General features: G+C 48.7%; 1 protein-coding gene across 2 annotated transcripts; it reads left to right on the top strand.

Moving 5' to 3' along the window:
- The first annotated feature begins 5,386 nt into the window (after positions 1-5,386).
- SNX27 (sorting nexin 27) lies at positions 5,387-49,470 on the top strand. Of its 2 annotated transcripts, none has more exons than XM_083591224.1 (13): positions 5,387-5,872; positions 28,325-28,556; positions 33,419-33,611; positions 35,465-35,529; positions 38,946-39,050; positions 41,985-42,063; positions 42,755-42,918; positions 44,641-44,730; positions 45,589-45,738; positions 45,881-46,009; positions 46,249-46,308; positions 47,870-47,932; positions 49,241-49,470. In XM_083591224.1, exons 1-13 carry the CDS (start codon positions 5,454-5,456, stop codon positions 49,286-49,288), a joined length of 1,797 nt encoding a protein of 598 aa, XP_083447350.1. In that variant the 5' UTR covers positions 5,387-5,453; the 3' UTR covers positions 49,289-49,470. The 2 variants fall into 2 exon arrangements, with proteins under 2 accessions (XP_083447350.1, XP_083447351.1); XM_083591225.1 differs by having other exon boundaries at positions 5,427-5,737.
- Positions 49,471-52,705: the final 3,235 nt, after the last annotated feature.

Here is a 52,705-nt window from a genome sequence, read left to right as displayed (position 1 = left end):
CAGGAATACCTGGAAACTGTAATAAACAAAAATATGCCCTTATGGGGAACACAAGAGCCCTTATAGAGTCCTTTGCAGGTTCTCCATCGGTCGGAGAAAAGAACAGAGGCCAACCAGAGAATATTGAGAAGCAAAGCAGCTAGTAAGCCTGATCTTTATTGAACTGTTGCAACAGGGTGCCCCCTTCACACGCAGGAGGAGAACCCAGATCAAAGGTGTGCCCGCCCTTATATAGACATTTTAAATTCCCTGCCTTGGAGTCCAAGACCACTGCCAGACACATCATACCTAAATCACAGAGCGGTCTACAACAGAAATCTGAGTGCGTTATTTATCTCCTGTCTGGCAGGTTACCTGTTAATGGTCACTTGATTGGATTACCTAGGGAGCCTGGCCAGTCTTTTGTAATGATAAATACTTAGTTCCTGAGCCAGGTCACAGGCTCACCCTGTTCATACACAGACATACCATTCAGACAGGATTTGTGAAGGGAAAGACAATGGGGAGGCTTTTCCATTTTCCTCCGACCTTGCAGAGAAATATTTGAGGTCAATTTGGGAGGGGCAAAATGGCTTCAGGACTTTTTCTGTGGGGTTTCAGACATGTGGTTTATATATGCAGTTATGAACATTTATTATATATATATAAGACCTCAAATTTTTTATTTCAAAACAAACCCCACTGTGTTCCAAGTCAGCAAAGATGGGACCAAATGAAGGCTGTTCATTTGATCCCGCAAGGGTCCCTCTCCTGTATGGTAGAGTGATGTCCAGCTAGCTGCACCCAGGGATGTGTGTCCCTGCATGTGGAAAATGCAAACGCTTTTACCTGCCCAGGTGTGCGACTCTTGCAGGCAGGCCTTCCAGGCAAACATTTGCTGTTGCAGAGGTTTGGTTGAGTGCAAAACAACAACACGCACAACCCTGCTCTGTTTCCCCTTAAGCCGACGCAGCTGTGAGCATTTGCAAACATTGACTCGATTTGCTTCCCATTAGCCCATATGCGTTGACAATCAAATGCGCAAGCTGTTAATTAATATCGCCCACTTCTCCTCCTCTGGTTGGCGGGTGCCTCTGGGAGGAGAAGGGTGCATCTCGCCTTTTGGAATAGTTTTCCCTGAGTCTCCAAGGAAAATGTGGACAGGTATAGAGGGAACTCTGGGAATTGTAGCTCTGGGAAGGGGGAACAGAGATCTCAGCACCCTTGTTGTTGTTTAGTCGTGTCCGCCTCTTCATGACCCCCTGGACCAGAGCATGCCAGGCACGCCTGTCTTCCACTGCCTCCCTCATGCTGGTCGCTTTGAGAACACTGTCCCACCATCTCGCCCTCCATCGTCCCCTTCTCCTTGTGCCCTCCATCTTTCCCAACATCAGGGTCTTTTCCAGGGAGTCTTCTCTTCACATGAGGTGGCCAAAGTCTTGGAGCCTCAGCTTCAGGATCTGTCCTTCCAGTGAGCACTCAGGGCTGATTTCCTTCCGAATGGAGAGGTTGGATCTTCTTGCAGTCCATGGGCCTCTCAAGAGTCTCCTCCAGCACCAGAATTCAAAAGCATCCATTCTTCAGCGGTCAGCCTTCTTTATGGTCCAGCTCTCACTTCCATACATCACTACTGGGAAAACCATGGCTTTAACTATACAGACCTTTGTTGGCAAGGTGATGTCTCTGCTTTTTAAGATGCTAACAAACTATAACTCCCACAATTCTTTGGCGTGGTGGTGGAGGTGGGGAACCATGGCTGTTTAGAATTTATGGTGGCCGTAGTTTTGCCCACAGATTTCAGTGGGTCTGCTCTGAGTATGACCAACGCAAAATAAGCCGTAATGCCCGAAATTGTTTATAAAGCAGAAAAGCAGGGTACAGTTTAATATTTCTGTGTGTGCACAGTTCGCTAAGTGAGCAGGAAAGTAGCACTGAATGTGGAAAGGTTAATTTGTAAACGTCAGAATGACAAATTGGATGGCCATCTGCCCTTGTCTGATCTAGCTGGGATTCTTGCCTTGTAGGGGGTTGGAAATAATAATAATAATAATAATAATAATAATAATAATAATAATAATAATAATGATGATGATGATGATGATGATGATGATGATGAAGTAGTATTTATACCCTGCCCATCTGCCTGGCCCCCCTTCCAACTCATATGATTGATTCTATGACTCTAAATAACATGGCTATCATAACAGCGAATCTTGTCAGCAAAACTCGGTTTTATTTTTATATTATTTTCAAGGGTGGGTTCAGGAAACGTTGCATGCTGGGGAATTCGAAGGGGAAACAGCCAAGCCAGGCCCCAGGGCTGTGGTTGCCCATGGCAACCTGTTACCCACTCCCCACTCAGCGGAACTACAGCCCCCGAAAGCCCTTGCGCGAAAGAGGCGGGGCGCGCCTCCAATGACGCTGCGCGATGACGGAGAACGTAACTCTCCGCTCGCTCACGTTTTTTCCCCCTTGGAGCAGCGGCCGTTCCAAAGGGGCGTGTCCTAGTCTGCCTGTCTCTCTCCCTAAACTCCAACTCCCATGAGGCATTGCAGTGAAGGCGCGTGCGCAGTCTTGGCATAGCGGCGCCCAGGGAAGCGTTTTAGACTTACTGGCTGCCCTGGACTGCAATTCCCATGAAGCTCCGCGACGAGGATTTAGGCTCTAATTAATGAGTTATTAATAATTGAGATAATTAATTAACATGCAGTGCCTAATATTTATTTATTATTTATTAGCACATGGACAGGGAGTTGCATTTCCCCCCCCTTCTCCCTGATTTTGGATGTGACTTGCCCAAAATTGCAAATCCTGGAACATTTCCCCCCCCAGGGTTAAACTCCTATGAGGGTTGGTGGCTCCAGCACGGGAGCAAGGATGCACATTCCCCTCCAGCTCGGACAATCAAGTGATTTTAGACGCTGGACTTAATGGTCTTCTGGGCAGGGAGGCAATATGACACTAGATGGTAATGACTGTTGCTTCTAACGTTGCAAGTCTCTCCACCTTTTTATTGGATTTATTAGGATTTCTTTACGGCTTTCATGTCCCATCCTTTAGCCAAAAAAGGCTCAAAGACTGTATACTTCACCAGCTTAAAACACAGCTAGGCTGTTCTTTTTTTCCTGTTTGGTTCGAAGCTGTTTTTCCCCGGGGGAAATGCAGGATTTCATAGAATCGTGGCTAACCTTGGGAGTGCATTTGATGCAGAGTAAAACGCGGGTGGCACTTGCGATCAGAAGGTTGGCAGTTCGAATCCCCTCCAGTTGTTTGGTCCCTGCTCAAATCCCCGCGACGGGGTGAGCTCCCGTTGCTCAGTCCCAGCTCCTGCCCACCTAGCAGTTCAAAGCACGTCAAAGTGAAAGTAGATAAATAGGTACCGCTCTGGTGGGAAGGTAAATGGCGTTTCTGTGCACTGCTCTGGTTCGCCAAAAGCGGCTTAGGCATGCTGGCCACATGACCCGGAAGCGGTACGCTGGCTCCCTCGGCCAGTAAACCCCAGAGTCGTCTGTGACTGGACCTACCAGTCACGCATCCCTTTACCTTTAAATGGGAGTTATGTACACAGCCTCAGAGCAGCAGTTCCTTGCTGATGTCAGTGGCAGTTCTGGCAGTGAAGGGCGGAAGTCTCAAAGCATTTTAGTTCATTGTAATTTAACTAGGACCTGATTTTTGTATAGAAGTTCAAATTGCCACTCTAATCATCATCATCATCATCATCATCATCATCATCATCATCCTCCACTCTGGGCGGCTCACAGCACTTGAAAAAGCATAGTAAAACGTCAAAGATTTAAAACTTTTGGCGAATTACTGCCTTGAGTCTAGACCAACGTACCACACAGGGTTGTTGTGAGAATTAAATGATGGAGGGGGAGAACAACGTATGCCACCTTGAGCGCCTTGGAGAAGAAATGTGCAATTAATAATATCAATAACAACAATAACAATAATTTACTACTTGCACCCTGCCCATCAACTGGGTTGCCCTAGCCGCTCTGGACGGCTTGCTTCCAACAAAATATAGAAGGACACGTGATAAATAAACTTTTTTGTTTTTTCAATATTTTAATCTATTCTTTAGGTGGTATATCTATCTGTTGGCCACCTTGGGCAGCTTCTAGCGTCCCAGAGAGGTACAGTTGGGGTGGGCTTTTCAGAGGCTGCGGGACTGCACCTCCCATCTTCCCCCAGCAGCTGGCCTAATGGGCAATGATCAGCTGGGCTGATGAGCATGATGGGAGCCGTAGTCCCTCAACCCCTGGAAAAGCCGCCGCTACCATACAACCACCCTTCATGGGACTACATCTCCCATGATCCCCGCCCTCCTCGTCTTTTCCCTTGGCTCGGCCGAGGGAACCACACAGGCTACTGTTGTTGTTTAGTTGTGTCCGCCTCTTCATGACCCCTTGGACCAGAGCACGCCAGGCACTTCTGTCTTCCACTGCCTCCCGCAGTTTGGTCAAACTCAAGCTGGTAGCTTCGAGAACACTGTCCAACCATCTCGTCCTCTGTCGTCCCCTTCTCCTTGTGCCCACCATCTTTCCCAACATCAGGGTCTTTTCCAGGGAGTCTTCTCTTCTCATGAGGTGGACAAAGTCTTGGAGCCTCAGCTTCAGGATCTGTCCTTCCAGTGAGCACTCAGGGCTGATTTCCTTCAGAATGGAGAGGTTTGATCTTTTTGCAGTCCATGGGACTCTCAAGAGTCTCCTCCAGCACCAGAATTCAAAAGCACCCATTCTTCTGCGATCAGCCTTCTTTATGGTCCAGCTCTCACTTCCATACATCACTACTGGGAAAACCAGAGCTTTTACTATATGGACCTTTGTTGGCAAGGTGATGTCTCTGCTTTTTAAGATGCAGGCTACTACAGTGGCACCTCAGGTTAGAGAACTTAATTCGTTCTGGAGGTCCGTTCTTAACCTGAAACTGTTCTTAACCTGAAGCACCACTTTAGCTAATGGGGCCTCCCGCTGCCGCCGCACCGCCAGAGCACGATTTCTGTTCTCATCCTGAAGCAAAGTTCTTAACCTGAAGCACCATTTCTGGGTTAGCGGAGTCTGTAACCTGAAGCGTCTGTAATCTGAAGTGTATGTAACCTGAAGCTAACTAGACCAGAGTTTCCCAAACTTGGGTCTCCACCGGGTTTTTTTTTGGGCGGGACTACAACTCCCATCACCCCTAGCTACCGGGACAAGTGGTGAGGGATGACGGGAACTGTAGTCCTACAGCAGCTGGCGACCCAAGTTCGGGTCTACTATGTGCGTGCAATCGGCTCGCCCGCTTGTGCGCATGCGTCCTCGTGCGTGCGGCGGCGGCGGCGCCTACGGAAGCCGGCGAGCCGGAAAGGAGGCGGAGGCAGACGGCGGCGGAGAGGGCGAAGGGGGCGTGGCCGGTCGCGTGACAGCGCTCGCGCTCTCCGAGGGGGGGGGCGGGGGGCCCAAGAGCCGCGGCGGCGTCTTGCTCGCGCCAAGATGGCGGACGAGGGGAGCGAGGGGCTGCCGCGCTCCGTCCTGCCGGGCCCGCTGAGGGGCGGCAGCTCCGGGGGAGGCGGCGGAGGCGGCGGCTCGGGCTCCTTGTCGTCTTCGTCTTCGTCGGCAGCAGCAGCGGCGCCGGCTCCCTCCTCCTCCTCCGTCGCCACCGCCACCACCCCCACGGCTCCCCCTCAGCCGCCGCCGCCGCCTCCCGCCCCCCCGGCGGGGCCTCGCGTGGTCCGCATCGTCAAGTCGGAATCCGGCTACGGGTTCAACGTGCGCGGGCAAGTGAGCGAGGGCGGGCAGCTGCGCAGCATCAACGGGGAGCTCTACGCGCCGCTGCAGCACGTCAGCGCCGTCCTGGGCGGGGGGGCGGCCGAGCGCGCCGGGGTGCGCAAAGGGGACCGCATCCTCGAGGTGTGAGTACGGGGGGGCGGGGCCGGGGAGCGGAGGGGAGGGGAGGGAGGGTCCCTCTTCCACCCCCCCAAAAACACACACGCACCTGCAGCTCCCCCCTTTCTCCGCACGCATGTGCGTGTGTACACACCAACACGTGTGCAGCGTGAGGCTGTACACCCCGGAGTTTTATTTCCGTGCGTGTATGCATCTGTATATACACCCATGCATGCATATAATTCAGAGCATCCTCTCCCCCCTTTCTCCACACGTACACACCAACACGTGTGCAGTGTGAGGCTAGACACCTCCGAGTTTTATTTGCGTGCATGCGTGTGTGTGTGTGTGTGTGTGTGTGTGTATATATATGTATGCATCTGTATATACACCCATGCATGCATATAATTCAGAGCATCCTCTCCCCCCCTTTCTCCACACGTACACACCAACACGTGTGCAGCGCGAGGCTAGACACCTCGGAGTTTTATTTGCGTGCATGCGTGTGTGTGTGTGTGTATATATGTATGCATCTGTATATACACCCATGCATGCATATAATTCAGAGCATCCTCTCCCCCCCTTTCTCCACACGTACACACCAACACGTGTGCAGCGTGAGGCTAGACACCTCGGAGTTTTATTTGCGTGCATGCGTGTGTGTGTGTATATATATATATGTATGCATCTGTATATACACCCATGCATGCATATAATTCAGAGCATCCTCTCCCCCCCTTTCTCCACACGTACACACCAACACGTGTGCAGCGCGAGGCTAGACACCTCGGAGTTTTATTTGCGTGCATGCGTGTGTGTGTGTGTGTATATATGTATGCATCTGTATATACACCCATGCATGCATATAATTCAGAGCATCCTCTCCCCCCTTTCTGCACACACGTGTGCAGCGTGAGGTTGTATACCCCGGAATTTTATTTGCATATGTGTGTATGGATAGATAGATAGATAGATAGATACACAGTATGCATATGTATATACACCCATGCATGCATATAATTCACTTCTTTTCTTCAAACTCATCAAATGCCACAGCTGATGCCTCTGCTTAGGGGTCTAACCCCAGCTACCTGCAAATTCCAATTTTAGATCTCTTCCCTGTTTTTTCCCTGTGGGTCTGTGGCTCCTGAGTTTATGCATAGGTTCAGTTGTGTTGATAAGACTCTGCCTTATCACTAGCACTGTCCTTTCGCAGCATCTGCACAAGCACACGTGTAGAGGGAGTATATGTTTCTCCTGAGTTTATGTCTATGTATTCAGCTGTGTTTTGATGCTGAAGATGCTGCTTCTTAGTATCACGGCCCCATTCAAGATTTGCACCACAGGTGAGGGGATGCATTTAGTGTTTGTAACCTGCCACCATTATTTATTGTTTGTTGATTTCACCAAATTTATATACTACTTGGTTGTAATAAAATCTCCAAGTGGCTTATAGTTATGTAGTCATGTTCTTCATATATCTATATATGTATCTGTGTGCATGTACTCCCAGAGCATATATATATAATACATTTTACTTTATATATATATATGTATGTTAGGGGTGTGTGCACTATGGCCCCCCCTCACACACAGTTGCATTTTGCTAAGTTATACGCAGAGTAGGCCCATTGGAATCATATGGACTCAAATGACCCAAGTGCATTGATGTCAGTAGGTTTGCACTGAGGATGACTTAGCCAGATACGACCCATATATAGACATGCAGAAAGAGTCTTGTGAAATATTGACGGCCAATAAATTTATTAAGTCTTAATAAGTCTTAATGGGCTTCAAAACAAAAAAAATTTTTTCTGGCCAGTAGCACCTTAAAGACCAACTAAGTTAGTTCTTGGTATGAGCTTTCGTGTGCATGCACACTTCTTCAGATACCTGAAGAATATCTGAAGAAGTGTGCATGCACACGAAAGCTCATACCAAGAACTAACTTAGTTGGTCTTTAAGGTGCTACTGGCCAGAAAAATTTTTTTTTGTTTTGACTATGGCAGACCAACACGGCTACCTATCTGTTAATGGGCTTCGTTAGGGGCATCTGATGAAGTGGACCGAAGCCTAGCAAAGCTTATATGTCCCAAGAAGCCAGCTTTCAAATTCCACAATACTATTTTATTTTTTTTAACTTATTCTATAGGAATCCAGCACAGCTAACCCTCTGGGAAACATACCTAGTTTCAGAGTAAATAATAGATCATACTACATTTGTTTTTTCACTAGAGCTGAGATTTGTTGGGCAGGCAGTGGACTGTTCCAACCACATCATATGCACACTATTTTTATAACCCATTTCAAATTATTCTCTCTTTCTGTTCTAAAAAAATTACATTCTTGCAGTACACCATATAGCTCATACTCCTTCTTTATATTCAAGATTTCCATTAAAGCTGAGGGGATATGTGCAGCTCCCCATCCTCCTGGGGGGCAACCCATCTACAATTATATAGAAATGTTCCTCACATATTGGAGGATACCATATTGTCCTGCTACTTGCAAACTGGCCTGTTCAAGGTTTTCACTATAGTTGAGGGGGTACTTGGGGGAAAGGACACCCGCTCAGAAGTTTTATTGCATTATTCCCTCTTTAGAAATGGAAAAAGTTTGATAGAGTATTCTCAGATTATATCAGGCTGAGCAAAGGAATGTTTAGGTTGTGGGGAAAGAGTTCTCTACTTATGGTTTATGTAGCAATATTCTCTCTGTTAAAGGAAATGTGTAAGGGTTTTTCAGATTACATCATTGCTGCTTTAAACTTTCTTCTACAGGTGCATTTCGCTTTGGTATAAACCACCCACGATTCATACAGCAAAATTCTAAAGTTGATTTATTACCTCCCCAGGGGACAGCGTACAGCACTCTCCCTCGTATATCTAGGATTTCCCTATAACCGCAAGGAGAGATATGGGGAGCCCCCCCTCCCCATTCCTCCACCAACAGTTAATAATGTGATACATTGCATCAGAGATAATGCTACTCTTTAGAATGGTTGGCTCAAGACTGGCTACAGCTGTAGGGGATGGATATTATTAAGATACTGTATTATTATTTTTCTTAATTGTTTTTCATGGCCTATTCAAGGCTTTGTTTTAGCTTCAGGCTTTTAGTCATTTCCAGATTCCTCTTTCCCTGTATGTTAATGAAAAAAAGTGAGTGTAATGTTATAAAATGTAGGGAGTTGGTTTTTTTAATCCCACCTTTCTTCCATCATGGAACCCAAGGCAATGGGGTACGTGGGGTTCCCAGGGAGTCTTCTCTTAATACACTGCTCCAACCCAGGCCTGGTTAGTGGTAGCCCCCTGTGCCTTCAGACCATACCCTATGTGGGATCCTCCACTTGGAGACACCTTACTCACTCGCCTGTTCTCATAAGCTCCTCTCTTTTCTCTGTTAGACAGGTAAAAAGATTTGACAGTCAGCAGGCAGGGTTGGAATATATGCCTGTGTGTGGCCTTCCTTCCCCAAAGGGATGATTGAGGGGGTATCAAATACAGATGAAAACTGGGAGTCCCTTATTATTTCCCCCCAGTTATAAGTTGGAGAAGCTTGATTTTGATTTATTTATTTTTTAACCACCCTGTGTAACTGACTTTAGTTTCCGCTGAACGTAACATTTTTTTTGTTCTGCTGTGGCTGATTCCCCTCCTTCTCTCCTAGAAGATGGTTTTGTTGCTACTGGGACTTTATGAAGCGTAAGCTGCCTTCAGAATTTCACGTTAATAAGATAAAAGTTGGGGGGGGTACAAGATTTTTGGGGGCCATGTCTTCTCTTTGAGGCAATGCCCCCCCCTAAGTATCATGGGCAATCTCTGCCTTCTTGAATATACTAGTATTGGTAGCTATTTTCATTAAGTAGGGTTGCTTTTTTAAAAATGAAAATAACCAATCTACTCTACCGACGTGGGCTGCCATACGTTCGGATTTTCCCAGACATTTCAGCGATTTCCGCCCGGACACTGCTTAAGGGGGCTGAATACCAGACATACGGCAACCCTACATTAAAAAGCTCCTAGTTCAGTCTATTCCTTCCCAAGCTCTCCCCTCAAACATCATCTCCATGAAGATGGAATAGAGAGGAGGACTTGTGTCCAGGAAGTGTCTTTATCTCCTAGCAGGTTATCCATGAAACTGTTGCATTGAAATGGTCCTGCTTAATAAAGCCTGATATTCCCTGACAAAAGTAGCAGAAAATGTTTCTCAGTATTCTTTGGATTGGAGACAGTTCTCCCAACCTGGTGTTTTTTTTGTGTTGCAGCCAACCGAGTTCTACTTAGAGAAGACAAGTTGAAATTAGTGGACTTACGTTAGTTGTGTGGATTTCAATGAGAGTCTGTTCATGAGTAGGAGTAGCACCTCTTGCAGCACTTGGGAGCGGATTTATTGGGTGTGGGTACAATAATTAGAAACAAGATTGAAGCACTTCTGTTGCTCTCTGATCAGTGTCTTGTTAGGACTGGTGTACAAGTCAGCTGGTCTTTTTCTGTTTCTTCCCCTGTTCAGAGCAAACCAGTTCCTAAGGACGTCTGTTTCATTTAAACGTTTTTTGTTGAACACCGACAAAGAGTGTCTATTTACTAGGAGAAAATGAAGAGTTTTGTAGCAGTTGGAAGGTTGCGTTGGACGTGCTGAGTTTGGATTCCCTTACTGGCTCCGTGAATTAAAATGTTTTGGTCCATGGGATGGCTAAAAAAATTGCCTACAGGGCCAGCTTCTCTGCAAGACCAGTTACCCTCCCTACTAGTGGGTGCTTTGAGTTTTCTGTGCTGAGTGAGTTTGGGAGATGTCAGCAGAAGGGGAAAAAATGTGTCCTCATTTTAGTCTTGTTAGTTGGGCAATGTTCCCATGAGCTGGAGAAAAAGTCACTGGTTTTTCCATTGCATGAATTAAACCCAGCATGGACAACTTTCTTAGTCAACCCTGGGTGGGGATTTTCGTTTTGCATGCTGCTGGCTTGGCGGACGATTTGTTCCGGTGCTTGGCAGTGGCATAAGGTTCCAGTGCCTGCGTGGAATAGGGTCACTTCCATTTAAGAAGGAGAAGAGGTGGTTTGTGCTGTAAAATGAGGAATTAGGTCAATGCAAGGTTGCCACTAACGTGGCCTAGAACAGCAATCTAGCAGCTTCAGGGCTGGGGTTGTGGGGAAATGAAAAATGATATTGGACCTTTCATATCTTCCGGGATTCTGCACCTGACCAAACACATTTGGCGTTTAAACTTCCGTGGACGCACAAATTGGGTCTTATTAAACTCACCATGGGGATCAAAACAGGACTCTTTCTTATGCGTTGGAAGTGTCGAATATACTCCCTATTTTGGTCATACTGGTGGTTTACAGACATTACTGAATCTTTCCGCGTAGAAAACTTTTTTTTAAATTGTCATCCTTCTCTGAGGAACACCTCAGAAGGACTTTGTTGCTGTCTGTCTGAATATTTGCACATGCAACCGAGCATGTATGGCTTCGAAACATTTTGCTTGTTCTGTGGTTTATTCTGTGTGGCATTAATCCGTGTAGCATTAAAGACTGTGAACCCCTTGGCACAATGAGAGGTTGGTCTTTTGCAGGGCACCACCTGTTCGATACTCTTTAGGTTCTTGTGAATAAGCTCAGCAAGGGGTGTGACTTGGCTGCAGCTCCTCCATTTTCTAGGCATGTGCAATCTCTTCCCATCCCCATGGAGAAATTCTGTGAGTCCTATTTCATGTTGCAAGTCAACCCTGCCCTTAATTTTGCCCAATCCCTCTCCTCGGTCTGTAATAGGAACATGCTACTGGTTCCCTACCTTAACAGTGTTGCTGGGTCAGGGCAGTGGCCCATCTAGTCTGACATTCTGTTCTCACAGTGGCCAACCAGATGCCTTTGGAAGGCCTGCAAGTAGGACCTGAGTCCAACAGCACACTGCCCACCGGTGATTCCCAGCAAAGTGCTATTCAGAGGAATGCAGCCTCTGAGTCTAAACTGAATCATGCCATATAAATGCTTTTAACAATGATCATTTAAGCTAGCCCTGGGAAAGATAAGACTCTGTTTACTGGTACTGAAAGGTGAATATGAGCCTTTTTGTGTATTTTAAAGTTGTACTTAAAATATCTAAAGCCTTCCCAGGAAATGTAGCCCTGATTTCTTCTTATACAAGTGAAACAGCACAGAGTTGAAGCTGGCATACTTTAACACTGGATGTAATTTCGCCTCTCCTGGTATGCCCCACGGAGGACCTTGAGGTCCACAAATGACAACATTTTGGAGGTCCCAAGTCATAAGGTGCTTAGGTTGGTCTTAACTAGGGCCAGGGCCTTTTCAGTAATGGCCCCAACTTGGTGGAATTCTCTGTCACAAGAGATTAGGGCCCTGCGGGACTTGACATCTTTCCACAGGGCCTGCAAGACAGAGCTGTTCCGCCTCGCCTTTGGTTTGGACTCAGTCTGACCCTTATGTTTCCCTCCCCTTTATGGTTTTGACTTTTAAAATGAGGCTGCATTTTACATTGCATTTTAAGTTGTATTTTAAATTGTTCTTTTTCTTTTTTCTTATTATGTTTTTAGTGAAATTTTATTGGTGTTATCCGCCCTGAGCCCGGCTCTGGCCAGGGAGGGTGGGGTATAAATAAAATTTATTCTTCTTCTTCAAATCACTGAGGTAGGGGTGGTCAGAGGGAGAATGGCTCCCCCTCTCACACCTTGCATGCCATGTTTAGAGGGCTGTGGGTAATGGGGCATGATCTTGACTTTGGAGGATGACGCTTGTGAGCTGTACCCAGTGCTAGTCCTACTGGTGGTAGACCCAATGAAAATGATGGTCTTGGGCCCATGAATTACAGTGGATCTCCTCTAGAACTTAGTTGGAGACAAACCCTATGGATTTCACAAAGGGCCTCCAGCCTTTCCTGCCCACCTCCCATCATTTTGAATACTATTTAGGTCCAAATCCTTCAGGTATTATGGTCATGATCTGGCCCTATTCTTTAAGATTGGGTGTGGGAGCGAGTCAGGCCCTTATTTCATGACAGGAAGTGATGTAGGGCTCTGTGTGCAGGGCCAACCCACCCATGAGGCAAGATGGGATGACCGCCTCAGGCAGCAGGGTCCATCTGGCCTCCAGGGAATGCATCTCTTGCAGCTGTTGCAGCAGAGGTGGCTGGTGCATGCTCCTTAGAGGCTGGATCTGCTGCTTCCTTGGCAGCCCTCCCAGTGCCCCCTCCACAGTGGCCGCTTGGCAAACAGGCACTGCTGCTGGTCTCCTCCCACCCCTAGGGAGGAAATGGCAAGGGCTGCCCTCTGGAGTCTCCGGGGCTCTGCTCGGCGTGATTCAGGACCCTCTCCTCCCTTGTTCTCGATGTATGGTAGATCTTGATTCCCCGCTTGTTCCTTGTACAGATCTTCACCGACCTCTTCTTCCTCGGCAGGCGGGGGACAGGATAGAACGAGATGCCCCTTTGTGGTTTGCCTCAGGTGCCAAACTGTCTTGGACCAAATTATGCGTTGTATCCAGCTAGTTATCCTCTACGGATATCAGGGGCCCCAAATTAGCCATGTCCTTTAATCTCAGTGGGTCCACACTGCGCTTGACTAACCCTAGGAGTCAGAGTCCAGGAAACTTAAATAAACACAAGAGTTTTAAAGATTGTTCCTGTCTCTGCCTCACAAATTCCTACCCAGTTGGGGAAGTCAGATGCTTGTGTGCCCTGTTTACAGGCTTGCTAAAGATATCTGGCTGGCCACATCTGCAAGCAAGTAGGCACGGCTAAGAGAGATCTTTGGCCTTGTCTACCAATGCATTTCTTGATATACACATTTTTAAAAATCAAAGTTTTAAATTTCCTGGCCTGGGAAATTTGCAGCAACAAATGTCATCTAATCCAGTGGCTTTCAACAAATAGTTTAGAGAATGAGTTGTTCTTTTTAGTAGTGTCTGGTGGAAAGTACTGGATATTTAGGATGCACTTGAGAACAAGATAGTTTTTGTTTAGCAGCTTGGGATATGTCAGGATTAGGCAACCGATGTACAGACCAACAGGTGTTTCTTGGAGAAAACAATGACAGACTTTCATGTTGACTAGTATTCATTGAAGAGGGACTGTTCATTGATCAAGACCTATATATTTTAGATCAGAGGTGGAAAATCTTCGGCCCCCATTCCAAATGTGGCCCTCAATGCCTCTCTGTCTGGTCCTCTGGACTTCCTCCAGGTCATGAATCTCCTTGACTTAGCACCTTCCTCAAGTGCTTTTGCCTAGCTGGAATGCGTCCTTCAAAAGCTTGCCTGGATGAAAGACAGAAGTGTGTGGGAACTTCTGCTTTTCCATGGCTGGAATGCACCGTGCTGCACAAAGGTTAGAGTCACCTTGATTCCCTGTCTGGGGGAAAAGGTGAGAAATGAATGAATGAATAATACAATAGGTTGCTTATGAGGTAATGCGACCCTGAGGCTGGGAAAAAGTTATTTGCTTTAGAGGAAAAACCCTGGAATCATGATTCTCAATCAATATCCATAAGCGTAGGAATGATTTCTTTTTTTACAACAAGCGTTATAATTTCAGCACCACTGATGGCGTTTTGCCACGTCGACAAGGGTCATTGTGCTATTAATTTCTGAGTTGCAGAAGTTAACAAAAGTTCACTCTACGTGACATAAAATCTACTGAGGACACTTTTATTGCGTTCCTTTGCCCCAGTTTCATTCTGGTTATTGTGACTGTTCTGCTAGGTTCTGTGCCTCATTCCCAAGAGCCATGTGCCCCACTTCTAAGAAACCAGACTGAGGAGTTTGCTTTCCCAGAAGTCTTGTTTCCAGCTGCTAAATAGTCTGCTGCTCTTCTGTGTCTTCTAAGCTGAAGGTGGGATGGTGCTTTGCAGTGGGCCAGGAGGAAACAAGTCGTTTCCCCTGGTAGGGTGGCGACACATAGGGATGCAGTTAGGCAAGGTAAAGGTAAAGGGACCGCTGACCATTAGGTCCAGTCGTGGCCGGCTCTGGGGTTGTGGCACTCATCTCGCTTTACTGGCCGAGGGAGCCGGCGTACAGCTTCCGGGTCATGTGGCCAGCATGACTAAGCCGCTTCTGGCGAACCAGAGCAGCGCACGGAAACGCCGTTTACCTTCCCGCCGGAGCGGTACCTATTTATCTACTTGCACTTTGACGTGCTTTTGAACTGCTAGGTTGGCAGGAGCAGGGACTGAGCAACGGGAGCTCACCCCGTGGCGGGGATTCGAACCGCCGACCTTCTGATCGGCAAGTCCTAGGCTCTGTGGTTTAACCCACAGCGTCCCTACAGTTAGGCAAAGTGGTGAATAATTGTTAGCTGGCATCGTAATCCTCATCCCCAAAATTTATAACTTGCAAAAGTGCCTAAAGTATTCTGGGCATTGGACAGGAAGAAGACATACTGGTCCCTGCATACAGCAGAGAGAAAGTGTTGATTTAACCCAAGCCAGACCCTTAGTCCATCTAGCTTAGACTTGTCTACACTGACTGGCAGCAGCTCTCGAGTGTTTCAGAGAGATCCCGCCCCCACCCTACACAGAGATGCCGGGGATCATACCTGCGTGCCACCTCTTTGCCCATTTGCAGTCTAAAAAAAATAAAATTTAGAGAGAAGAGGGGATTTGGAGGGGGGGGACCTTTGCACTGGAGAGGTCAGAGTGTTTCTTTTAAAGTAGAACCTTTGCAATAATTAACCCGTGGGGAGGAAAAGGAATTGCCTCAGAACACCAAGAAGGAAAAACAAAAGTTTTGAGTCACTTTGTAAAGGGAGCAAAGGAGACAAGAAAGGGAAGGAGGCCAGGACAGGTAGGGCCAATTGATCTTGTAGTCCAGTAACAGTGGGGCGGAGACAAAGGCAGAGCAAAGTCTCCAGAGTTCACATTCTGCATGCAGGAAGTCCCCTCACATCTCCAGGTTGGTGAAAGCCTTTCCCCTTGGACATTGGAGTAGATTACACATGCCAGGCCAGCCTTCCCCAGTAGCTGACTGGGGGCTGTTGGGAGTCCAAAACATCTGGAGGGCACCAGGTTGGGGAACACAGGGCTAGGGGACCAGTGGCCTGCCTGATAAGACAGCTTCCCACACCCATAAGCTTCCAGACAAGGAGCCTTCCTGGCCCCCCCTCCAGAGATGATTGAACTGCCCTGGCAGCCAGAATATTGAACCCTCCTGCTTGAAAGCCCCTTTGCCTCCCATCCCGTCCTTGATGCGCACAGCGAATCATGAGGTCACCCGCTTGCCTGTGCAACAGAACAAAAGCTAAACTCTTTATCATGCAGTACAAAGAGACCCGTCCTTTAAAGGCTGGTTTTTAATTTTGCCGGAGCTGCTGCCGGGAGCATACAAAGTGGAGGGTCTCTGTTCTTTCCGAGTCGCTTCTGATAACAGAACTTGCCCTTCTATGCACTGTGGAGGGATCTAGTTAGGTCCCCCACTAGATAGAATGACGATATTCCCTTGCAGTCCTGCTCGGTGGCTCTGCCATTACCGGAGTGGCATTGGCAGCGGCGGCTCCCCTGCTCCCACACCCGTGCCAGTAAATGTGACTTGGCTCATAAATCCTGGCCGCTCTCCTCCTTCCCCTTCTTGGTTTCTCTTTCTTTTTTTACTGTTCCGTTATCAGCCGAAAGCCCTTGAGGGAGGATCGTAAACCATTCCTGCGTTCTGGGCATCACCTCCTTGCAGAGTGGATAGGTTACTTAATAGGAGGGTGTCAGGCACCTTGAAAATGTTATTGCGTGGGCAAAGCTACTTGAGGCAAGACGACGCTTTCCTTTTCCTCCACCACCACCAGTGCCCAAGATCTGGGAAACCTGGATCCCCGCCCCAGCAGAGGTCCCTCACTGTCCTTTGTAGGATTTGTGACAGTGATTGCATCTTTAAGGCCACACCACCCTGATTTGAGGAGGAGGAGGAGAAGGTTGAATAGTGCAGCTGCTCAGGCCCATATTATTATTAATGATAATAATGATGATAATAATAATAATAATAATAATAATAATAATAATACAGTGGTACCTCGGGTTAAGTACTTAATTCTTTCCGGAGGTCCGTACTTAACCTGAAACTGTTCTTAACTTGAAGCACAACTTTAGCTAATGGGGCCTCATGCTGCCGCCATACCACCAGAGCACGATTTCTTATCCTGAAGCAAAGTTCTTAACCTGAAGCACTATTTCTGGGTTAGCGGAGTCTGTAACCTGAAGTGTCTTTAACCTGAAGCGTATGTAACCCGAGGTACCACTGTAATAATAATAATAATTAATTTATTATTTATACCCCGTCCATCTGGCTAGGTCTGCCCAGCCACCCTGGGCGGCTTCCAACAAAGTATTAAAATACAGTGGTCTGTTAAACATTAAAAGCTTCCCTAAACAGGGCTGCCTTCAGATGTCTTCTGAAGGTTCCCTGGGCATGGTTTTAGGATTGGGCGGAGAGGATTGGATAAAGTCGCAAGGGAGAAGGCTGTCAGTGGCTGCTAGCCACAGAGGCTATTCTCTGCCTCCACGGTCAGAGGCAGCGACGCTCCTGAACATCTGAACGCTTTGCAACATCTGCCTGATGCATTCAGCCGGACAGGAAGTGAGCGTTACTTGCAAGTAAAGCCAGCTGAGGATGGCAGCCTTTAGTTACCTGCTTTCTCCACGGTCTCAATGAGCCGAGGGGAATGCAAAGCTTGGCGAAGGCATAGAATCGGTCTCTGAAAGCAAGGCGGTGTCCCATCTATGTTTGGATATTTTCACAGTGCTCGAGCTTGGGAGAGGGTGCCAGAAAATGGCTCGGTGAAGGGATCGGCAGAGTGAGCAAGGCCAAAATATTTCTGTCTTGTGGGTTGTCTTAGCACTTAAAAAAAAAAAAAAACAGCTGCTGGATTCTGCGTTAGGATAGGGTGTTTTGTGGGTGCTTCTGTACTTGCTCAGGAAGCGGAGTGTTGGACTCTCTCCCCCCCCCCCCCGCCCGAGAAGCTCACAAATAGTGTATGAAGGGTGGTAAAAGGTAAAGGGACCCCTGACCATTAGGTCCAGTTGTGACCGACTCTGGGGTTGCGGCGCTCATCTCGCTTTATGGGCCGAGGGAGCCGGCGTACAGCTTCCGGGTCATGTGGCCAGCATGACTAAGCCGCTTCTGGCGAACCAGAGCAGCGCACGGAAACGCCATTTACCTTCCCGCCGGAGCAGTACCTATTTATCTACTTGCACTGGCGTGCTTTCGAACTGCTAGGTTGGCAGGAGCTGGGACTGAACATCGGGAGCTCACCCCATTGCAGGGATTCGAACTGCTGACCTTCTGATCGGCAAGCCCAAGTAGCTCAGTGGTTTAAACCACAGCACCATCCGTGTCCCTATGAAGGGTGGTAGCCCTCCCTTATTGTTAATTCCCTGCATCTGGTAGTCAGAGATAGACTGTCCCTAAACCCAGAGGCTCTATAAGGTCATCACCTTTTTAGCTCTGCTGTCTAAATTTGTGGCCTTAGGTAAATTTCGCAGCTTAATTAACGGGTTTTAAGAAGTACCCTTCCTTTTGTGGACTTACTGCCATTCAGCTTCTTTGGGTGATCCACAGCTCTCGTATTCAGTGGGGGAAAGACTGCTTCCTTATACTGTTTAATAATGATACGTACCTCTTTCCTACCTATCAAGCCGTTAGACGCTTTTATAAGAAAAATAAAGAAAAGGCCCCCAATGTTAGCCTTTCTCCAGTGGAGAAACGGCTCTGTCCTTTGATAATTTTTGTTACCCTTTCTGCACCTCTTCTAGCTCTACTGTATCTTCTTTGGGATGGGGGGGGGGCGGTATGCTGAGTTCTGGCCAAGCACGAAATGCCTTGGGTAGGGTTAGTTAGTCAAAGTGTTCTTTCCTGGCCTCCTACACCCCATCTGTGAAATGGCCATAATAGAGTCTGCCCTAAACGATTTGAGCCACAAGTATACGAAAGAGTGCCTCCTTCCGTACAGACTAGCCTGGGGGTTATGATCAGTGAAAAAGACCCTCCTGGTGGTTCTGTTGCCCTCAGACATTTGAGGGGTGGGAGTGGCTCTTGAGAGGGCCTCCTCGGTGGTGGCCCCAAGAATGCAGAACTCACCGCCCATAAAGATATGCCTGGCAGCATCTCTCTATAGTTTCTGGTGGTTGATGCTTTCAAGTGCTTCAAAGCACTGGCTGTTTAAAATTAATATTTCAATACAAACCATCATACTAATGTTTTTAACGCTCTTAAAACAGTTTCACAACTATGTTCTTTTGTTCTCATTTAATTTCCGAAACCACCTTCAGCACGACCCCATAACGTTTGCAGCGTGGTTTAGCGGCTGAAGCTCTTCCCAAAAGAGCAAAGACTGTGTTCCTTTGTTGCAGACTTCCTAATTGAAACAAAACAAATTACGCGAAAGCACGCGAGAGGAAAGCAGTGCGGGCAAATCCCTCGCGGGGCTCTTGCTCCATTACTTGGATTGCTTCCAGGCTGTTGCCCTAAAGGGAATAGCTGGCAGGGCTTGGCCTGCGCTGGAAGGTGCCTCGCCAGCACCAGACGTCTTTAGGAGGCTTGTTAAATTGAAATTCCCCCGTGCTGAGAATTCTGGATCTGCCGGAGCCAAAGCAAATGTGCTTGTGCGAGATCCGGCTGGCATGCAGTTTCTTTGGGAGCACATTTTTGCTGTGCCTCAGTTTCCCCAGGCAAGGCGCTGCATTGGGCGGCTGTGTGGGGAAGAGGAGATGTCTGGAGGGAACCAGTTTTTCAGAGCATAGCTGCAGTCCTTAGCTCATTTGCCTTCCCGACCAGTGGTGGCTGGTGCCCACTGGGAGAGTTGGGTTTTGTCCCCCATCCTCCTGCTGCATTCAACAATATTGATGCTAAGGAGGAGACTTACATGCCAGCCGTGTAAGCGAGAAGACAGGCCGGTGGGCTTGGAGGAGGCTGGTGCGGCAGTGCCCCGTTGGTGTCATAGACCAGCCTCGCCTGCTTCCCACAACCTTGAGAAGTACACCAGTGCACTTGAAAGAATTTATACCAGTGACAAAAGATCTGTGCTGGCTGTCTATTAGTTACTGAAACAAGGTCAGTGCTTTGCTTCTGCCATTCCTCCGCCTCCTCCTTTTATTTATTTATTTTTATACATCCCACCTCCCCCCCCCCCCCGAGAACCAGGACTCAAGGCTGCTCACAGAAATGAAAACTGATAAAACACACTTTCTGCCTAAAATGCAGATCGGGGGAAAAAGGTACCACCTGCACAACTTGGCAGTGATGAAAGCTATGCCCATTGAAGGGAGCCTTTTTGTACATCGTGGCACAGCCCGCCCGCTGTTTCCGTTCCTCAGCTCAGTCTCGGGGCGGGTCATGAACCAGTGACCCGAAGGATGTTCGGCTGCCCAAAGGCCAGCCACCTTTCACCAAGAGGTGGGGAAATTTGCAGAGAGAAAAGAGAAGCCAGGGGCCCTTGGCTCCATAGGCCAAAGCAAATCGAGCGGCAGCCCCCAGTCCGACTGTGGGCCTGCCTGATAGCCAGTGTCTTGGCGGTCAGTCGGTGGCTAATGTTTTGAACAGGAGAGCAAGCAAGCAGGATGTTCTGCTGTGCTGCAACCGGGCAAGGGCCGGCAGGAAGAGAGAGGCTGCCAAATTCTCATTATTTATACCAGGCCTGTCCAGTCCACCCGCCTTACCCTCCTCGCTGATTGCAAGAGTTGATCTTGTGCACCTGTGCCTGGAGAGGGCTAGATAGAGCCCCCCATCCTCTGACAGCATGTATGTTTTAAACAGATGTCATATATTTAGATAGTTTTAGTTCTATCCGTGTTTAATTGTATTTTAACGATTGAAAATTTCTGTGTTTTAGCAGTTCTTGTTTTTATCCATAAGCTGCCTAGAGTCCCGTCAGGGGAAAAAGCGGGTTATATATAAATATAATAACAGTGATGATGATGTCCAAGCTCCCGCACTGCCTGTAGATAAAAAAATAAATAAGAAATCCACAGATCTGCTTGGCCTGGCCTCAGTTTGGAATCGCTCTCCTTCTCCAAACAATCCTCCCTGGGGACAGGGCAGGTCTGCTGCGACAACAAGAGGTTCCTTGTGGGAAGGGACAGATTTCAGGTCCCAGGGGCCAGAACCAGGAAACGTCCCCGAGATTCAGAGCGTGGCAACTCCCTGGTGCTTGTTTTCCCTTTCTTCCATAAGAAGGAAGAGAACCCAAGCACAACAAATCCGAACAATTAATTCATTCACTAAAAAAAAAAAAAAAAGGCAGCGGTAGCACCAGTGGCCGCGGGCGATCTCTTCCCTCTGTGCTTCCCCGTTTCGCAGATCTGCAGCTCTTGGCTTTCGCTGCTGGTTGTTCCCAGCTGGGTTGCCATGGAGACCTGACTGCAAAAGGTCCTAGCCTTTCGGTCCCCTCTGGTGTGGAGATGCCATGGGAGGGTCGGGAGCTGAATTGGGGCCAGGGACCAGCAGCTTCATCCCCAGGGTCGAAGGTGCAGTTGTACCGTGTTCTTAAATAGCCATGCATGCACCCAATGACTCTTTCATTCTGCCAAGGTGAGCTCCAGGGAGCTGGTCCTGTGTTCATCTCTCCCTGCCTAGCCTAAGTGCTGTCCTGTGGGGGGGGGGGTGTCTTCCCTGCCCCTGGGTCTGACCCTCATTGTGGCTGCAGCTGACGTAGCAAAGGAGCTCTGTGTAGTTCCTTCACTCTACAAAGTGTGACTTTGATTGTTGCTCCCAGCTGGCTGCTGCAGAGATTGGCTTTGCTCATGTTCGCCTCCACGTTTTAGCTGTGCATGTCAACGCAGGAACAAGGTGTTTAGCTGCAAAAACGGGAAGAAAGCAGGGTCCAGGTTGCATCTAGGGAACATCAGAAGCTGTTTGACACCAAGCCAAACCATTGGCACTTCCAGCTCAATATTGTCTTCGCTTCCTAGCAGAGGCACCTGGGAGTTTTCAGACGGGCCGCATCCCCAGCAGTGCCCCATTGACGACCCTGATGGACCCATTGGCTCCCCTGCAGTCACCCACCATGCCTAGAGCAGCTTTGCTTCAGTCAGGTTGCAAAAGCCCCATGTACCTTCAGACTGTAGCATAAAGGTTAAGCTGTCTGCTTAGATAAATGGCAGCAAAACAAGGCAGAGCGATTTTTAAAAAACCTGACTACGGGTGGGAGTTGGAATCCTGCAACATCGGAAGGGCCACGGCGTCCTGAGTCCAGGTTCCCCACTGCTGGCTAATCCAGCCTCCCTTAGAAGGGAATTGCTTCATCCTGGTGCTGCCGCTGTGAGAGACCCGTCTCCCACACAGCCTCCCCTGTCTCACCTGGAGCATGGTCTCCAGCCATGCGCTGAACTCACATTCTGCAATGGTTTTAGGTTTCCAAGTGCTCTTTAGGAGCAACCCTTGCCGAGTGTCATAGTAGCCTAACGTGGCCATAACCTGGGGGATGAGCGACAGCGAAGTCATTTCAGTGGCAATTTGTTCAGATTGTAAGCTATTTTACTCTTTTGAAATGAACTTGCCCTGGCACGGCCCTTGAAGTAAAACACAAATTTGGATCTCTAGTTCATGGGCAGGCAGTTTTCCTTGCGGTGGATGAGGCCTGGGATTGGCTCACACCTTGTTTTTTTATTTATTTATTTCAGCAGCAGATAATGTCCATTTAGCCAGGATGTTGCTGGCGTGGGAGCCAGGACACGCACCACTCTTTAAACTGTTGAATAAACTATTTTAGATGCCTTTAGCCAACAATCTTGCCAACCGAATAAACACAGCTAAATTTAGTTCTGTAGCGGGAAAAGAAAGCCAGTGCTCCTCCTTGGAGGTCTGTGAGGGAACTGTGGTCAGGGTGTGCGCCCAGTGTGCTAGCAGACGTGAGCCTTTTGAAAACAGACTCACTTGTTGTGGTCAGTTTTCTCGGGCCTGTGTGGTCAAGACCAGATTTGACAGCCTCCTCCCCACTGCATCCTGCAGCTGTGACTTTAAAGGTGAAGATTCCTGCATTAATCCTACCACTACTACTGTACTAAGGGACGTGGGTGGCACTGTGGGTTAAACCACAGAGCCTAGGGCTTGCCGATCAGAAGGTCGGCGGTTCGAATCCCCGCGATGGGGTGAGCTCCCGTTGTTTGGTCCCTGCTCCTGCCAACCTAGCAATTCGAAAGCACGTCAAAGTGCAAGTAGATAAATAGGTACCACTCCGGCGGGAAGGTAAATGGCGTTTCTGTGCACTGCTCTGGTTCGCCAGAAGCGGCTTAGTCATGCTGGCCACATGACCCGGAAGCTGTACGCCGGCTCCCTCGGCCAGTAAAGCGAGATGAGCGCCGCAGTCCCAGAGTCGTCCACGACTGGACCTGATGGTCAGGGGTCCCTTTACCTTACTACTGTACTACATTTATTACATATACCCTGCCCATCTGACTGGGTTGCCCCAGCCACTCTTGGCCGATGGGGGTTGGACTAGATGACCCTCGGGATCCCTTCCAACTCTACAGTGCTATGATTTTATGATTCACAGGTGGGACTCTGCCTTGTTCAGGATTTGGCGTGGATATTTTGTGCCTGTATGTATTAAACGAAGCTGGAGGTTCTGCCAGGTTGCAGGCCTTGTGACAATCCTCCCCTTGCCTGCTGGCCCTGCTTTGCACCCTCCTTGAGTGTCTTTGCCTGGCCTGAATATGCCCTTGAACTCTCACTGTGTGACTTGCTCACCTGGGTGGGGGATAGAGAGGGGTGTGTGTAGAAACTAGCTTACTGTACCAAGGTAAAATATCTATCCTCTGCCCACTTTTATGGTGTGCAAACCCTGGAAAATTGCCCAGAAGGCTTAAAAAGCCCCCGCCCCGGTCTTAAACATGAAACCTGTTTGCTGTAGGTGAGCTGCAGACCATGATTTTTCATCATCATCATCAAACCTTTATTGGGATCACATACAAACATTCAGAATAAATAGGCCAGTGCGATCTCATCGCCATTTCAACAGTACAGTCATTTGCCAAAGGGAAGAGAAGGTGCACAATCTATTTCATCTCTGTGGGTCTCCAGCAAGGGCAGGATCTTGTAGCGTACTTTGGCGACAAAAAAATCGAATAGCGGAACTTAGCTACTGTCTTGGTGAGCTCCTGGTCTCTCCCCTGTAATAAGAAGCGTATAACCTCTGTCTCTGGTTTCCATGTCGGAATACATAGATGGTCTAGAAATTGTTGGCAGAGATCATCATACATTTTACATATAAGGACCATGTGAACTAGAGTTTCCACCAGGTGGGCATTGCATGGGCAGATCCTATCTCCTTCTGCCATACCCGCAAACCTACCCCAAACCATGATTTTCCCCTGCAGACATTCCCTGGCTGAACTAGCATCCCAGGTAGTTCTGTCCTTTTCCCTGAGACCGTAGACATCGGCTGCCAGAGTAGATAGCTCTGTGTTCCACTTGCTGGAAAATCTGTGAGGGGGTGTGTGCTCTAGTGCTCAGGCCCTGCTTGCTGTTTTCCCGTAGGCGTCTGCTTGGCCACTGTGAGAACATGATGCCAGACTAGATGATCCATTGGCTTGATCCAGCAGCCTCTTCTTTTGTTCCTACGACCTGGTATAAGGCACCACCCATTGAGCCTTCTGGGGGACTCCGTTCACATCAGCTTCCCACCTTCTGTCTTTCCGTCTTGAAGTCCTGGCAAGTCCTTTCTGAAAACGTGGATACCATGGTTTAGCATTGTAGGCTGGCAAAGACATTAATCAGTGCAAATCCTATATGTTTATTAAAAAACCCCTGTCCTCTGACTTTCTTGTTTTAGGACCTCGGAGGAAGGACCTTTAACGATGAATTTTATGGTTTGGTGTCTATATCCCGCCTTCCCATTGCTTCTCCCCCAGCCATTCAGACTTACTTTGCGCTGGCTCCGTTTGTGGTTTTATATCCTGTGGCTGGGATCCAAAGGTCTCCATACGATCTTCTGTTTGCGCACAGGGGCTTTCCAGCCTCCCTTTTTCGGTGGCAGCCCCCTGGGAAGATTGTGGAGGGGCTCCTGAGGCACAGGGGTCTGCAACTGGAAGGGAAAGCGAATAGCACCCTCTCCCTTTTGTTCATCTCTCTCTCTCTCTCTCTCTCTCTCTCTCTCTCTCTCTCTCTCTCACACACACACACACACACACACACACACACACACACACACAGAGGGCACAAGGATTCAGTATTCCTTCTGCAGCACAAAAACACCTTCAGCCTCCTTTTCGACTTGCTTTGCTTGAACACTTCCTGCCGTCTGGCTCCCTTTAAAAACTGGAACATCCTCTCCTCCTTCCTGCCCTCACCCCTCACCCCCTGGCCGAAGGCAAAGCCTCTTCTGGACAGCCATATATCCCCATCGTCTAGCAGATAACATAGGAAACTGCCATACGCTGAGCGAGACACTTGATCCCTCTTGTTCAGTGTTGTTTACACTGACTGGTAGCAGCTCCTCAGGGTTTCGGGCAGAGGGTCTCTCCCAGCCGAGCTTGGAGAAGCCGCCAGGTATTGAACCTTCTGCATGCGGAACAGGTGCTCTGCCACTGAGCCCATCGCCCCACCTTGTCCGCCTTTGAGATTGTGAGCCCTCTGGGGGCAGAGACTGCCAGTGCCATCTTCCGCACAGTGCCTGGCACAGTGCCAGTTCTTAACTACAGATCAGTGCTCTCCTTCCAAGCTGTTGGCGAGAGAACAGTAGCATCTTCAGGATTCCCAGGGGTCTCTTTCATGCCTGTTCCACCCAGAGAGCAGCAGAGCTCAAGGTAGCCACTGGGGTATGTGGGGCAGTGGTAAAGGTAAAGGGACCCCTGACCATTAGGTCCAGTCGTCGCCGACTTTGGGGTTGCGGTGCTCATCTCGCTTTATTGGCCGAGGGAGCCGGTGCACAGCTTCCGGGTCATGTGGCCAGCATGACTAAGCTGCTTCTGGAAAACCAGAGCAGTGCACGGAAACGCCGTTTACCTTCCCGCCGGAGCGGTACCTATTTATCTACTTGCACTTGACGTGCTTTCGAACTGCTAGGTGGGCAGGAGCAGGGACCGAGAAACAGAAGCTCACCCTGTCGCGGGGATTCGAACCGCCGACCTTCTGATCGGCCAGTCCTAGGCTCCGTGGTTTAACCCACAGCGCCACCCGCGTCCCGTGGAGCAGTGGTACATGGACACTTCTGGCTCTGGGGGGGTTCTAGGGAAGGCCCCTGAGATGCTGGCACCTACCGCCCACATCTTCTGCTCCTGTCCCCTCCAGTATTCTTAGTTGTGAACTGGGGAGGCGATGGAAGAAGATAAGCAGTAAAGCAGATGATTCCTCCCACGATGCTTTGCTGTCCTCCATACTGCCGCTCTCCTATTCAAGGGGGTTGAGAGATTCTGCCCTCCCTGCCAGTTCACTTAGCAAGCCTTGGTGGTGGCGGTAGAGCAGCCCCTTAAGCATGCAAAGGCCTGGAGAAAATGTCTCTGCCTCCCCCTCCTGTTTATTTGGGTGGCCTTCACATTTTTAGAACCCCCCCTGCGTTGTGGTTAATTAGTTATTCATTTGCATCCCACCTTTTCCCGCTAAAGAGCTTGAGGTGGCATGCATGAATTTAATCATTTAATCCCCACAGTAACCCTGAAAGGGAGCTTAGATGGAGAGGCAATGACTGGCCAAAGGTCACTCCCAGTGGGCTTCATGCCCAAGGGGAGATTTGAACCCTGGTCCTACTCTGACTCCCTTTTAACTGCCACACCGCATTTGCTCTCTGGCAATGGTTGTCTCTTTTCCTTGGAGGTCTCCCCCTTCCACACTTCCTGTTCTTCATTTGGTCTTGCATTGGTGAATTGGACTCTTAATATACGGAGCTGGGGAATGGCTCTCTTGCTATCCTGCAGAGGGGCACATGGACGACCTGCCTGTTCTCTTGGTCGCTCTGGAGGGAGACCAAGCGCCACAGATGTGCAGGGACTCAGTGCCTCTAATTAACAGTTTTACGCACAGTCTAGTAGCTGCTGTAAGGATACAGGCTTCTAATCTGCCTATTGCTTTGTTGTTGTTGTTTTGAACATAAATGTCTGAGGCTCCCCGTGGGTGATTTTCCCCTCAAGCTCAATGTTCTCTCTGAATTCAGGCTTGCCCAAGCTCCTCTGGACTTTTGAGGCATTGTTCTCTGCAAGTAAAAGTCCCCAGAGAAGGAAATTCCTCTCTATTGGGGGAAGTGTGTGTGTGTGTGTGTGTGTGTTGCGTTTTCAAGAGCCAGAAAGTTGCCTTCCCCCCCGCCTCCCGCACAGCTCTGTTTACAAAACATTTCCTTCCCAAGTTCCCAAATGATTTTGCCCGCGTGTGCCTTAAACGGGATGTAACAGGCTCCTGTCGAGTTTGTAAATGGCATTGAACAGGGCAGCAGGGGGCAAGTTCTGCAGCCTTAGTCAGTAACTAGTCTGAGCTGCAAGGTGTCTCCTGAAGAATTGCTGCCCCTTCAGCTCCCATCATTGTGTGTGTGTGTGTGTGTGTGAGAGAGAGAGAGAGAGAGAGAGAGAAGAAGAAGAAGTCGTCAGGTTGCTCTAAATGCACCTCCTCCCCATAGACATCACTTTCCAAATATTTCCACCAAATCGTCTTTACTGCATAGGTTTCTGGGCTAGTGGCTCAGTGGCTTAGAGAAGAAGTTAAGAATGAGAGCAAAGGACATCTAGCAGCCCTCAATGGCAAGCTTATTTATAATATTTGTTAGTTGCATTTCGCATGGAGTGACACAGATCAACTTGCATTGAAACCAGTTAGGAACTTCCAACAACGGTCTAAAAACACAGCTAAACAGATAAGACAGATAAGACTTAGAGGCCACAGTGCCACCATTCAAATCAAGGGCCGAAAGCCAAGGCAAAGAGAAAAGTCTTTGCCTGGAGCCTCCAAAAGATGGTGCCAGGCGAGACTTCCTGGGGAAAGCACCCCACAAGTGTAGAAAGGCCTGATCTCATGTTGCCACCCTCCTTTTATTTCCAAGTGGAAGCTTGTAAAAAAGGAGTCTGCGCAGCTAAGCAGGGCAGCTTGCAGCAGAGATCATCTTGAAATCCACACACCACCCAGGTTATTACTAAATGATGCTGGCAAGCAATAGCTAGGCACACTTCTTTTTTGTAATGAGATTTTTATTAAAGTTTTTCATAATACGATAAAATAGCTGCTACAAAAAATAGAAATAGAATAGGTAGAATACGGAGTCCTCTCTTAAAAGTAATTCTCCACTCACAAAAGATGGCTCATCCTAACTCTCACCTGGGATTGTTCCTATCTCTTCCCAGCCTTTTACACGTCTTAAGAGGGGCCTGATACACCAGACGTAAGGCAGCAGGGAAAGTCCTGAATTTTAACACCCCCTGTCCCTTTATTTTCCTCTGATTTTCAAACCCTAGAGCTGTTCTGTCGCTTCAGTTTCTGCACACGTTTTTATCTGCTATTACTGACTCCAATAACGTTGGCACCTGCCTCAAGCTTGTGGAACAACCGTCTCCCCCTTCTCCTCTGCCAGGAACGGCGTGAACGTCGAAGGGGCGACGCACAAGCAAGTGGTGGACCTGATCCGGGCGGGGGAGAAGGAGCTGATCCTGACGGTTCTGTCGGTGCCCCCCCACGAGGCCGACAACCTCGACCCGAGCGACGACTCTCTGGGCCAGTCGTTCTACGACTACACTGAGAAGCAGGCGGTGCCCATCTCCATCCCCACCTACAAGCATGTGGAACAGAATGGTGAGAAGTTTGTGGTGAGTACCAGCCCGGCTGGGGGGGTCCCTTTTGGGTGCCTGTGCCTCGTGACGGAGGGCTTTGGAATGCTCTGGCTTGTCTTTCTGCTCCCTGACTGGTATAGAGTCCGGCTAGCAAATGTTTGGGCAAAAGAGAGTGTTGGCCTTCAGTGTTTGCCCGTACGCAACTCTCCTGTCTGTCTCCTCGTCTCTGGAAGAGGAACGGGATTCCTCTTGTTTTCTAATGTGAAGGAGGGAAAAAACAGCAGGAGTCCCCTTTTCTCCAAACTGCTTGTGCAAGTCTTTGGCAACTCCACGCCTCATCCCCTAGCTTTCCGGCAAGCAGAAAGAACTCAAAGACACCACACATGACTGTGATGTCATTTTTCAGCAGCCATGGCTTTGCTCCCTAAGGATTCTGGGTGCTGTAGTTTTTTTAAGGGTGCTGTGACCTGTTAGGAGACACACACCCTTTCCCCTAGGAGCTACAATTCCCAGAGTTCCCTGTGAAAGAGTGATTGTTTGTTAAACCACTATAGTGGTACCTCGGGATACAAACACCTTGGGTTACAAATACTTCGGGTTACAAACTCCGCTAACCCGGAAGTAGTACCTCGGGTTAAGAATGTTGCCCCAGGGTGAGAACAGAAATCGCGCGGTGGTGGCAGCAGGAGGCCCCACTAGCTAAAGTGGTACCTCAGGCTAAGAACGGTTTCAGCTTAAGAACGGACCTCCGGAACGAATTAAGTTCTTAACCAGAGGTACCACTGTATAGGAATTGTCGCTATGGGAGGAGACTAGGGACCTCTTGACAACTCTTAACGCTCCCAGACTCCCAGATTTGATCTGGGTACGGCTCTCGCTGTATCTTCCAATGTCCAAGTCTCCATTTCTTGATATATTTAATAACAAGAACTCCAACTTACTTAACGCAAGTCTCCATTCAAGCAAGGCCACTGTTTCTCAGTGGTAGACTTTGCACATGGCAAGTCCCAGGTTCAGTCCCTCAAGGCATCTCCCGCGAGGGCTGCACAGGTCCCCTGCCTGAAACCCTGGAGAGCCTCTTCCTGTTGGTGTAGACAACCCTAAGCAGGATGGATTGAGAGGCAGAGCATCCTCTTGGCAGGCAGTGGTTCCAGGTTCAGCCCACGGCACAGGAACACCAGAAGAGCGTGATGGGTCTAATGCAGCGTCCTGCCCTCGCAGCAGCCAACCAGGTGCCCCTGGGAAGCCCACAAGCAAGACCTGAGCGCCAGCAGCAACTCTCCCTGCTTGGGATCCCCAGAGGTATTCTGCCTCTGACAGGGGAGGGTAGAACATAGTCATTTTGGCTAGTAGCCACAGGTAGCCTTATCCTTCATGACTTTTTCTAAGGGTAAGGCTGGGAAATTGCCAATAAACAGATGAATCCAAAACGATAAAATGGCTGTTTTGTTGTGGCTTGACAAAAATGGCAACCGATTTCATCAGGATAAGAGCAGGCTGTGTGCGCACACTGGGTGAATGCTTTGCGAAAGGCATTCCGCAACCCGTTTAGCTGCCATTGGCCTCACCTCTGAAGGAGAGGGCATTTGGAGCAAATTCTACTCTGACCCGACCTGGTGAAGGAAACATGACGATGTGTGATGCACCTCTGAGATTCCTCTTTTGGTGATGGAAAGAAAGCCAACCTCACTTTGGCCACATCCAGAGCAACATATTTAAAGCTTCCCCTGAAGAAGCCAGGAAACTGTAGTTTAAGGGTGTTCGGAATTGTAGCTTTGTGCATGGGTAAACTATGCTCTTAAAAAGCATCTTAAAAAGTAGAGACATCACCTTGCCAAGAAAGGTCCGTATAGTAAAAGCTATGGTTTTCCCAGTAGTGATGTATGGAAGTGAGAGCTGGACCATAAAGAAGGCTGATCGCCGAAGAATGGATGCTTTTGAATTCTGGTGCTGGAGGAGACTCTTGAGAGTCCCATGGACTGCAAGAAGATCAAACCTCTCCATTCTGAAGGAAATCAGCCTGGAGTGCTCAATGGAAGGACAGCTCCTGAAGCTGAGGCTCCAAGACTTTGGCCACCTCATGAGAAGAGAAGACTCCCTGGAAAAGACCCTGGTGTTGGGGAAGATGGAGGGCACAAGGAGAAGGGGACGACAGAGGACGAGACGAGATGGTTGGATAGTGTTCTGGAAGCTACCAGCGTGAGTTTGACCAAACTGTGGGAGGCAGTGGACGACAGGAGGGCCTGGCATGCTCTGGTCCAGGGGGTCACGAAGAGGCGGACACGACTAAACGACTAAACAACAACAACAAACTATGCTCCCAGGATTCTTTGGGGGAAGCGATGTCCTTTCAGTGTGTGGCCTGAATGCGACCTAGGTGCAGCAAAACGTGTTATCTGCATGGCCACTCCAGGGGGACTTCTTTGCCATTGGACTCCCCTCTGTGAAAACCACCGGCTGTCCTTATCCTGCTATGCACTGAGTAAAGTAGCCAGGATAAGGTGATTCTGTTGCAGAGGACACTCTGTCCGACTGTTTCTTCTGCCCAGGAGGAACCAAGGACGTCCCATCCCCATTCCAGAGCTGCTTCACGCTGCCTCTTTCGAACGTTCTCCAAAACATAGCCCACCCCTCGTGGGTTGCCATTGAAAAGCGGAGTTATTCCTGGTCATGTGCCAGCCCTGCAGGAGTGGGGCGTGTGCCCATCTGCTGTGCCGGCCTGTGCCAAAGCAGCCTGCTGCCCACGAACTCCCAAAGGACCCAGTGAAGCCTTCAGATCCCATCTGGTCTTGTGGGGTTTGGGACCTTTTAGCCTGTGCCAATTTGAAAGTGTGTGTGTGGCTATAAATTACTCATCAGTAATTGGAATGAGACAGCTTATTTATGGGCTCTGAGTACAGTGGGGAAGTTTGCTCACTGAACGGGCGAGACGGATGTTGCATTGATTTCCACCCCCTTCCTCTCTCCTCTCCCCCCCCCACTTGTGAAACAGGAACTATATTCCAAGGAGAGGCAAAGTGCTTGTTTAGAAAGGATCATGTGCTAAATTGGAGTCTGTGTGTTTGCTGACCTTTTTTTTTTTGCAAAATCTCAAAAAATATATATGAAGTTTTTGAACTATTTTTAAGGAAATCTAGACTTCCGACATTGGTTGCCATAAATCTGGATTTTCCCGGACATTTCAGCAATTTCTGCCCAGACACTGCTTCCGACTGCAGTATTCCGGCTGCGTCTAGAAAATTCCCGATGTATGGCAACCCTACCAAATAACATACTGGAGGGAGATCTGATTTTAGGGCAGAATTAAGAGGTTTGTTATTCCCCCCGCCCTGGGCAGTGCATCTCTATAGATTATGCAGTTACTTACGTTGTGTTATTCTCCTTAAGAAACAAATTAGAGTTTTTGATGGTAAGAACTTCAAGGTTTTTTTGGCACAGCTGGGCTAAGAGGACGGAATAACGAGAACGTGTGTGGGGTGTTTGAGAGCTTGGATAAGCAAAACAAGCTCAGTAGTAAAACACCTGCTTTGCATGCAGAAAGGTCCCGGTTTCCATCTCCTGGAGAGACTCTGCCAGCCAGTGTGGACAATATTGAGCTTGATGTGAGTCTTACTTGATGTAAGGCAACTTCCTGCTTACAAAAAGTTGATTGATAAGAAAAATATCCATAAACAGGAGTTCAAACAGCAACGTATTATATTTTTTTAAAAAACACAGTCAGGTAAACAGCCTGGGAGATAGCTGGGGCATTCTGCTTATCGACCCCCTAACTGGACCAAAGAGACCTGCCTTATTCCGAGTCAAGACATTGGTCCATCATGCGCAGTGTTGTCCGCACTGACCAGTATCAGCTCTCCAGGGTTTCAAGCGGGGAGTTTTCCCCATCCCTACCTGGGGATGCACAACCTTGATGGCAGAAAGTGAGGAGGAATTGTCAAACCTTTTAATGAGGGTGAAAGAGGAGAGCGCAAAATATGGTCTGAAGCTCAACATCAAAAAAACGAAGATCATGGCCATTGGTCCCATCACCTCCTGGCAAATAGAAGGGGAAGAAATGGAGGCAGTGAGAGATTTTACTTTCTTGGGCTCCATGATCACTGCAGATGGTGACAGCAGCCACAAAATTAAAAGACGCCTGCTTCTTGGGAGAAAAGCGATGACAAACCTAGACAGCATCTTAAAAAGCAGAGACATCACCTTGCCAACAAAGGTCTGTATAGTAAAAGCTATGGTTTTCCCAGTAGTGATGTACGGAAGTGAGAGCTGGACCATAAAGAAGGCTGGTTGCCAAAGAATGGATGCTTTTGAATTCTGATGCTGGAGGAGACTCTTGAGAGTCCCATGGACTGCAGGAAGATCCAACCTCTCCATTCTGAAGGAAATCAGCCCCGAGTGCTCACTGGAAGGACAGATCGTGAAGCTGAGGCTCCAGTACTTTGGCCTCCTCATGAGAAGAGAAGACTCCCTGGGAAAGACCCTGATGCTGGGAAAGATGGAGGGCACAAGGAGAAGGGGACGACAGAGGACGAGATGGTGGGACGGTGTTCTCGAAGCTACCAGCCTGAGTTTGACCCAACTGCGGGAGGCAGTGGAAGACAGGAGTGCCTGGCGTGCTCTGGTCCAGGGGGTCACGAAGAGGCGGACACGACTAAACGACTAAACAACAACAACCTGGGGATGCAGTCAGGATTGAACCTGGAGCCTTCTGCACTCAAAGCAGCTGCTCTACCCTTGAGCTACTGTCCTTCCCCAGCACTGTTGCTGGATCTGAGTACATCCTTCGGCAGTCCTTAATTGATGTTTTCTTTGTAACTGTTTATGGTTTTATTATACGTTTGCAATACACGGACTCGCCTTCACCTTGTTTCCCCCCTGCCCTTTTCCTGCCTCCTTCCCAGGTCTACAACGTTTACATGGCAGGCCGGCAGCTGTGTTCCAAGCGGTACCGCGAGTTCGCCATCCTGCACCAGAACTTGAAGCGGGAGTTTGCCAGCTTCACCTTCCCCCGCCTGCCGGGCAAGTGGCCCTTCTCGTTGTCAGAGCAGCAGCTGGATGCCAGGCGGCGGGGGCTGGAGGAATACCTTGAAAAGGGTACGCAGACAAGAGCACGTGTGTCGGGGAGGGGGCCGTTGGCATATTCTTCACTGACAGCCGATTCAGCTGAACAAACCACCGTTTGGTCAGCTGCTTCATTAGAAGTGGAGCTGAAACACAAGGTTTCAGAAAGGCTAATAATTTGATTTTTAAAAGTACCCCTGCAGCGAATTACGCCACAGATTTTGCATGCATTTATTTTATTATTTAGTTCTGAAACATTTATACACGGCTTGATTGTAAGAAGCAAACAAACCCAACTCAGCAAGCCTCAAAGAGGCTTTATATATATATATATATATATATATATATATATATATATATATATATATATAGACACACACACACACACACACACACACACACACACACCAATAAAAGTGTCAATAAGAAAAAACTAGCACCAGTAATTTAAGATTAAGAAATTTAAGCAACAGAACCTGTTTTCAGGGCAAGGTAACAAGTCATCCTCTTAAAAGAGGCATTCCTTATAAGGCTTGGCGGGGAGGAATTCCTTTTCGGAGCAGGTGCATTTTTTATTTAGAGTTACGAGAATAAGCAGATGCATTAAATCATGCAACTGGTTAGACCTCATTCGATCGATCACCTGGGAAATGTCTGTGGCCCCGCCCAGATGTGGCTGGACTCCAAGTCTCAGCAGCCGCAGAAGCCAGCATGGGCAAATGACGATGGGAGTTGTAGTCCCGAAAGCATCCAGAAGGCCTCTCAGGCTGCCCTGGAAGCTTTGAGAATTGAGGTCGATAGGAAACAGCCTTTGCCTCCCGTCCAGCCCTTCAGATTCCTCCTTTGGCATGGAAGTCTGGATAAGGCAGAAGGTGCAAAGATTATCCTGGGAGCACCCAGTCCTGTAGCTAAGGAGGTGTGCATTGGATCAGTACTGGATGGTGGGGCACTACCTCCCTCTCCATCCCCACATAAATTGCATTATCAGCCCACCTGGTAAGCACATAATACAGTCCCCTCCCCAGTTTTTTACAGGCTAAATGTTCTGGGGTGGCCTTGGAATCAGCAGGTGGGGGTCTGTGCTTGGCAGTGGGGCAGACCCACCACTCTGTTAATCTCCAAGGAACCTTGAAAACAATCCAGGGACTGAGACCTCCTCTTGTTCTGCCAGTTCCCTCTTCCTGCCCGTTAACTTTAATAATTTTTTTTTTTTTTTACCAACAACCAAAACACAAATAGTGAAACCCCCAGGTGGCTGATACATTGAGTATACATAATCAATAATAACATATTCAAATCAACCATATGTACAATTTTATATACGTTAACACTCCTCCACCCACAAGGTTTATTTAACTTCTAACATTTTAATTGCCCCAAATTGTTCAAACCTACCCAAATAATTCAATATCTTCTCAAGCTAATCCTCCTCTTTCTCACGGACCTTAAACCCTTTCATTCTGTCTATCTTCACAGTTAGATATTCTAAAATTATAATATTATTCAGTTTTTTTCTCCATTGGTTCACCTCTAACTCTTCTGCATTTTTCCAATTACTCGCTATAATCTGGCTGGCTGCAGTTACCATCAATTTTACCCATTTACATTCCTCTTTTGTTTTTAACTCAGTGCTACTCATACTAATAAGAACCGTTAATTTAGATATTCCTTCCTACCCACAGTTTCCGATATTTCTATACCAATCTGTTTCCAAAATTCATTAACTAATGGACAGTCCCACCACATATGACTGTACGTTCCCATCACTCCACATTTCCTCCAACAGTTCTTCCAGATTTTGATATGATATAACCTTACAGGTGTATAATGCCATTTTTGTATGAACTTCCTGCCCGTTAACTGAGCCGTTCTCCTTCCCTCTGCAGTGTGTTCCATCCGGGTCATCGGGGAGAGCGACATCATGCAGGAGTTCTTGTCAGAGTCAGATGAGGTAGGCGAGCAAAAAACCGGACGCTGCAAGGGAGGTGCCAGAGCATGTGCAGTTGATGCTTAAAGTGTGCCCTAGAGTGTTGGACAGGGACCTGGGTGGCGCTGTGGTCTAAACCACAGAGCCTAAGACTTGGCAGTCAGAAGGTCGGCGGTTCGAATCCCCGCAATGGGGTGAGCTCCCGTTGCTCTGTCCCTGCTCCTGCCAACCTAGCAGTTCGAAAGCACGTCAAAGCGCAAGTAGATAAATAGGTACCACTCCGGCGGGAAGGTAAACGGCGTTTCCATGTGCTGCTCTAGTTCGCCAGAAGCGGCTTAGTCCTGCTGGCCACATGACCCGGAAGCTGTACGCCGGCTCCCTCGGCCAATAAAGCGAGATGAGCGCCGCAACCCCAGAGTTGGCCACGACTGGACCTAATGGTCAGGGGTCTCTTTACCTTTAGAGTGTTGGACTAAGTCCTTGGAGACCAGGGTTCAAATCCCCACTTGCCCCTGAAACTCACTGGGTGACCTTAGGCCATTCCCTGCCCCTCAGCCTCACCTACTTCACAGGATTGTTGTGGGGATTAAATGATGAGGGACAGAACCATGCACACCATCTTGAGCTCTTTGCAGAAAATGGTGGGCTATCAGTGCAACAACATCCCAGTAAATAATAAACAAAAGGCTGAATGATGTTGGATAGAAATTAAGTGGTTTCCAGCTGTAATGCTTTAAGAGAATATGGAAAAAGGGTTATAAATAGGTAAAAATATAATTAAAATGATGTTGGATTGGAAATAAGTGGTATTAGCAACAAAGTTAATAAGAATATGCAAAAATGAATTGATAATGGATGAAAATACAGAGGTATAAAATGTTAAGTTATAGAGATAAGATAAATGAAAGAGGGTGAGGATTTGCTGATTTGATTATTTAAATGGGAATACAAGAAGGGGAGGTGTGAGGAGGTCAAAGAAACAAGCAAATGAGTTTTAAGTTATGAAACATGGAATTGTTTTTAATTTTTCTTATTTTTTCTGTGTGTTTATTTTTATTTCTTTTTTTCTTTTATTATGTGTTTTTGTATATTTGTTTTTGTAAAACTTTAATAAATATTTCTCAAAAAAATAAATAAATAAACAAAAGGCTGTCGGTTCAATCCCCGGCTTCTCTCATCAAGGTGTTTAGAGCTTTGAGAAGCTCAGCAAAGACTTTTCCTGCCAGGCATTTCAGGAGAGTTGGGAAATCACGTGTGTCTTGAGTTCTTAGTTGTTGTTTTTTCAAAAACTAGCACCCACACTCCTGCTTTCTGTTTAAGTGGATTGGCCCATCACATTTCATTTCATTTTTATGAGCGGCATACTTTGAGCCTCTTTGCGGAGGACATAGTTGGCAGAAGAGCGGGACAGACATCTCAACAAACGGGAAAAGCAGAACAAGGCGTCCTGGGGGGGGGGGGAAGGCCCCCACCTGTACGTGCATATCGAACCTCCTGTGTGGGTGTAGATAGAAGCTGCCCTTCCGGAGCAAGAACTTGCTTGGCCCTCCAGGCAAAGAGCCTTCTGAGACATGGGGCTTGGGGACCCAGGCGCCTCAAAGAGCTCCATCCTCTGTATCAACCGTCTCGGGTCCAGCCATCAGCAGCGTAGGCCCTGTGGGTGGTGCCACTGCCACGGGGGGTTGCCTGACCTGTCACAGGGGTTTTTTAGTGGTAGTTCCTCGTTTGTGGGGAACACCCCCACCCACCCCCAACACCCACCCACACCTATTCACCCAGGCATTTGATAGCTGAGAGTTCCCTTCCTGGAAATTCTGAAATTATTTAAGGACAAGTGATGGCTTTTATGAGTTTTAAATTGTTTTTTTAGAAGGTTGTATTTAAGCTTTTTAAAGACGTCTTAGTTGTATTAGTATCGATCCTTTTGCTGCCCTGGGCTCCTTTGGAGCAGGGTATACTTCTAAAAGTATAAGGGACACGGGTGGCGGTGTGGGTTAAACCACTGAGCCTAGGACTTGGCGATCAGAAGGTCGGCGGTTCAAATCCCCGCGATGGGGTGAGCTCCCGTTGCTCGGTCCCAGCTCCTGCCAATCTAGCAGTTCGAAAGCACATCAAAGTGCAAGTAGATAAATAGGTACCACTCCGGCGGGAAGGTAAACGGCGTTTCCGTGCGCTGCTCTGGTTCGCCAGAAGCGGCTTAGTCATGGTGGCCACATGACCCGGAAACTGTCCTCGGACAAACGCCGACTCCCTCGGCCAATAAAGCGAGATGAGCACCGCAACCCCAGAGTCGGCCACAACTGGACCTAATGGTCAGGGGTCCCTTTACGTTTACCTATACAGTGGTACCTTGGGTTACATACGCTTCAGGTTACATACGCTTCAGGTTACAGACTCCGCTAACCCAGAAATAGTACCTCGGTTTAAGAACTTTGCTTCAGGATGAGAACAGAAATCATGCAGCAGCGGCGCAGCAGCAGCAGGAGGCCCCATTAGCTAAAGTGGTGCTTCAGGTTAAGAACAGTTTCAGGTTAAGAACAGACCTCCGGAACAAGTTAAGTTCTTAACCTGAGGTACAACTGTACTTCTAATGAATTGTGTGCAGAAGGGTGTCCCCCATGATACAGGGAAGACACAGTCCACCCCCTCTCATTATGGTGGGACCAAAGGCTTTTCCAGACTGGTGGCTGCCCCATACCCTTTTAGGCAGGCTTAATTCCCCCAGCCTCTCATGCTAGGAAAGAATCCAGTTTGATAATGCAGGGTTCCACTTGACTAGGTGCAGGGAATTCTTGGCCGTCTAGATGTTGCTGAACTACGTCTCCCATCACCCCTAGCCATTGGGCATGCTTGCTGGGGCTGATGGGAGCTGCAGTTCAGCAACGTCTGGAGGGCCAAAGCTCTCCTCCCCACCCCTAAACGGCCTCAGTCCTGTATACCTGAAGGAGCGTCTCCACCCCCATCGTTCTGCCCGGACACTGAGGTCCAGCGCCGAGGGCCTTCTGGTGGTTCCCTCCCTGCGAGAAGCCAAGTTACAGGGAACCAGGCAGAGGGCCTTCTCGGTGGTGGCACCTGCCCTGTGGAACGCCCTCCCACCAGATGTCAAAGAGAACAACAACTACCAGACTTTTAGAAGACGTCTGAAGGCAGCCCTGTTTAGGGAAGCTTTTAATGTTTGGTGTATTACTGTATTTGCTGGAAGCCGCCCAGAGTGGCTGGGGAAACCCAGCCAGATGGGCGGGGTATAAATAATAAATTATTATTATTATTGGCTCCCCTCTCTTTCCCCCTCTCTTTGCGACATTGCTCCTCATAGCTGAGGATCCTTTCCTTCTGCCATTGAGAAACCAGATTTTAAAACCTGGGACTGGAGCATGAGAGGCATACCGTAAACAAAAATAAATAAATCCTGGCTTTATCTTCCCACCCTTGCACCCTAGAACTACAACGGCGTGTCGGACGTGGAGCTCAGAGTGGCGCTTCCGGACATCACGACAGTGACCGTCCGGGTCAAAAAGAACAGCACCACGGACCAGGTGTATCAGGTGAGGAGGGCAGGGGGGCATCTACCCTGTTTCCCTGAAAATAAGACAGTGTCTTATATTAATTTTTGCTCCCAACGATGCACTAGGTCTTATTTTCGGGAGATGTCTTATTTTTCCATGAAGAAGAATATGGTACATATTGATTGTCTAACTACAACTAATCCAGAATGCGGCAGCTAGACTGGTGACTGGGGGCGGCCGCCGAGACCATATAACACCGGTCTTGAAAGACCTACATTGGCTCCCAGTACGTTTCCGAGCACAATTCCAAGTGTTGGTGCTGACCTTGAAAGCCCTAAATGGCCTCGGTCCAGTATACCTGAAGGAGCGTCTCCACCCCCATCGTTCTGCCCGGACTCTGAGGTCCAGCGCCGAGGGCCTTCTGGCGGTTCCCTCATTGCGAGAAGCAAAGCTACAGGGAACCAGGCAGAGGGCCTTCTCGGTAGTGGTGCCCGCCCTGTGGAACGCCCTTCCAGCAGATGTCAAAGCGATAAACAACTACCTGACATTCAGAAGACATCTTAAGGCAGCCCTGTTCAGGGAAGTTTTTAACGTGTGATATTTTACTGTATTTTTGGTTCTTATGGAAGCCGCCCAGAGTGGCTGGGGAGGCCCAGCCAGATGGGCGGGGTATAAATAATAAATTATTATTATTATTATTATTATTATTATTATTATTATTATTATGAGTCAGCCAGACTCCGTCATGGCAGAGCGAGCAGCAGGCGGCAGCTTATCCTGGCGGCGGCACAGGCTCTCTGATTTAAAGAGACCTCGCACTGCCTGAACAGCTCCGGTTGCGCTGCAGCCAATCAGTGAGCTGCGCGGCGGCATCCGCCGCTATGATCCAGAGGAGTCGGACGCCTTATGGTAGCTTCGGGGGCCTTATATTCCGGGGAGGCCTTATGTTCAGGGGAGGCCTTATTATCGGGGAGGTCATATTTTCGGGGGCATGCCTTATATTACAGCGAGAGGCAAAACTGGAAGTAGGTCTTACTTTTGGGGAAACAGGGCAGGAAGTGCGATTCCTCACTGGCAACAGAGAAAGAAAGAAACAAACAGGCTCGGATTTCTTTACTCTATGCACTGCTTTTGTTTTTAAGGAAGACTCCTTAGACTTTTTAAAATGTGAGAAGCTGCCTTCTACCGAGCCAGCCTCTTGTTCCATCCAGCTCAGCAGTGTCTGCACAGACAGGCAGCAGCTGTCTCGGGTTTCAGACAGAGGGTATCTCCAGGCCTAACTTCTGCCCGTGACGCACTGAGTCGTTTGTGTGGGAAAACTCCACCCTGAGAGACATGAAAAGGGAAGTGTGGGGCACCCTTCGTGGCTGTCTGCACCGGGGTGTGCCATTATGAGTGGCTCTTTGCCTGTCTCCAGGAGCAGAATGAGGCCTTGGCAGGCTCTCCGCGCCAAGCAGAGGAAGCTAGAAGGCCAGGCCATTGTCGCCAGCCTTTCCCACCCCTGCTCAGTTCAAAGCCCCAGCCCTTTCCTCCTCCTCCTCCTCTCACACCTCCCCCACCGCCTTAATATTGGGAATTGAAACTGGCTGAATTGCAAAGAGCTGACCTAACCGTCTCCAAAGCCTGAATCACTTTGCAAGAAGAAGCTGCACTCAGTCCTTGCTCTAAAACAGCCTTTCTCAACCTGTGGGTCCCCAGATGTTGTTGAACTACAACTCCCATCACCCCTAGCTAGCAAGGCCAGAGCTCAGGGATGATGGGAGTTATAGTCCAACAACATCTGGGGACTCACAGGTTAAGAACCGCTGCTCTAAAATAACAAGCAGATGTGGGGGTTGGGTCAGGCTTCATGCCTCTGGCCTCAGAGTCTGGCTTGAGAATTAGCAGCTCACCCACTTTTCATCATCATCATCATCATTATTATTATTACTATTACTGTTGTAACATAAGAACCTTTACAAACAGCCCTAAGGTACAGTGAAACCTATTACGATTATTACTTATTAATTTATTACTCGCCATTCACTCTAAGGCAGGGTTACCCAACCTTGGGTCTCCAGCTGTTTTTGGACTACAACTCCCACCACTCCTAGCTAGCAGGACCAGTCACCAGGGATGATGGGAATTGTAGACCCAAAACAGCTGGAGACCCAAAGTTGGGAAACACTGCTCTAAGGTGCCAGGATGGGCCACAGCATTAAAAGCAAATGAAAACATCTTGGCTAACAGAGTGAGCCCCTGTCTGCATTCAGCCCTGTCAGTTGGTCACTCCACAGTGTGACAGAATTGACACGTATAATGTAATCTAGCAGTGTGTGCATATGTAGATAAATACTGAGTTGAAAGGGGTTTTCTATTCATGTTTTTATTGTAATAATAATGACCTCTATTAACAACCCAAAGGTGCAACAGCAGGGTATTTCATCACACTGTGTCCAAACCATAAGAAATAAAGTTGCACCAGCTGACATAAAAGAGTTCTGGGTCCTCTGTCCTTCTGGAGGCATGCAACTGATGTTATTTCTTCCTGCTATAGCCAAAGTCCATACATTCGTATATGACACAAAGACAGAGGTAGATTTTCTGAAAGGTTTTCCACTGCTGGGCTGTTGAAATCCCAGCTGCAGTTAACGTCTGTGGAGTGACCAGTTTTCACATTATCAGACTGCGTACTCAGTGGCGACAGTGGTGGGAAGGCCTGAACAGGCGATTTGAGCTATTTGAGCTGTTTATTGATATAATTTGAGATATTTATTCATGTGCTTGAGACCAGAATAACGAAACCCAAGGGCACCAAAGATGGAAGAATGTTCTGCAAGCGACAACCCTGCCAGCCGTTCTGTGTGTGTATTAGCATCCCTTGAAGAGACAGTCGTGTGCCCAGAGGAAGCCCTGCTGTGCCTTCCACTGTCCCAGGGACTACCCCCCCCCCCAGTTTGTCTGATGCTTATTCTTTCTCTTCTTGCCCTGCAGGCTGTTGCTGCCAAAGTTGGGATGGACAGCACAACCGCCAACTACTTTGCCTTGTTTGAAGTGATCAATCACTCTTTTGGTGAGGCCTGAAGCCGGGTGGGAGGTTCAGAGTGTGTGGGGTGTGTGTCTTTCTTCTGCATGTTCAGAGATTTCATCTTGAGCCCCTTCCCTAGGAGGGAAAAGCTCAAGCAGCAGACAAAATCCAGAAAAAACCGAGAAACTGCTAAGTGGGGGGAAATGCATGATACCTTTATAAGATTCTACACGTTGCGGAGGAAGCACCATATTTTTCGCTCTATAAGACGCACCAGACCATAAGACGCACCTAGTTTTTGGAGGAGGAAAACAAGAAAAAAAATATTCTGAATCTCAGAAGCCAGAACAGCAAGAGGGATCGCTGCGCAGTGAAAGCAGCAATCCCTCTTGGTGTTCTGGCTTCTGGGATAGCTGTGCAGCCTGCATTCGCTCCATAAGACGCACACACATCTCCCCTTACTTTTTAGGAAGGAAAAAGTGTGTCTTATAGAGCGAAAAATACGGTAAATGAACTTTTCTCTCTTCCCACAACCCAGAATATTGTAATTCAGGGCCACCCACTGGAATTAGGAAGTGAGATTGGTTAAAAAGGATCTGGTGCGAGTTTAGGCATCTTTGTCTGTGGATCCGTGGGGGGAGCGGGGAGTTAAATGAGCACCCTCTGCATATGTGTTACCAATTCTTCACTTCCTCCTCCCCCTGCCCCACATTTCTGCATCCCCCCCACCACACAGTGCGGAAGCTGGCGCCCAACGAGTTCCCCCACAAGCTCTACGTGCAGAACTACACCTCGGCCGTGCCAGGGACCTGCCTGACGATCCGGAAGTGGCTCTTCACCACGGAGGAGGAGGTCCTTCTGAACGACAACGACCTGGCGGTCACCTATTTCTTCCACCAGGTGGGCGCCCTCGGGCGGTCTCTGTGCTCACACGGTCTTTGTGTATGTGTGTCCGTCCGTCTCTTCACGGGCTCTTCTTTTTGAAGACGCTCCCGGATTGCAGAGGGTCTCACACGAACAGTACCTGTAGAGACACGAGAGGACCATATGCGACATGTCATGTTGCAATCTTTCCAGGGAGCGGGAGAAGGAGGTAAAAGGCAGCTGGGGTAGCATGAACAGAAGTGTTTAAAATTATACATGGCATAGTGACAGTGGGCAGAGAGAAGTTTTCCTCCCTCTTTCAGAATACAGTCATACCTCGGGTTACAGACTCTTCGGGTTGCTTTTTTTCGGATTATGGACGCGCCGAAACCTGGAAGTACCGGAACGGGTTACTTCTGGGTTTTGGCGGTCGCACATGTGGAGAAGCGCTAAATTGCACTTTGCGCATGTGCAGAAGTGCTGAATCGCAACCCGTGTGTGTGCAGACGCAGCACTGCGGGTTGCGAACCCTGCGGGTTGCGAACGTGCCTCCTGCACGGATCACGTTCGCAACCCGAGCGTCCACTGTACTACAAGTGACTCGCATCTTACACAGGGGTTTATGTCCCTGCCTACTGCGCATATGAGCCTACTGCACATATGAGCAAAATTGTGCAAGCCAGAAACCCCTGGAACTGGGCCCACTCACTGCAAGGGTGCAGGGCTGCTTGCTTGCCTTTGGGAAGGAGGTGCCAGGGCCAGAAGTCCAGCACCTTGCTCACCTGGCTTTGGGAAGGTGGCATGGGGACTCTGGGGTGCTGCCATTGCATATTAGTGCAGGGGTGTGTGTGTGTGTGTGGAATAAATAAATGCAGAGTGGGTTTCCTCCACTCTCCATTTATTTATGTATTACGCCCCCCCCCCACAAAGCTGCAATCGCAAAAGTAAAATGTAGGTAAGTTGCAAGTTACCTGTACTTTGCTTTCTTTACAGGCAGTCAGCAGACCATTAAAACATTCTATAACGATCAGCAGTTACTTTGATAAAACTAATAACAATGCACATTAATAAAGCTGACACAGAATCAAAATGCTAGACTGTATGTCAGGCGGTCATAGGATGCCTATTAAAAATACCTTTATATAATAATAATAATAATAATAGTAATAATTTATTATTTATACCCCGCCCATCTGGCTGGGCTTCCCCAGCCACTCTGGGCAGCTTCCAACACAATATTAAAATACAGTAATGCATCAAACATTAAAAGCTTCCCTAAACAGGTCTGCCTTCAGATGTCGTCTAGAAGTCTGGTAGTTGTTGTTCTCTTTGACATCTGGTGGGAGGGCGTTCCACAGGGCAGGCACCACCACCGAGAAGGCCCTCTGCCTGGTTCCCTGTAACTTGGCTTCTCGCAGGGAGGGAACCGCCAGAAGGCCCTTGAAGCTAGACCTCAGTGTCCGGGCTGAACGATGGGGGTGGAGACGCTCCTTCAGATATACTGGACCAAGTCCGTTTAGGGCTTTAAGCATAAGGACTAGAAACTTGGAAGTCCTAATGACAGGACGTCAGGAGCTGGCGTGGCGTTTGAAGCAAAACACGGAGATTGACAGTGAAGTGGAATGGAGGGTGACCAAAGCTGGTCTAGGCATACCTGGGTGATCTTGTGGTAGCCGAGCCAAGGAGAAACAAAAAATACTGGCGTCGGCCCTAGTCGAAGAACCAGGCCGGTCTCTGAATGCTTCTTATGTCATCCAGGCTGTTGATGACGTGAAGAAGGGGTACATAAAAGCAGAGGAGAAGTCCTACCAGCTGCAGAAGCTCTGTGAGCAACGGAAGATGGTCATGGTAAGGGAAGTCCCCTACCCCCCCCCATTCGGAGAAAGGCATTCTGGGATGTGGGCTTTGCTGTTCCTGCCTGCTGGGCTGTAGCGCCTGGAAGCAGCGAAATACCTTTTTCTGTATCGTATGCAGAATTTTGTATCCTTTCCCTCTCTCTTGATTGGTATTTCATGTTTAGAATTGATCACATTGACTGCATCAAGTTAATAAAGTTTTAATCTTGGCGATGGATGGGATTGGATCGGAAATCAAAAGAGCGGCATCATCTGCAAATAAGCTGATTTTATGCTGTGCATTTCATAGCCCTTAATGTCTGAAAACCTCCCTCGCTGCTGTTGCCAGAGGTTCCCTAGTAATGAATAGCCAAGAGCAGCAGTGAGAGGACAGCCTCGTTTTTGTGCCTTTTCCAATTTTAACGTTGGCGTTTTCAAAGACGTTTAGTCTAATGCTGGTTATGCTTTCCTAATACAGTTAAATTTTCTATTGATTTTAATCTATTAAAAGAAAATGTTAAGTAGGAAGCCGATAAAGGAAAGAGGGGAGAGAACTGTACACACACAAAAAATACTTTTAGATAGGAGAGTTAAAATGGAGTGAAGTGAATTACAAGGCGATACGCCATTTATTATTTTACTGTTCCAACATTGGATGGACAGGGTTGGAAAGCATTTTATCGAGGCTTTTAAATCCTCTTAAACGAGCAAATAAATGGGCAAGCATCGCTTTATAATTAACCCTAAGAAGTGGGATGTGGGAGCAGCGCTGACTGTGCTTGATTGGCTGGCCTTTCAGCCAATCAGATTAGAAAGCAGGGAGGGTGCATCCTCTATCCCCCCTCACTTCCTGCGGCCTCCTCCCCTGCAGTACCTGAACATGCTGCGGACCTGCGAGGGTTACAACGAGATCATCTTCCCGCACTGCTCCTGCGACTCGCGGCGGAAGGGTCACGTGATCACAGCCATCAGCATCAAGCACTTTAAACTCCATGCCTGCACCGAGGAGGGTCAGCTAGAGGTCAGCCGCCAGGGGTCCCTGGCTGGGGCGGTTGGGGTGGGTCTCCGCAGCGGGGCGAGAGTGGCTGAAATGCCCCCACACCCATGGAGGTTCCCTCTCGTTCTCTCTCATTGACACCTCTGCCTCCTCTCCGCTCTCCCAGAACCAGGTAATAGCCTTCGAATGGGACGAGATGCAGCGATGGGACACCGACGAGGAGGGCATGGCGTTCTGCTTCGAATACGCGCGGGGGGAAAAGAAGCCACGCTGGGTGAAGATCTTCACCCCTTACGTAAGTGTGGGCCGACGGGGAAGACAGCGAGGCATCGGGGAGGCGGCAGGGGCACGGAATATCTAGCGATGCTTTTGGAGCTGCCACCAGGGGGCACCAGCCTCTGATCTTTTGGGGGGAAGAGGCGTCTGGTCGGTTCAGCTGCGGCTGGGATGGCGTAGCCGAATGAGAGGTGCAAACCCTCAGTCCTGAGAGATGGTTGTGTTTTCTCTTTCTCTCTCTCTCCCACCCCATTGCAGTTTAACTACATGCACGAATGTTTTGAGCGAGTGTTCTGCGAGCTCAAGTGGCGGAAAGAGGTGAGGAGTCACGTTTGGTGTCATCATATATCGTGATGCAAAGCGTGTTTTTGCCTTCCACAAGGAGATCTCTTCCCCTACGGTTCTCGGTGCGCAAGACTGGCAAAACTTGTCTGCCAGGTTGGGAAAGGGTTTTGCAAAGTGGTCCTGCAGCAGCCACTAAGAGATGCTCCTTTCAGGAGAGGGCAGAGACCCTGTTCATTCCTATCGCTGTCTTCTGCTTGGCTGGGCCCTGCTTGGAGGCTTCCTATTAGAGCAGCGGTTCTCCACCTGTGGGTCCCCAGATATTGTTGGACTACAACTCCCATCATCCCTGAGCTCTGGCCTTGCTATCTAGGGGTGATGGGAGTTGTAGTTCAACAACATCTGGGGACCCACAGGTTGAGAAAGGCTGTAATAGAGCATCTGGTTGGCTATTTTGCGAACAGGATGCTGGACTAGGTGGTCCCTCTTTGGCCTGATCCGGTAGGGCTTGTCTTATGAGTAACAGTGTGGAGGGCTCTCGCCTTCATCATCATCATCATCAAAATAAATTTTTATTTATATCCTGCCCTTCCCAGTTCAAAAACCGGGCTCAGGGCGGCTAACAACAAATTTAAAACACTTAATTGTAAAAGCAGCATAAAATACAGTATAAAAACATGAACAATAAAAATCAAAAATCAATTTAGGGGAAATAAGCATTGTTTAATCCCCAGGGCTAGCTGGCTGAATTGGTCCTACTTGGGCCAGTGAGGCGGCCAGGGGAGAATTAGCTGTGGGGTCTCAGAGTGGATGATCTTCATAAAAGGGGAGGGAAGAGAAGGGAAATAAAAGATCAGGCTGAATTCAAATTAAAAGCTAGGTGGAATAGCTCTGTCTTTCAGGCCCAACGGAAGGAGGTTAAATCCTGCAGAGCCCTGGTCTCATGGGACAGAGCATTCCAGCAGGTCGGGGCCATCACTGAGAAGGCCCTGGCCCTGGGGGAGGATAGTCTGGCCTCCTTAGGGCCCGGGACCTCTAAGCTATGGTTATTCATGGACCTTAAGGTCCTTTGCGGGGCATCCCAAGAGAGGCGGTCCCGTAATTATGAGGGCCCTAAGCCCCACCTGTGGACTTGCTGGAAGAATCTGTTTACCCACCGTGAGAAAGAAGCTGTTGAATTAGAAGAGCCCTTCGGCCTGATCTAGCTTCAGGGCTCTTATGTGGCACGTGCAAGCCAAGAACTGGATGAGCTGCCATTTTTATTACTGGTGGGAGCCGGTGGAACGCTGCCTCCGAATTCCTGGTTGCCTCCTTAGTCTTCCCACCCCACCTAGTGCACCTCCAGATGTTTCGGACTCCCACAATCCCCTGCCGGCATAGCCATGTGACGTTGGGGCTGGCAGGAACAGTGCAGGTGGTCAGAGCCCATTTGGAGGTGCGCCTGGTTTGGGGAAGACAAGCGATCTGCCAAGGTGGACCTCAAGAGGTTTGATTGGAAGGGTGGAGGAAGAGGCGGGGCTGACACCTCTGCTCCTGGAGCTGATTGGCCGCCGCTCGCTTCCATACTTCCTCTTAAAACAATCCTGTCCTTTCAAAGGTGGAGGAAGAGGCGACAGACAAGGATAACAAGAACTGCAGTAAAGACAACATGTGCAGCAAGGTAAGGGGATGAGGACCCTCCCAACCCCCCAGTTTTCTAGCGCAAGTGCAGGATAAGAGCTCTGCTTCTTTTCCGTGTTGTGCGGAACGTGTTTGAGGTTGGGAAGAGCTAACCCCCCTCTCTGGTCTGCTTCAAAGAGGCGCCCCATTTCAAACTGGGCCGAGACGTCTTCCAAGACTTGATCTGGCTCAAAACAGCAGTTTCTAAGTGTTGCTAATAATATTAATAGGGACACGGGTGGCGCTGTGCTCTAAACCACAGAGCCTAGGGCTTGCTGATCAGAAGGTCGGCGGTTCGAATCCCCGAGACGGGGTGAGCTCCCGTTGCTCGGTCCCTGCTCCTGCCAACCTAGCAGTTCGAAAGCACCTCAAAGTGCAAGTAGATCAGCAGGTCTGGTGGGAAGGTAAACGGCGTTTCCGTGCACTGCTCTGGTTCGCCAGAAGCGGCTTAGTCCTGCTGGCCACATGACCCGGAAGCTGTACGCCGGCTCCCTCGGCCAATAAAGCGAGATGAGCGCCGCAACCCCAGAGTCGGTCACGACTGGACCTAATGGTCAGGGGTCCCTTTACCTTTAATATTATTAATAAAGTTAAGCCTGCAGCTTCCTGCGGGAGTTCGTTCCATTCTGGGGATTGCGCCTAAGGCCAAAATTGCAAACAGCCAAAGCAGGTTGGGTTCGTTGGTGGGTGGGGTTGCCAAAGTCATTCCCCCCAGAACCCTGCTCTCTTTCTGCCCCCCTTTATTTATATATTTCCCGCCACACATGTCAAGCTGAATGCGCACGAGTTTAACGTGCATACATTGTGGGCTTAGCATAATAATAATTTGCAGTTGAAGTGGTAATTGGCGTGGCCCAGTGGTCAAGGATTTGGGAATCCCAACATCATCTGTGCACCACGGGTGGTCCTTCCCCAATCCCTGCTTTGAAAGTGCACTTCTGAGCATGCCCAGTATCACTTTTCCTGCTTGGAATCTTGGGATTTGTAGTTTCTTTGCCTGGAGAAACTGACTTTCCATCACTCCAGGGCAAGGCGGTGTGTGCCTGAGCCCAAGCTGAGGACCTGGGTCTGCTGGCCGGCCGGCCAACCTCCTTTTATTAACTTTCGCCTCCTGCTGTTCCCCCGCCGCTGAAGGTGGCCATGAAAGCCCCTTCCGAGGATTTTGTCAGTGTTCACCAGGAATGCTTTCGCAACCCTGGCAGCTTTTAAGGCAGATTTTGTGGGGAGGGTCTGTCTCCGTAGATCACTTTTTCCATTGCTTCTCTTGGTATCTCAGCCGTCGTTCTCTCTCTTTTGGTCTCCTTTCCAGAACATCTTTCAGATGATGCGGACACAGCACAGAGACATTACGACTTAGCCTCGCGGCCGCCATGGACAAAAACAGACAACCACACACAGACACACACACACAGACAGACAGACCGAGAAGCAAAACGTATTATCCCTTTCCCCGCCCCCCCTTCCTGAAAATTAACACTTTTAAAAACGAAAAAGAGAGAGGGGAAAATGGTTTATTGTATTAAAGCCCTTAAAACTAAATATTAATAATACCATTTGTGAATTTCATGTTAAATCAACTGGGGGGGGCGGGGGGGGGCAGGCAGGGATCCAGCCAAGCTGTTGGAAGCAGGAAGGGTGGGAAGAGAGGGAGATGGGAGCGGGGAATCCCGTTTCTTACCACCGAAAATTATGGGGGGGTCTTCTCCCCCCCACAGTTTGCCCCCCTTCCTGTTGTTCAAAGATGGACTCTGCTGAGGGTTTATTTCTGTTCTTTCCTTTTCCTTTTTTTTTTTTAAACAAACTGGATATAGAAATGTACATCCATTTGCACTGTTTGGACATATATATGTATGTATGTAAAAAAAAATTATATATACAAACTATCACACACGTATATACATATATATATAATTTCATCTCGGCGGCCATTTAACTTTCAGAATGCTTACATTTCTACACGGAGTTTTCCTTCCTCCGGAATTTGTCACGGTGGTGCTTCTTTTTCCTCTCGTAAAAAATAAATAAATCTGGAACCAGGAAGAGAGGGGGCGGGAATGGAAAACAGCATTAAAGGAGCTGCCTTTGCTCTCATTCATAGGAATTAACTGGAGCCGAAACAAATTTCAAATGCCATCATTGTCCAATCCCACATTCTGAAACCATGAAAGAAGTTTGAATTTCAATGCTTGAAGCCCCTTTTAAATGTGTGTGTGTGTGAGAGAGAGAATTTCTTCCCCCTGTTTTTGTGGCTGCGTTTTGGGATGTCGGCAGGAGAAGTGGGGGGAAGTCTCTGGACAAAGCATTTCGGGAAAAACACTTTTGGTTCCAACTGGATTGAAACATCCAAGTTGTGTTTGTAATTCTGGAATTTCAGCTTGAAGATTTTGTTGGGGTTTTTTTGTGGGGGGCGGTGTTTAAATTTAATAATTCCATCTGGGCGCCTTAGCTATTCCGGGCTTATAAAACCTACTCCCTCTGTCACCCCCCACCCTTGTGGCATTTGAGATTTTGTCAGTGTCACCGTCATGCATTTAAAATTGAGCAAAGAGGGGCTGGATGAGAAGAGGAGGTGAAAGAAAATTCCACCCTCCCTCCTTACAAGATTAGAACCCACCATCATGGAAACATGGTTGTTGCTTGAACTGCTATCCAGCACAGCCATGATTGGCAGCTGGAGAGTTCTGCCTTATTCCCCTCCCAGAACTACAATTTCCAGGGTGTTTTAACAGTCAGTCCCTCTTCCCAAGGCACTCCGGAAATCGCTGCTTCCCAGGATTCTTTGGCTACAGATAGGTAGCCGTGTTGGTCTGCCATAGTCAAAACAAAAAAAGTTTTTTTTCTTCCAGTAGCACCTTAAAGACCAACCAAGTTAGTTCTTGGTATGAGCTTTCGTGTGCATGCACACTTCTTCAGATACACTGAAACAGAAGTTGCCAGATCCTTCTATATAGTGAGAAGGTGGGGAGGGGTATCACTCAGAAGGGTGGTGGGAATGGGTGATTGGCAGATAGCTGTGATGAGCCTGTTGACGACTCTTAACGACTGCAATAGTTCTCACCCCTTGCTTTTTCCTGTAAGACCTATTGCAGTCGTTAAGAGTCGTCAACAGGCTCATCACAGCTATCTGCCAATCACCCATTCCCACCACCCTTCTGAGTAATACCCCTCCCCACCTTCTCACTATATAGAAGGATCTGGCAACTTCTGTTTCAGTGTATCTGAAGAAGTGTGCATGCACACGAAAGCTCATACCAAGAACTAACTTAGTTGGTCTTTAAGGTGCTACTGGAAGAAAAAAAATCTTTTTTTGTTAGGATTCTTTGGGAGGGGGAACTGTGACTGTTTAAAGCATAGCTGTCAACGTTTCCCTTTTTCAAAGGGAAATTCCCTTATTCCGAATAGGATTCTTCGCAAGAAGAGGGAAAAGTTGACAGCTTTGGTTTAAAGTGGTATCATAGCGCTTTGAATGTGTGGTGCAAATGTGGCCAAGGCGAGGAGAAGCTGTGTCTTCCCCACCCTCTTTCTTTCAAAGCATTTATGGCTCGAGATTTCCCGCCAGGAGGCGTACCAAGAGTGGTGGGGCCGGGTCTGTTGCAGGCCAGTTTCCGGCCTTTAAAACAACACGGGAGATGATGGCCGAGCAAGCCGGAGTGGTGGCCCGTTCTCGGCCAGGCTTCCAGAGCAGGGAAAGCAGGGTGGCGTGTGTGCGTTCGTGTGCCCAGTGTCTGGAGAAGGCCCATGGTCCCATGGTCACAGTACTGTAGGCAGAGGAGCTAAATCATTTGCCCACATGTTAGAAGAAGTAGGGGCTGCAGTTGGGCTTAATGGAAAAATAGGGTGTGAGATCATGCCCAAGCAGGTGTAACTTCACTGCCACTGGACACACACTTGGGTGCTTTTCTGAGGCTTTCCCCACAAGTTCAAGAGTCAACACCTGACTTGAGAGTGTAAGAAAAGCCCTTCGGAGCAGGGCTAAAGGCCCATCAAGCCCTGCATCTCGCTCTCCCACTGTGGCCAGCCAGGAGCAGCAGGGCAAGAAATCCTTAGTTGTAGTTTCCAAGTCACCTTCAAAGGTAGCCCCACATAGAGCGCATTGCAGTAGTCCAAGCAGGAGATAACTAGAGCATGCACCATTCTGGCGAGACAGTCCGTGGGCAGGGAGGGTCTCATCCTGCATACCAGATGGAGCTGGGAGACAGCTGCCCTGGACACAGAATTGACCTGCGCCTCCATGGACAGCTGTGAGTCCAGAGAGTAGCAAGCTACAGTGTATATGCCAGGGAAGGATCTTTGCTCAAAGAGTGAGCATGTCAAAGATCCCAGGTTCCATCCTCAACATCTCCAGATACGACTGGAAGAGATCCCTGCCTGAAACCCTGCAGAGCTGGTTGTTGTGGACAGTCCTGAGCTACATTGTCCAGTGGCCTGTCTTGCTCTAAGGCAGCATCTTACATCCTTGTTTAAACCTGCCTTTACTAAGAACCATGAGGACTGGAATGGTGTTCTGTTTCAAGGGCAAAGGCCGCAGCTCATATGGGAGAGCGGCCAGAAGGTCCCTGGTCTCCTTCCTGGTAGAGCTGAGAACGTCCCTTACCTGAAACTTGGAGGATCTCTGCAAGTCAGTGTGGGCTTTGCTGGTAAAATGCGGTCTTGACTATGCTACCACTCAGTGGATTTGTAACTGGCTGACTGACCGAACCCAAAGGGTGCTCATCAATGGTTCCTCTTCATCCTGGAGAAGAGTGACTAGTGGGGTGCCACAGGGTTCTGTCTT

This window comes from Podarcis filfolensis (assembly GCF_964270895.1).
Source record: "Podarcis filfolensis genome assembly, chromosome: 16".
Classification (NCBI taxonomy): domain Eukaryota; kingdom Metazoa; phylum Chordata; class Lepidosauria; order Squamata; family Lacertidae; genus Podarcis; species Podarcis filfolensis.
The sequence above is the reverse complement of the archived record's forward strand: the minus strand, read 5'-3'. Positions and strand labels throughout refer to the sequence as shown.

Excerpts from the sequence above, each read along its gene's own strand:
- SNX27 (XM_083591224.1), top strand. The coding sequence starts at position 5,454 with ATGGCGGACGAGGGGAGCGAGGGGCTGCCGCGCTCCGTCCTGCCGGGC. Across the intron at positions 35,530-38,945 it reads TCTTGTCAGAGTCAGATGAG|AACTACAACGGCGTGTCGGA; the intron begins GTAGGCGAGCAA and ends CTTGCACCCTAG. Across the intron at positions 42,064-42,754 it reads AGTGATCAATCACTCTTTTG|TGCGGAAGCTGGCGCCCAAC; the intron begins GTGAGGCCTGAA and ends CCCACCACACAG.